This window comes from Microcaecilia unicolor, chromosome 3 (assembly GCF_901765095.1).
Source record: "Microcaecilia unicolor chromosome 3, aMicUni1.1, whole genome shotgun sequence".
Taxonomy (NCBI): Eukaryota; Metazoa; Chordata; class Amphibia; order Gymnophiona; family Siphonopidae; genus Microcaecilia; species Microcaecilia unicolor.
This window is the reverse complement of record NC_044033.1, coordinates 250164722-250225669: the sequence shown is the minus strand read 5'-3', so window position 1 is coordinate 250225669 and position 60948 is coordinate 250164722. Positions and strand designations below refer to the sequence as shown.

Sequence of the window (60948 nt, the reverse complement as noted above, 5' to 3'; positions counted from 1 at the left end):
CCTTTTACCACATTTTCTGGCAGCGAGTTCCACAGCTTAATTACCCAGTGAGTGAAGAAATATATTTTCTCTGGTTTGTTTTAAATGTACTACTTTTTACTTTCATTGCATGCTGCCTAGTCCTTGTATTTTTGGAAACAGTAAAACAAGTGATTTATTTACCCATTCCACTCCTGATATAAAGGTGGTTAGCTTAGCAGAGTTTAAAAAAGGTTTGGATGGCTTCCAAAAGGAAGTCCATAGACCATTATTAAAGGGGACTTGGGGAAAATATTTCTGGGATAAGCAGCATAAAATGTTTTGTACTTTTGTGGGGATCTTGCCAGGTATTTGTGACCTGGATTGGCCACTGTTGGAAACAGGATGCTGGGCTTGATGGACCTTTGGTCTGGCCCAGTATGGCAACACTTTATGTACCTATCGCCCCTCATCTTTCAGACGAGGAAAGGCCAAGTTGAGGGCTTTACATCTTGGAAAAGTCTCCTGCCCCCCCCCCCCCCCCCCCACACTCTCAATGATAAGATCTTGGACTGAGGTGCCAGGTAGGGCGTATTTATTAAAATACTTGTATGACTACTTAATGTCTCTATTACCAGTACCCACTTCTGCCTCTATAATGGTACTGAACCCCCTTCCAGTACCACCTCTGGATGGCACCATATTCCACCGCCTGTCCTTTATATTGGATGTTACGAGCTTCTTGATTGGAGAAGAGCACCTCTAACACTTTTTCCATAACTGCTATGTCTCTCAGGATTGGCTTGGTGTCAAAATTCTGCATCTCATTTTCTGGAACAGTCTGTTACACTCATCCTGCAGTAGCCTGACCAATCAGAATCTATCTCCGCACTGCTCCTCTGCTGAGCCCCGACTCTGGTCTTCATTTAAATATCTATCCACATTAATACAGTCACTGCATCTATCTGATGTGATAAAAATAGTAAATAAAGACATTTATTTAATGAAAGGATTTGAACTCACAACCCTTTCTTCTAAAGGCAGTTGCATGTCCTATGTGACAGAGTGTTGGTTATTTTTTGACACCTTATACCTCTCATTTCAGTTGATTTTTCCAAATATATATACAAAGACACTTACTCACTGAAAGGATTTGCACTCAGTTTGTTCCAAAACCAGATGCATGTCCCACTAGGCCACCACTAACTTGACAATAGGTTGGTTGAATTTCCAACATCTTACACCTCTCATTTATTTTGATTTTCTAAAGAAATAAAGGCGTTTATTCACCAAATGGATTTGAACCCACTAGACCACCACTAACTTGATGGGAGCAAGAGCTTCTTGTATACTACTGGGTTAAAAAGGTGCTACCACATGCTCTATTGCTTTATTTACAGCTACTGCTATTTAAACCATGTTAAAATGACATTGGATGGGGGGGGTGAAGCAGGAGAGACCAATGATGTGATTTAATTTGCACAGCTGCAGCTCCCTTATATCTGGTGCTGACGATCTCCCCCTGATCTAAGGGCTGGGGAAGATTGAGGAAAGGAAACTCCGGGACACAGCTTAGAGGCTGTGAGAAAGACAGAGGGGTATTTTCAAAAGGGATGTCCTCGCAAAATGTCCTGATCCAGGGGCGGGGAAACCTGTATTTTCAAAACAAGATGGATGTCCATCTTTCATTTTGCTAATACGGTCAGGGATGTCCAAATCCTGAAATTTGGTCGTCCCTAGATTTGGAAATCCCTAGACATGGACGTTTCTGATTTTCGGCGATTTTCAAAACCAAGGACATCCATCTCAGAAATGATCAAATGCAAGCCATTTGGTCGTGGGAGGAGCCAGCATTTCTAGTGTACTGGCCCCCCCTGACATGCCAGGACACCAACCGGGCACCCTAGGGCGCACTGCAGTAGACTTCATAAATTGCTTCCAGGTACATAGCTCCCTTACCTTGTATGCTGAGCCCCCCAACCCACAACTGTACACCACTACAATAGTCCTTACGGGTGAAGGGGGGCACCTAGATGTGGGTACAGTGGGTTTTGGAGGGCTCGCTATTTCCTCCACAAATGTAACAGGTGGGGGGGATGGGCCGGGGTCTGCCTGCCTGAAGTGCACTGCACCCACTAAAACTGCTCCAGGGGCCTTCATACTACTGTCATGGACCTGTGTATGACATCTGAGGCTGGCAATATTTTGAAAGATTCTGAGGCTGGCAATATTTTGAAAGATATTTTTTGAGGGTGGGAGGGGGTTAGTGACCACTGGGGGAGTAAGGGGCGGTCATCCCCGATTCCCTCCGGTGGTAATCTGGTCAATTCGGGCACCTTTCTGTGCCTTGGTCGTAAGAAAAACACGACCAGGTGAAAACGTCCAAGTGTTCATCAGGGACATCCTTCTTTTTTTCGATTATGGGTGAAGGACAGCCAAGTGCTCAGCCCTCCAAAGTCCCGCCTTTGCTATGCCTCTGACACGCCCCCTTGAACTTTGGCAGTCCCTGCACTGGAAAGCAGGTGGGGACGTCCAAAATTGGCTTTCGATTATACCGATTTGGACGTTTCTGGGTGAAGGATGTCCATCTTCCGATTTGTGTCAAAAGATGGGTGTCCTCTTTCGAAATGAACCCAAAAGAGACCCACTATGACTGAGATATGCTCATAAATACTCCTTTCCTTCGTCCCAGGCAAGGGAAAGGGGGGTATTCAGTGGACTCTCTCCAAGCTGCAGTGAATAACTTTTTAGCTCTTATGGGTTGGTAGAAAGTGGGAGCTATGGCAGAGATTGTACGAATGATGATGGCTCACCAGTTCCCCAGTGTTCGTGATGTCCCGTTTTCTGATCCCCTCGCCCGCCAGATCTGGACCCACTGCAGGATAAGAGATGGATCCTAAGTGAACTGTCATGTGCAGCACAATACTGCCCCTGCTCCCTGGAATGACTCTCTCATTCCTGTAAGAGGCCTGCAGGAATGATTTACTTATGCAGGCCCAGTATAGACTGCTTAACTCCATTAATAGGTACATAAATCTTAACACCTGTCTGGAAACAGTCTGATTGTGGTAATGGCAGGCTGCTACACATGAGGCTATTTATTTAATTTATTTTAAATTATTTGTATTCTGCTTAATCCACATTTTCTAGCAGATTATAAAAATAACATCCATAAAGAAAAACCAGATACATCACATATAATAAAATATACAATAAAACAAATATATCACATCTACAACTTGGCCTTTGAGGTCTGCTGTTAACATTATGAAAACAAATTTAATTGGCCTTAATTTCTTTTGGCAATTCCTAGAGGGTCTACTGACTTTTTAATTTGTTTTATTGTATATATTAGTATATGTGATGTATTTGTTTGTTTTGTTGTATGGTATATAATACATATACTGAAATAACCAGATACATTGCATCTATTAAAATATACAATAAAACAAATTAAAAACTCAGAATCCTCCAAAAAAAGAAAAACCCCAAATCCACATCAAGTCACACAAAGCAATTCAGAGCTAGTCCCAGCCTTTATTCAATACTTATGCAAATGGCTCTTGGAAAATTCAGTTCCACACTGTAGGCTCACTCCTCTAGGAATTGCCAATTAAATTAGTTTTCATGTTAACAGCAGACCTCAAAGGCCAATTAGTTTTTAAAATTCTGACTTTAATGCAGCATTATTTTTCAAAATCTTAAAATGCAGTTTCAGATCACTGGGTTACCGGTTAGACAGGGGACTCCAGCCAAGCTTGATGGTAAGAGATGAGGTTTGGACTGCCTCCTGCCACTTATGCCCGGGGCTTTGCATAAACTTGAAAGTGTCCCTTTGATTATTATGGTAGCATTTCTATGGACAGGGGACAGCGAAGTGGGGGAAGGAGGTAGAACAGCCATAGATCCTATTTGCTGTGGAAACATGACCTTTGGGCAGTTTTCCGAGTAAAAGGCCAAACACCTCCTTATCCAAAGCGATCTGCACATGCTTTTTCTGACCAGAGCACCAACTATGGCAGCATTCTCAGGATAGTAGTAGGGTTAGGCCCCCAAGACTGATTCCATGAAAATGTGGGCGAAAGGACGTGGGTGTGAATTTTTATTTACAAAGGTGGGCAAGCAGAAGTATGAAAGGTACAGATAACACAAGGAAAAGTCCCTCGAGAAATGCTTTATTCATGGGAGGTCTGTAAATAAAAAAAATAGCCTTTTTAATTTATAGACCTCACATGAACAAAGCACTTAAGCTACTTATCTTAATAAAAGGGCTATTTGGAGTTTTCCTTGTTATCTGCTCCTTTCATACCGCTGTTTTGTTTGCCCACCTTTGCAAACAGCAGGGCAGCTTTTGAAAGGTCCTTCTCAGACACTCTTGGAAGCCTCAGCCTTTCTCCCCCTGCTTACCACCCCCAGCTTCTTCTGTATGCACGATACAGCTTGGATTCACTGTCAAAATGTGTGGAAGGCCAGAATTAAGGTGTATTTCACTTGCGATTTCTTTTATTGGAACAGCAAGTCAACAACTGAGAAGGCAAAGTATAGTCCTATCATGTCTTCAGGCTGGGAGACCAACACCTGGTGGTGGGGAATGGAGGGAAGAACCAGATGCTGATCCTTCCAGACCACAGCCAACAGAGCTGCTAGGAATGATCAAATGAAGTGCAGGAGACACACATCTTTTGCATCCTTTCTCCCTGTCTGTTGCCAGTCCCCGGAATATTTCCATAACCAGTGTCTGCAGGCGATCACAGGCCACATCCAGTACCATCCCTTCACCTTCCACCTCTTGAGGACAGTCAAAATTCAGCATGGGGTGGGCCCAGTCCATTTCTGGAGGTTGGCTGCAAATGTCTAGCATCAGCCCCAGGCCTGAGATTTACAATAATGCAGGACGAGTTTGCCATCGCTTCCAAAGCACTGTGGGGGCAGAGGGGAGGGAGAATGGAGAAAAATACATCATAAGTTACTGCAAATAAAGACCATCAGCCCTATCTACAGTGCCCAGGTCAAGCTCTCTGGTTTTCTACCACCGAGTATACGAATCCCCCTTTTGAACTAAAACTAGCTCCCCACCCTTCAGCCTGGTCCCAAACCACATCCAGATTTGAAGACAGTGAAGGGATCACCGAAGCATAGGATAGCCATGATCTGTGGCTATGGAGAGACTGATGTCAATTGATTTGGTCACCTGTGGCTATACGTCCAAGAACCCAGTGACACTCACCTCATACAGGGTACCCACTTCCTGGTCCGGGGAGGGTGCAAAAGACTGATTTACATAGATGAACTAGGAGAGATGAAAAATACCACAGAGATAAGTTACACAAAGTCTCTTACGTAATTAGACCTAGGCCCATTCACAGAAGAGATGGCATCCCCCCCCCCCCCCTCCCCACCAACCAAAGCAACGCCTGATTTGGAAACACCAATATTCACCTCTAGTACTCGGATAACTCCAGACACGTTAGGTCAGATAAATAGCTGTCTTAACTTACACAGATACCTATCTGAATAGTAGCACTGAGTATCAGGGGTATCAGGATAGCTTCCACTGGCCACCAAATACACAAATATACATTGCTGGTTTCCGGTTGCAGCCCAGCACTGAATTTCCAGGTATAGAAGTACCTGCCGTGGCTGGCGATTACAAAGTCAAAATACTGACTGATAAGAAACGCAGAGATAAATAAATTCAGAGGGATTTTTGTGATTCTCTTCTATATCATGGGGGTAATATTAAACCTGCAGCAGACATAACCCTTAGAAATATATGGCTAATAAAGGTCTTTCCACAAGTCTACATTGCTAACCAAAGTCCCTCCACTCTCCCAAATCTCCAGTCACCCACCAACTGCTCAGCAGAATCCAGTTTAAGGAATTTCTTGATGAAATCCATGAGGCCTCGGATGGTCCGGCTTCGCTCCATTGTCCATTTTTTGGTCTTCATGATTGGGGTGTCCCCTACTGCCTTCAGCAAAACATCAACTGCAGGAAAAGACAAGAGCTTTGGGTTACAAGCACTGGAGGACACCCCAGAAAGGGGAGGTTTGTGGTAACTTGAAAAATAATTCACTCTGCAGGTACAGAAGCTGTACTAATTCAGCACTTTGTCAGTATGAAAACTTCCAGTACCATGAAATACTAGGATCGAGCTGCCAGGCCTCACATCCTATAGGTAGCTGCATGGATTTTCCTTCCAAAATGTTCAAATTTACAGAACAAGGAGAATGTTGGTAGAAGAGCTCTGTTTTAGCTGGGGGATAACTCCTATATGATTCTGAAATTATGCAAAATTATAGCTGCTGCACTCTGTGAGCTACAGAACTTTTAAGAGCACATATCTGAAAATGGATACGTTCTTCAGAAGCCCAATCTAGTAGAGAAATAAAGACGTATTAAGTATCGCCTTAAACGTTCTAATATTGCAATGTTTAGCTCATTCTAAGGATGGGGTTTTTTAGCTCCCAGAAGCTAGTCAAGAAATGAAAATATAAGATCACTAGAAACCAAAGGGCTGGAACACTTAAGGCCCCTTTCCCAAAGGAACACTAGCATTTTTAGCACGTGTATTAAATAGCGAGATGCCCATTCCTTATGTGACCTCTAGCATTTAGCACAGGCTAATCATTAGTGATTCTTAATAACAGTACCACGCTCTTGTAAAAGACCCCCCTAGGGCAACTTGCAGATATCAGTCATCAAATCCCAAATCAACTAAATACGCTGATCCTGCTTTTTTTTTCCCCTACAGCATGCTGGGATCTGTAGTTCTCATTTTCTTAGGTAATCAGTGGTGAAAATCAAGCAGAATCAGCCTGCAAACCTTTACCTGGGGCAAGGTGGCCAACCTAATTTCAAAAAAATGTAAGTGGTTGAATGGCATTTCTAAAATGTTCTGCTATATAATATAGATGATAAAGATAGTCCATTTATTTATTAGGATTTATTTGCCACCTCTGTGATGGAATTCACTCAAGGCGGTGTACAGCAACATGTCATGCAAAACATTAATAACGCACTAACTACTATTGCAGGATGAAAAACATGGCCTATGCAAGCACATGATAGCCCTTCTCATTTATTTAGGCAGTCGCGCCAGCGCCTCTAACTCCCTATTGGCTCCCAGTGCTATCGATCACTGAGAAGCCCCACCCTCTCTCGCCACCGACGTCCGCTACCGAAAATGCCCCGCCCCCTCAGCGGCGGCGGCGGCTATTTTTACTTTTCTTCTTGGCTTCGCTCAGTGGTTCCTCGGCAGAAGGACTCGGAGAGAGGGCGGAAAGAGGGGGAGCCGCCACTGGTTCTGGGCTGCTTGCAGCCTCGCCCGAGGTAGGAGAAGGGGAAACCGCCATAACCTCTTTCTCAGTCTCCGCCATCTTGCTGAGTGGCAGGGGGAGTCCGGGACGGGAGCCAAGTGGAGGGAGGAAGGAGGGGAGAGGGGCGGAAGTTGCCTTACTGGACCGGAAGTTGTGTTCGCACTAAGTTGTGCAGCTGCCTAGGAGGCTATATTTGTTAATGACAAAGTGAGGATGGAGCGTCCTTTTCTATTTTATGATGTCTAAAATGTAAAGGCATTGCTAGGGTAGGTCCTTGGCAGGACCATTTGGACCTCTCCCACCCGTCCCAAGATTTTGAAAATTAAATGATTAAACGTTAAATAATTTTTCTCATCCACTCATCAGGGCTTCATAATTCTGAATGAATGTACACAGTAGGACTGTAGAGTGGTACTAATTAGGTAGAAAATGGCCATGTCTCAACTTGCTTACACCCTAAGGGGGTACCTGAAGCAATGGGAGGAAAGCAAAACCAGGACTGGCTCAGCCTGTGGTCCATGACCAACCCAATCTTGCAGTAAGGTGATCTTGGATAGGCCCACCTTACTAAGGTTGGCCTAGCCAAGTAAGATCATGAGGCATGTTACTGATAGAGTTGGATTTGTACCCTGGGCTCATTGGTTCTTTGGCCATGGCTTTAACCACTTCCTCATGTAAGATCACCTTAGCAGGTGGGGTAGGGGGAACACATGTTAAGTTGACTCTGATAGGGATCCCATGGCTTTTTCCTATCTCCATTAAGAGAACAACTGGACTAGCTCTGAGGCAGCCTGGGCAGAGAAATCATATTTGTTAATTCTGTTTAATTTTGGTTCAGTCCTGGAAAGTGGTAGAAAGCTGGCAAAGAATTGTAAGATTTAAACAGAATCAGAGAGCATGAAAGGTAGAGGTTAAGTACTTCTCAGAGGTTTAAGTACAGCACAGAGGAAATGAGCCCGGATCTCTATGAGGGACAGCAATCAATTGGAAGATAAAACAACAGAATTTTAGTCAAGAGCTAGAATCAACACCCACTTTGACAAAAATTCTGGTGGCGTGTTTAAATCTAACGCTGGGTCACCAATGTTTTGAATTGAGGGGTCCCGAGCCCCCCCAAGAAGGCTGGAGTGACCTTAAATCTGACTCCATCTCTAAATAGCATTAGTACTGGGGTAATCGAGGAGTTATGAAGTTCTAAAAGGAATTGCCACTAAGAGAGACGTTAGGTCTAAGGGACACGCATTAGTCCGCCTCTCAGCACTGGCAAGGAATAGATACCAGCCTTATGACAAACTGGATTTAGGCTACAGGTTATACGATGCAGCGAATGATAGCCTGATACAGCAAAAGCATTTATACTTACAGCCTTTCATCATTAAGTGAAGCCCACAAATCATAATTTGGAATGAGGAGTTTATTTGCCAAGGTACAAGTCAAATCAGTGATTGACAACAGGCAAGTACAATCAATTAATTAAAGGAATATAATAAGCTGCAAACAGGTGTTAATTATTTGCTAATCTTTTATAATTTCTTTTACCAATTAGAGGTTTTACAAGGGAAAGCAATTAGGTAATTTGTCAATTCTGCTGGACACATTGGTTTCCCTTGGAGAGAGAGTGGCAACCCTTTTCTCTCTAGCTTAAACCAGGAAATACTCTGATTTTTATAGGTGCCCTCAGGATATGGATAATATGACAGTAGATATACCTGATTGGATCTATGCTAATGTCATGGTTGTCACTGATTGGCTCATGCTAATGAGTAGCTTCTATCTTGCTAACATGGTTTTGTCTTTAGCAAATCTTAAGCAAGACCCTGCATCCAGCTACACCTGGCATGACTCACTCATTTCTCAACTTGTTTTTCTAACTTACATTAAAGAAAATTCCACTTTGTAACAGATACGGGCTTCCATTTTGTGCTGAAATCCTCCATTTTGTTTCCATATCTATTGACCTAACTTTTAGGCCTCAATCCGGGCTACAAACTAGGCCATACTTTTCCAGTAAGCTCCCAGTTATGTCAGCCATCAGATTTCTGACTCGGCCAAGGTCTGTAACAGCCTGAGCTCTATGACTGGGCCCGCCACCATTCCAGTGGGCGGGGGGTCTCTGGCTGTACCATAATTATACAAATGCCATCTGGGTTTAATTACTCAGAAGTCTAGCTTTTGCTAGACTAGAGGTTAGAAAGGTCAGCGAGAAATGAAACCTTCTTTGTCCCTTTTTGAGTGATGGATTGTTCATAGGTATTATTTACCACATCTGGATGCCATTCTGAGTAAGGCATAGTGGACAATCTCGAGGGGATCAGCAAGCAAGCTGTTTTAAAAGATTAGACTGAACGCTGTTTAGAAGGAGATAGAGTAGATTTAAATAATTCTAGATGAGTTAGATTTTGTCTTATAAGGAATTCTGATTTCTGCTTATTTTAAAATATGTTTTATTCTGTTTAATTAATAAGTTCTATCTCTATGTAAATATCTTTTCAATTCAGTGTTACATCTTTGTCTGACTTTTCAAGTGAGATTTGTCTGCAGTTTAAGAGGTCATCATCTGGTTTGAATTATCCACAGTCCTAGCTAGTTCTGTGTATGAAGCTAATAGGTGAAAGAGGTCAGGGAAAGTCAAGTCTTCTCCTTGATTGATTATAGCTAAGTGTAGTACTGGTCTTCTGAAAGTAATAACAAACCATGTCTGTGTGCCATTAAGCAAGACTGGCCCCTTGGCCCCTTGACCCCTTAATGAATGCCAGAGTCCGGTTAGTATTTTAAGCTATAACTGGGAATCTGAGAATTTAATAATAATAATAAAATGCAGGAGAGAGGTGCCACATTGTCTAGTTTGAGAGGCCCCAGGTCATAGGTCAGTTTAGGAACTTTCTCAAACCTATGTAACTGATATTTCCATATCATCAAGCTGATCAATCCATAGACTGGTGGGTTGTGTCCATCTACCAGCAGGTGGAGATAGAGAGCAAACTTTTGCCTCCCTATATGTGGTCATGTGCTGCCGGAAACTCCTCAGTATGTTCTCTATCTCAGCAGGTGGTGGTCACACACAGCAGCAGCTCTGGCTAGGCCTCCAAGCCTAATCCTTAGGTTTTGTTGAGGCCTGGGGTTGAGGGCTCTTTTGAGCAAGTGCAAACCTGGTGGTGCCAGGTCCCTCCTTTTCTCCCCCCTCCCGCTGGCTCCGTTAAAAAAAAAAAAAAAAAAAAAAAAAAGAAAATTTTAAACGTCCTTAAAGGCGTTTATTTCGACGTTTATTTAAACGTTCATTGCAGCTACTCACTGGGACACCAGTTCGTTACAGCTCGGAGCGGCAAGCAGGTAATTTTACCTTTTTATAGCGGGCAGGGGGTTCCCCGATTCTTCTCCTCGTGGCATATGGCGTCGGAGGGCGAGGGCGCAAAGGGTCACTCCCTGGATCGCTTGAGCGCTTCTATAGGGGATGCGGGGGTCTTACAGCCTGATTCGCCCTTGTTGGGTGACAGTTTCATGACCGAGGAATGTCCCGGTCCTTTCTCCGGCGTGGCGGTTTTTCCCGCCATAAACGCCCATCCCCCGCTCCTCGCCTCCGCCATCTTGGCCGGCCACGCGGCTCGGACGGCTTCTTCGTGGGCCGCCCTTGAGGTTGGAGACATTAATGCCATGAACGCCCTTAATTTGGGTGACGGCACAAAGCGGCTAAAGTTAAGCGCCGTTCTTCCCGCGCGGCTCCTTCGCGGAGTGTCGCGCCGGACGCCATTTTGGATGCGCAGCATGTCTCTCCCCCGCTCTTGCGAGCGCCGGTTGAGGGTGCGTCTAGGGCTGTTGCCCAGGCTGCGGAAGTGCACAGTCTGGGGGGTTTCTCCCCCGAGTTTGTTTTGCTGCTGCATCAGGCTTTCCTCATGCAAAACGCTGCCCCTGCTCCCTCTTCTGGTAAAGAGGTTGAGGTTCCCAGAGGTAAACGCCCTCTGGTTGATTTCCAGGCCTTGGAGGACTTTGTCTCCTCCGATGTAGATGAGGGCAGCGTGTCTGAGGTCTCCCAACGGTCCTTTGCGGATTCCTTGGAGGAGATGGATTCCCGCTCGGATGGAGCGGATGACCCCTCTGCAGCGCGGCTTTTTAGCTCAGAGGATTTGCCCAACCTGTTAGTGCAGGCCATGGGCATTTTGAAGATTTCCTCTCCGGAGGACGTCTCTCCCTCAGCCCCTGTTGGCTCTGCCATTATGCTGGGGACGAAGCGCCCGCCTAGAACCTTCCACGTGCATGATGCCATGCACACCTTAATTTCGGCTCAATGGGATGTCCCGGAAGCGAGCCTCAAAGTGGCTAGGGCTATGTCCCGCCTCTCTCCTTTACCTGAAAGTGAATGTGAGGCCTATCTGTGGCCTACCGTGGATTCTTTAATCACTGCGGTGACTAAGAAAACGGCTTTGCCGGTGGAAGGTGGCACAGCCCTAAAGGACGCCCAAGACAGAAGATTGGAGGCGGCCTTAAGGTCGTCCTTTGAGGCGACTGCTTTAAGTTTGCAGGCCTCGGTTTGCGGTGCCTATGTGGCCAGGGCGTGCCTGACTATGGTGCAGCGGGCTTCCCCCTCGGATCATTCCTTGAGGACTGATTGGCCGGCCCTGGAATCGGGCTTAGCCTATTTGGCAGACTTGCTGTATGATGTCTTGAGGGCCTCAGCTAAAGGCATGGCTCAGACAGTCTCTGCGCGGCGGTGGCTTTGGCTGCAACATTGGTCTGCTGACCACGCCTCTAAATCCCGCCTGGCTTGATTGCCTTTTAAAGGCAAGCTGCTCTTTGGGGTCGAGCTGGACAAAATCGTGACCGATCTCGGCACGTCTAAGGGCAAGAGGTTACCAGAGGTCAGGGCTCGGGCTAGTACCCGTCCCGGTCCCTCCAGAGGACGGTTTCAGGAAGCCCGTCGGTACCGCCCGGGCAGGCCGGGCTCCTCTGCTCCCTCTTCCTTCAAGAGGAATTTCTCCCCCAAGCAGCATTCCTTTCGCAGAGACCGCCGTCCCGGAGCTGCTCCCTCCGGTCCTCCCCAGGGTCTCGTACCCAGTGACGGGGCCTTGGTCCACGCCCCAGTGCAGATTGGAGGACGGCTGTCCTCGTTTCGGGGTGAGCGGACCACAGTAACTTCACACGCTTGGGTGCTGGAAGTCATCAGAGACGGCTACAAGCTAGAGTTCTGCCGACCCTTAAGAGACGGGTTTGTACTCTCTCCCTGCAAGTCTCCGGTCAAAGCTGTGGCAGTGCAGCAGACCTTGGACAACCTGATCCGCCTGGGTGCGGTCGTTCCGGTGCCAAAAGATCAGATTGGCAAGGGACGTTACTCCATTTACTTTGTGGTACCAAAGAAAGGAGATTCTGTCCGGCCTATCCTCGACCTCAAAGGGGTCAATCGGGCCTTGAAAGTGCGGCACTTTCGCATGGAGACTCTCCGCTCTGTTATAGCGGCAGTGAAGGCAGGAGAGTTCTTGGCTTCCTTGGGCATCAAGGAAGTGTACCTGCATATTCCCATCTGGCCTCCTCTCCAACGCTTTCTGCGTTTTACAGTCCTGAGACGACACTTCCAGTTCAGAGCCCTCCCTTTCGGGTTGGCTACTGCTCCGCGGACCTTTTCCAAAGTAATGGGGGTCATAGCGGCCTTCCTGCTAAAGGAAGAAGTACAAGTCCATCCTTATCTGGACGACTGGTTGATCCGAGCCCCCTCTTATGCAGAGTGCGGCAAAGCTATGGACCGGGTAGTTGCTCTTTTGAGCTCCCTGGGATGGATCATTAACTGGAAGAAGAGCCAGCTGCGCCCGACTCAGTATCTGGGAGTATCTGGGAGTTCGATTCGACACCCAAGTGGGCAGAGTGTTCCTGCCAGACAATCGGATTGCCAAGCTTCAGGCTCAGGTGGACTAGTTCCTAGTAGCCTCTCCTATTCGGGCTTCGGACTACGTGCAGCTGTTGGGCTCTATGACGGCCACGATGGAAGTAGTGCCCTGGGCCAGGGCTCATATGAGACCACTACAGCTATCTCTGCTGTTGCGCTGGACTCCGATGTCGGAGGATTATGCTGTGCACCTTCCCTTGGACCCAGCAGTGCGCAAGCCGCTGAGCTGGTGGACGCAGACAGACAAGTTGTCTGCAGGAATGCCTCTGGTGACCCCGGAGTGGATTGTCGTCACGACAGACGCCTCTTTGATGGGCTGGGGAGCCCAATGCTTGGGAAGGACAGCGCAGGGGCTCTGGTCTCCTGCAGAGGCAAGTGGTCTATCAACCTCCTGGAACTCAGAGCCATTCGGTTGGTGTTATTGGAGTTCATCCCGGTACTGGTGTTGAAGCCTGTACGGGTCCTGTCGGACAATGCCACGGCTGTGGCCTATATCAACCGCCAGGGAGGTACCAAGAGCGCCCCTCTAGCCAAGGAGGCTATGAATCTATGCCAGTGGGCGGCAGCGAACCTGGAGCAGCTTTCAGCGGCCCACATTGCCGGAGTCATGAATGTCAAGGCGGACTTTCTCAGTCGCCATACTTTGGAGCCCGGAGAGCGGCAGCTATCTGCTCAGGCGTTCTTGGACATCACGAAGCGCTGGGGCCAGCCGAGCCTAGATCTGATGGCGTCATCGGCCAATTGCCAAGTGCCGCGCTTTTTCAGCAGAGGACGGGACCCTCGATCCCTGGGAGTAGATGCTCTTCTCCAACAGTGGCCGACACAAGAGCTCCTCTATGTGTTCCCGCCCTGGCCCATGTTGGGCAGGGTGCTAGACTGGGTGGCAAAGCATCCCGGCAGGGTAATCCTGGTGGGCCCGGATTGGCCCAGACGTCCCTGGTATGCGGACTTGATCAGGCTCTCAGTCGACGATCCTCTGCGGCTGTCAGTGGAGCAGGGCCTGTTACATCAGGGTCCCGTGGTGATGGAGGATCCCTCCCCCTTTGGGCTTACGGCCTGGCTATTGAGCGGCAGCGTCTGAGGAAGAAGGGCTTCTCAGACAAGGTCATCGCCACTATGCTAAGAGCGAGGAAGCGCTCTACTTCTACTGCTTACGCCAGGGTTTGGCGTATATTTGCAGCGTGGTGTGAAGCAGGCTCACTTTCTCCCTTCACTGCTCCAATTTCTTCAGTGTTGGCGTTCCTGCAAGAAGGTCTGGAGAAAGGCCTGTCGCTCAGTTCCCTTAAAGTCCAGGTAGCGGCTCTGGCTTGCTTCAGGGGCCGCCTGATGGGTGCTTCCCTGGCTTCGCAGCCAGATGTGGTGCGCTTTCTCAAGGGAGTTAATCACCTGCGCCCTTCTCTGCACTCAGTGGTGCCTGCGTGGAATCTCAACCTGGTGCTAAGAGCATTGCAGAAGCCGCCTTTTGAACCCTTGTCAAGGGCATCTCTGAAAGACCTGACGTTGAAAGCAGTCTTTTTGGTGGCTATCACTTCAGCCAGAAGAGTTTCCGAGCTCCAGGCGCTCTCATGTCGAGAGCCTTTTCTGCAGTTCACTGAGGCAGGAGTGACTATTCGCACAGTGCCTTCCTTCCTGCCCAAGATTGTTTCTCGCTTCCATGTGAATCAGCAGCTCTGTCTCCCTTCCTTTCGTAGGGAGGTCTACCCAGAGGAGTACTCTGCTCTTAAATATCTGGATGTGAGGCGAGTCATCATCAGATACTTGGAAGTGACCAATGATTTCCGGAAATCGGATCATCTGTTTGTCCTGTGTGCAGGTCCTCGTAAGGGTCTGCAGGCTGCTAAGCCTACGGTGGCAAGATGGGTCAAGGAAGCCATTGCAGCGGCTTATGTGGCCGCAGGGAAGGTGCCGCCTATCCAGCTGAAGGCTCACTCCACGAGAGCTCAGGCGGCCTCGATGGCAGAGGTCGGATCCGTCTCCTTGGAAGAGATATGCAAGGCGGCAACTTGGGCTTCGGCTCATACATTCTCCAAGCATTACCGTTTGACGGTGGCTGCACGGGCGGAGGCCCGGTTTGGAGCTTCAGTGTTGAGGTCAGGGATGTCAATGTCCCGCCCTGGGTGAGTACTGCTTCGGTACATCCCACCAGTCTATGGATTGATCAGCTTGATGATATGGAAGGTAAAATTATGTATAATCATACCTGATAATTTTCTTTCCATTAATCATAGCTGATCAATCCATAGCCCCTCCCAGATATCTGTACTGTTTTTATTCTGATTGCATTTCAGCTGCAAGTTTAGTCTTCAGTTACTTCAGAAAGACTTCGTGTTCAAGTTTTTTCACTTGGATTCTTCAAGAGTTGAGACGAGTTTGTGTTACAGTGAGCTGCTGCATTCCTCTCCCCCCCGTTTTACGGGGCTGGATTGAGACATAAATTCTGCCGGCACTCCCTCCCGCTTCGTGCGGCTGTAGGGCAGCTTTGTACCCCTCCCGCTTCGGCGGTGTTGGGGTCAGTCAGCTCCTCCCGCGGTTGCGGTTGCAGGATAAGCCAGATCCCCCCGCATCGGCGGGTGTGGTGTCCCTCCCCCGCTCCGCGGGGATGAGCTGGACGGATTCCCCTCCCCCACTTGTGTGGGGATGAGCTGGGTTAATTCCCCTCCCCCGTTTCGGCGGTGGTGAGCTGGGCAGAGTGTCCCTTCGTGGGTGTAATTCTCTAAGTGCTGAGTCCTGCGGATGGAGCTTTGATATCGACATACTGAGGAGTTTCCGGCAGCACATGACCACATATAGGGAGGCAAAAGTTTGCTCTCTATCTCCACCTGCTGGTAGATGGACACAACCCACCAGTCTATGGATTGATCAGCTATGATTAATGGAAAGAAAATTATCAGGTATGATTATACATAATTTTACCTTTTAAGTAAAGGTGTAGAGATAATTAGTTCAAGACTGGGTAATCAATCTATTCTTTACCATCTGGTGAGAAAGGGGGGCTAGAAGGGTTTAGGACCCTATATAAATGGGAACAGAAGCAGTTTACGTTAGAAGAGAAGGAGCTGAGACGAGAGAGACAACAGACAGGAGAAGACAGGAGACGCAGGATCCAGAGAGCTCAGAAGAAGAGACACAGAAGGACAGGACACAGAGAGAGCTAGAGCTGATGTCCTACTTTGTTTGCTGGCAAATAAAGAAGACTTTTCTCTCATTCTGGTGTGTGGTGTTTGACTCCTGAAGTACCACAGATTCTGCTAACAATAGTGGTAATTCCTGCAACAGCTCCACATCCCACTGCCTGCCCTTCTTATAAGCATTACTGATATTAAGAGCTTCTTGATTGGAGAAGAGCACTTCTAACACTTTTAAATAATTGGTATGGCCCTCAAAATTGGCTTGGTGTGAAAATTCCACATCTCATTTTAGAATAGCCTGTCACACTCATAATCACTGTGCCTGATATTAAGGTGGTCTTTACATGAAGATCAGGGTCAGGACTGAGCATGATTCTTTTCTTTCCTATAGCAGTCTGGATCCAGAAATGGAGAAATATAAGTTCCGAAAAGATCTTGGTGTGAAGCCTCAGTAGCCCAGAGGTCTGGGTGGGTTGGTAACACAAAAGGTTGTGGGTTCAACTCCCACCGAGTCAGAGGTTACCTGGTGCACTCAATGGAAGAAGAAGAAAAGTGTGAAAGGGGTGGGGAATGAAGAGGGAGAGCAGGAAAGAAGGAAGAGAGGCACAGGTAGTTTTAGTCAAATTTTGTCTTATTTTTTTAAAGTAAAAAGTAGTAACCCCCCCCCCCCCCCCCCAGCTACTTATTACACCCGATATACTTAGAATACAGGTCTCCTCCTCCTAGGGTTACCATATGACTCCAGAAAAAGGAGGACACATTGATCCTGTCCGGGTTTTACTTCCATTGAAAGCAATGGAAGTAAAACCCAGACTGGCTCAATCTGTCCTCCTTTTTCTGGAGCCATATGGTAACCCTACCTCCTCCTCCAATCACCCCACTTACCTAGTCTAGCCCCTCCTAGTCAAAAGTGGTACCCCCCCCCCCCAGCTGCTAGTGGCTCTTTGCAGTTATTACGTTTCACCTAATATAGTTGGAATGCAGGTCTATCTAACCCCCTCCTCCTCCCCCCCTTTACCTGCTGTGGCCCCACCTAGTCAAATTTTGTCCATTTTTCATATACATGGAACACAGGTCTATCTAACCCCCTCCTACTACCCCACCTAGTCAAATTTTGCCCATTTTTCATAGTAAAAAGTAGTAAAGATAGACTTAGGTGCCATGGATCAGTGACTCGGCCTCTGAACTGTTCCTCCCTCCCAAGCCTGACACTATGTATACACCAATTCAACCCCCTACCATCCCATCCCTCCCAGGCCCATTATGCTGCAGATACACCAACCCAACCCCTGACCAACCCCGCCCTCCCAGTCATATCACCACCCTCCAGATACACCAACCCAACCCCTACCAGTCCACACCTCCTAGGCCTATCATCCTACTGATACACAAACCCAACTCCTACTAGCCTATAACTCTCCCAATCCATCCTTCCCAGGCCTATCACCCTAGAAAATAAGATAGGAGAGAGGAGAAAAGACAAATGGACAGCAGCCGCTTGAAAGAGAATTAGCAGAGAAACTGGAACCAACATGATGGAAAAGTAAAATGTCCAGACGAAAGGACAAAAAAAAAGCATTTTATGCTCAATCTATTAAATGGAATATGTTAGCTTTGGGACATGTGCAGAGTGCATCTGTTTTTTGTTTCTCTAGTGTTGCAGTACATGCCAAGTTTAACTTCTTGGGGTTCCCAGTTCTATTTTTGTGATTCCTTGTTTTCTATTTGGTGAGGGTCTGTTGGTATGATAGTAATGGCAGGTCGGGAGATTGGAGGGGAGGCAGGGATTGGGGGGGCCCTCCTTTATTATCTAACCTGGGCCCCAGCATGTCTAACACTAGCTCTGACCCTTGCTATAGCTGGTGGGGATCTCCAAGCATCGCCAGCTGAGGCCCTCCTCCAAGGGTAGCTACAACCCAACCCCTTACATTCAGGTATATTGTTTATCTCTCTGTCCCTGGAGGGCTCACAATCTAAGTTTGTACCTGAGGCAATGGAGGGGTTAAATGATTTTCCCAAGATCACAAGGCGCAACAGTGGACTATGAACCAGCCGCCTTTGGGATGTCAAGACTGGTGCTCTTAACCAGTAGGCCAATCCCCCACTCCATTCCACTCCACCTGAGAAGTTTAGTTTTCTTCCTGTTCAATTTTAAACAATGAGGTAAGTCAGCTTTTCCTCCCTCCCTTTTTCTGTTTGCTAGGTATGAAATTCAGTTTGTGAATTTCATACCAGAGATTTATGTAATCCTTATGTTAAAAAAAACAACATGGGCAACGGCAGTGCTAGATTCAGAAACACACAACCAGGTGCATTTCCTGTCTCTCATTATTCCTGTTGCTCTCCTTTCTTCCGTTCTGCTGCCTGGGCAGTACAAGGAAGATGTTAGATTGAGGACTGCTTCTAGTAATGTTTGTACCTTAAGTGTAAAGGAGATGGAGATGTTTGGAGGAATCCTGAAAACATAAATCAATCAGATCAGAACAAAGACTGGCTCGGTGAATCTGCTGATACAAAGAACTTGGATCTGAGTCCTGGCTCCAGTAATCTGGAGAAGCAGCAGAGGTAGTTGTCATGACTCTTGGAGCTTGGTAATTATAAGCCCCAATATTGTGGAGCATAACCCTGGCACAGCAATCACATGAAGTCTCTATTATTTTATGAAGTCTCTTTTATTGAATAAATCACAGATAATTTACTCACAGATAGATGTTCAGGACACAGAGACTTCTTAATCTGGAGGTTGTGGGAGGTGGAGATCTGAAGAGAGGTAGTTGTATTGCAGGGGGAGGGGAAGGTAGTTGAACAGGTAGAAATAGTCCAAAGCTGGGTGACTGGAATGTGCGATATCTCATTTGGAAGGAGAGATATTCGCAGGGTAAAAACCAGGTTCTTTACAGGGCGTTCTCAGCAGGACAGAGCTGTGTGGAGCCAGATGGTGTTAGCTCCATGTCCCTGGCTATAATGGTGAAAGAAGCCCCACGTGGCTGAAAGGACAAAGAAGTGGTGGGGCTTCACACAGGGAGGAGCAGATAGAGACCAATGGGGACAGAGCCTGCCATCGGATAGCAAGGGGTAGTCCTAGAGATAGGAGGGAAAGGTCATACCTGGCTGACCTCTGAGGACAGATAGTAAGACTGAACAGGAAGACAAAAGAGCCAAGCTTGGCAGAGAGGGAGAGAGAGGGAAGGTGTGACCAGCCTCACAACCAGTGGTAACAGTTCTTACACAGCCAAACAAGTGTGGTTGCACTGCCTGTGAACTACATTACCCACAGTGCATTGCTCATGTATTTTTCCAGTGAGAAACTGCAGCAATGATAGTCCTTGGAACTGAGAATAACAGTAAAAGCATTACACACATTTTAGGATCACGTTATAAACTAGTGCGAGGCTGTCGGAGGACAGAACAGTAGTGTTTACAGCCCCTGAAGGGAGGGTTTCCAACAATCACAGAATGAGGATACGTAGTGGCCAGGCTTAGTATCTATATTAGTTAGGTTCTGGTGGGTGCCATTGTCTGTGGACCTCAGTTGACGACTGTCACTCCTATGACTGCACTAAGTGAATTGGAATTTATTTACAAAATTTGGAGGAAACTATTCTGAGTTCAGGCTTATGATGCGTAACCCAATGGAAGACAGTTCCATTCATTGCAGCAGGAGAAGGTTGATGGGTCAACACCTTCACCAAAATTATAAAAACCCCATGAGTGAAGGGTCTACACAGATTAGAACGTTCAAAAAAAGTGAGATGGTTAGAGGCACAGCCCCGCAGTCTGACCCATGCAATATAGTAACATAGTAGATGACGGCTCCATCCAGTCTGCCCAACAAGATAAAGTCATATGTGCTACTTTTTGTGTATACCTGACCTTGATTTGTATCTGCCATTTTCAGGGCACAGACTGTAGAAGTCTGCCCAGCAGTAGCCCCGCCTCCCACCACCAGCTCTGCCACCCAATCTCCGCTAAGCTTCTGAGGATCCATTCCCTTTGAACAGGATTCCTTTATGTTTATCCCACGCATTTTTGAATTCTGTTACCGTTTTCATCTCCACCACCTCCTGCGGGAGGGCATTCCAAGTATCAACCACTCTCTCCGTGAAAAAATACTGCCTGACATTTTTCTTGAGTCTGCCCCCTTCAATCTCATTTCATGTCCTATAGTTCTACCGCCTTCCCATCTACAGAAAAGGTTCATTTGCGGATTAATCCCCCAATGTGTCTGTCACACATCAACTTTTACTCTACTACCCTATCACCTTGTATTTGTTCTACCGATACTGGCGATAGCCACTAAGGTACTATGTAAGCCACATTGAGCCTGCAAAAAGGTGGGAAAATGTGGGATACAAATGTAACAAATAAAAATAAAATAAAAAATAATACCTTTCAAATATTTGAACGTCTGTATCGTATCACCCCTGTTTCTCCTTTCCTCCAGGGTATACATGTTCAGGTCAGCAAGTCTCTCATCATATGTCTTGTAACGCAAATCCCATACCATTCTCGTAGCTTTTCTTTGCACCGCTTCAATTCTTTTTACATCCTTAGCAAGATACGGCCTCCACAATACTCCAGGTGGGGCCTCACCAACGACTTATACTGGGGCATCAACACTTCCTTTCTTCTGCTGGTCACACCTCTCTCTATACAGCCTAGCAACCTTCTAGCTATGCCCACCGCCTTGTCACACTGTTTCGTCACCTTCAGATCCTCAGATACCATCACCCCAAGATCCCTCTCCCCGTCCGTACATATCAGACTCTCACCGCCTAACACATACGTCTCCCGTGGATTTCTACACCCTAAGTGCATCACTTTGCATTTATTCGCATTGAACTTTAATTGCCAAACCTTAGACCATTCTTCTAGCTTCTGCAGATCCTTTTTCATGTTTTCCACTCCCTCCCGGGTGTCCACTCTGTTTCAAATCTTAGTATCATCCGCAAAAAGGCAAACTTTACCTTCTAACCCTTCAGCAATGTCACTCACAAATATATTGAACAAAATCGACCCCAGCACCGATCCCTGAGGCACACCACTACTCACCTTTCCCTCATCCGAGCGAATTCCATTAACCACCACCCTCTGGTGTGTTAAATAACTCACACGTTACCATCCGTGTTTGAAGCATCCAATTCTTCTTTGACTATCTTTAATGCCAACCCAAAATTACCTTTCTTCCTTTTTATGACATGTACAATGCCAGTCATACATGCTCCCTCCAACCAGCCCCCAACTACTTCTAGGAAAATTCAGCCCAGCTCTTGTTATACTTTTATTATTCACTTGAAGCATTTTGACTGTTTTCTTGTTGCCTTCTTTTCCAGCACCCTCAGTATTAAACAGGCACCTTGAGTGGGTCCAGGTAACGGTAATTTGAGTTGAGTTTCCCAACCAAACTGTGGTTACCTGTTTCCAGAGAGACATTTTTTGGCCAGTCTTGAATTTGAGCTGGCATCCCAAAGCAGTGTGGGATTTGTAGTGTTTGATTCTACCCATTAACATCAGTGCTAGAGGTCCCATAATGCATCAAAAGATTAGGTTGTCAGAAATCCAGGACTGGCCTACCGTCTCTCTCCTGGGGCTGGGTAAGCTGAAAGCTCTGCCACATTCATTTTGGAAAGATGGCGCGTTGTGGGATCTGTAGTATCCTATATAATAATTCTCACCTCCAACGTTCTGACTTGCCTGGGACTGTATCTCATTCCGAGTTGGTTTGCTAGGCTCCGTAGATCAGGCTGATATCACCGTAGCCATTATGATGTCAACTTCAGAACCCGGGGGGGGGGGGGAAACATGCCTCGCAGCTGATCCATGTCCAGAGGAGGGTCGCTGGACATGGGTAGCTGGAGGGGGGGGCAGGGGAGAGAGGAGGTTCGCTGGACATGGGTGGCTGCAGTGGGCGTAGGGGGAGAGGAGGGTCGCTGGACATGGGTGGCTGCAGGGGGAGAGGAGGGTCGCTGGACATGGGTGGCTGCAGGGGAGCCGAGGAAAACTTTGCTAGCGCCCGTTTCATTCATGTCAGAAACGTGCCTTTTTTTTTTTTACTAGTATAGCAATATTTTCCCAAAGGTCCACAGGAGGGCACCACTGCTACACAGAAAGCACAGACCTTCTCAGATCCTGGGATGAAAATTCTCCTGTGGGTTTATTATTATTAGCAAGCCTAGAATGGTGTGTGCTGTTTCTGATGGTGGGATTTGAACCCAGAGCTTTGGTTTTATTAAGCTAGCACCTTCCCTCCCCTCTCAACAGTTGCTGCAAACTTCTCAGTCTCTTTCTCCAGGCCCAGATCCTCCAAGCCTTTCCCATTGCCACCATACACTTTACCACAGAAATATCAGCTCTCCACTATTAACCTATGTCTGCAAACCTCTGCGCCCAGACAGGGATTTTTGTTTAAATGTTTTTTTGTGATCCAAAATAAATGAGTTAAACTAAAGCTGAAGGCATGTTTTCCAAGCACTGGAATCTTCTTTTGCAAGGGGTCAAGATCTGCAGTCTTCTGAAACCTGTTATGTGTTGCTTTCCTAGACATGAGAGTCCCTTTTCAACTCTTGTGAGCTTCATCCTGCAATGTTCACCATTTTTAAAGTCCTGCTAGACAGTCACAGACTCACAGAAGACAGGAATCTCTGCTCACAAGAGCTGACATCTAATGAAGACAAATGTGTGAAAAACAAGAGTCTATGGGAAACATAAACACATGGACTAGGGGGCATGAAATGAAGCTACAAAGTAGTAAATTTAAAATGAATCAGAGAAAATTTTTCTTCATTCAACATGTAGTTCAACTCTAGAATTTGTTACCAGAAAATGTGGTAAAGGCGGTTAGCTTAGCAGAGTTAAAAAAAAAAAGGTTTGGACGGCTTCCTAAAGGAAAAGGCCATAGACTATTATTAAATTGGACTTGGGGAAAACCCACTATTTCTGGGATAAGCAGCATAAAATGTTTTGTACTTTTTGGGATCTTGCCAGGTATTTGTGACCTGCATTGGCTACTGTTGGAAACAGGATACTGGGCTTAATGGACCTTTCGTTTGTCCCAGTATGGCAATACTAATGTACTTATTTAAAAGCAGCCTCTCGTGGTTGAGTTTTTAGCACAGGCAGCGGAATGGGGTGGGTCACTGGGGTAATGTTGGGTAAGTTACTTTGTAAAATTAATATATAAAAGTTATTAGTTACTTCAAGGAAAAAGTAATGTACTAGTTACTAGTTGGTTACTTGTTTAATGAAAGTAATATGTTAAGTTACTGTGAAAGCAAGGTGTTCTTTTTAATTCTTGGGTATAAACAGTTGTTTCAACATTACATAAAATTATTTCTAGCAACAGGAAATCCATCCATTATCAGGGAAAATATCTAAACAGAAAATGCTCAGGTCCTCAACTACAGGGATCCAATACAATTAGAGAGATAGTAAAATCAAATATTGGAAAAAAATAGCCAGCTGAATGCCCTCATATCTTCTATGACAAAGTTCAATCTGAGTCTGCAAAATGCAGTGTCACGGTTAAAATCAACAGTTAATTGAACAAGATTTTATTTCTATGATTGCATTGACTCCATTTCATCACTCTCAGGTTTGTGGCTCACCAGACACAGCTTGCACTTAACATAAATATTGTTATGTTTTTTTACATACTAACTAAAAAAATTCGACTTAAACAGAGCGCTTAAATGTTGAAGACTCCGCCATCTTTGTTATTACCTCATGCTCCACATTTGAACAGTTTCACTGAAAAGGAAGTTTGCCGGAAACTGAAAGCAGCCCAAAAATGGGCCCAGTGATGCAAAAAAAATATTGGATGGGCATCTTAGCAACACTGAAGGAAGATGAGTTGTGCAGCGGAAACTGTAGACTTTCAAGCTCTCTCTTAAAATGGCTCCCTGTATGTTGTTTATCAAAAAATATTTGGAGTCTCCTATATGTGCACCGTATACACATGGAGGGGGCATAATCGAATGGGGACGACCATCTCTAAGGGCGCCCATCTCTAAGGACGTCCTGGCGAAGGGGTGGGGAAATCCCGTATTATCGAAACAAGATGGGCGTCCATCTTTCGTTTCGATAATACAGTCAGGGACGCCCACATCCCAACATTAAGGTCGACTTTAGAGATGGTCGTCCTTAGGGATGGTTGTCCCCGGTTTTCGGTGATAATGGAAACCGAGGATGCCCATCTCAGAAACAACCAAATCCAAGCCATTTGGTAATGGGAGCAGCCAGCATACGTAGTGCACTGGTCCCCCTGACATGCCAGTTCACCAACCGGGCATCCTAGAGGGCACTGCAGTGGACTTCACAAATTGATCCCAGGTGCCTAGCTCCCTTACCTTGGGTGCTGAGCCCCCCAACCCCCCCCAAAACCCACTACCCACAATTGTACAACACTACCATAGCCCTAAGGGGTGAAGGGGGCATGTAGATGTGGGTTTGTGGTGGGTTTTGAAGGGCTCAAATTTACCACCACAAGTGTAACAGGTGGGGGGGGGGGAATGGGCCTGGGTCCGCCTGCCTGAAGTGCACTGCACCCACTAAAACTGCTCCACAGACCTGCATACTGCTGTCAGGGAGCTGGGTATGACATTTGAGGCTGGCAAAAAAAATTTTTTAAGGTTTTTTTTTTTTAAGGGTTGGAGGGGGTTGGTGACCACTGTGGGAGTAAGGGGAGGTCATCCTCGATTCCCTCCGGTGGTCATCTGGTCAGTTCAGGCACCTTTTTGAGGCTTGGTCGTGAAAACAAAATGGACCAAGTAAAGTCGGCCAAGTGCTCATCAGGGACGCCCTTCTTTTTTCCATTATCGGCCGAGGAAGCCCATCTCTTAAGCACGCCCCAGTCCCGCCTTCGCTATGCTTCTGACACGCCCCCGGGAACTTTGGTCGTCCCCGCATCGGAAAGCAGTCGAGGGTGCCCAAAATCGGCTTTCGATTATGCCGATTTGGGTGACCTTGGGAGAAGGACGCCCATCTCCCAATTTGTGTCAGAAGATGGGCGCCCTTCTCTTTCGAAAATGTGCCTGATAGACTCCTACCTTCCTGCATTCAGCAGGTTTGTAGAGCCAAGACTGGCTCATCCTGTCCTTGAGGACGTGGAATGGTTGGTGACTCCTAGCTGAGGACACCTTGATGTTGTATTTGAACTGAAGAACCGCTGTACATGTTGGAGGCAAATCCCAAAAATGCATTGGGCTTTATGCCCCAAAGCAACAGAGAACACCCCTCTCGATATAGTGAACTTGGTATAAACATACATAGTTGTAGGTAAATTATATTGAGTGAATATGTCCTCTCCCTCTAGATAGGATTTTTGACCCATTTCTTGGATCACACCCAGCCAGTCAGGATAACCACAATGAATATGAAGGAGATACATTTGAATTTTGCAGACTCAGATTGAACTTTGTCATTGAATAGATGATAGTGGAGAAAGGTGATTGGCAGGAGACCCACAAGGAACTAGTTGCAGTAGTCTAAGCAGGAGATAATGAGAAAAGGGGTTAATATTTTGGTAGGAGGCTCAGAAAGGGAGGTACACATTTTAGCAAACCACATGCTTCTCTGTGTCCTTTCTCCCATCTTTTCTCCCCTCTATTTAACTCATTCTCTTCCTCCTACCCTCATTGGCCATTTTGGGTAAAAGAAAAGTCTAGAACAATGGTCAGTCAACCTTGTGACTCAGGGAGATGCTGGTTGAGGATCTCAAAAAAACATTACATTCAAACTCATCCTTCATTTTAAACTTTCAAACTTAATATTGGTCTGTCCAAATCTGTCAGGGGTTGGGTTGGTGGTACACATGTGTTGTGTCAGAAGGAAGCATCTGGAACTTGGGTTTCACCACACGGTCTGAGGCCTGCGTTTCTAGGTTGAGAACTGGCTTTCAGCTTGATTCCACAAGTTCTGCTTCTCATCCCGTTCCCCTGTCACTCTTCATGAAACCATTTCTTGGAGATTTATACAAGGAATTCCATAATGAGGACCAGAGTCAGTAAGCACTCTCTGTCACTTCTGCACAGAGCCTGGAGATAATCCATCCACTGGTGGGTGCCCCCAGCTCTTTGAGGCCTAGATGTTGACAAAAATAGCTTCTGTTTCCTCCCACAGAAGTTTATTCCTTTTCAGCTTGAGCTTCACCGCAGGTAGCTGGTGCTCTTCTGATGGCGGCCAGTGTCGTGACAGTAGTGATTCCCTGCAGAAGAGATCAAATGGAAGACGGTTTTCTAAATACAGTCACTTCAGGGGTACTCATAGAGCTTTCCACTCCGTGTGGGGGAAACACATGGAGAAAGGACTTCATTACTGAGTGAAATAAAGCTACTAAAGGTTTTTAAGACGTCCGTGATGGGACCGTTACTCTCTTTCTTCGTTTGCTGCTCTATACCTCCTTACCTTTGGTTGTGGCACTCTTCTTAGTAGAGAGATCCTTCATCTTCTCTTGTCTCCCGCTCACACACACTATGGCTAGAATAATGGCTGGCAGGAACACAGGAACGATCCCAATGATAGCATAGAGGTAGAGGGCTGCTGGAAAATAATTATTTTCACTTAGGTTCCATGGAGCAGTGACCCAGGCTCTAAACTGCTCCTCCCTCCCAGGCCTGACACTATGGATACACCAATCCAACCCCCTACCATCCCATCCCTCCCAGGCCTATCATGCTACAAATACACCAATCCCACCCCCGACCAACCCATCCTTCCCAGTCATATCACCCTACAGATACACCAACCCTTACTCAACTATTGGAGTTGCTGTTGAAGCCCACTCCAGCCCATCCTGATCTGTCTTTGCCATTTTTGGTAACAGAGTGTAGAATCCTGCCCATCACTGACCTTACTTCCTAACTATTGGCACTAACCATCTAACCATTGCCTCCCTTAACACATCAACAGCCATGAGCTCATTTAAGTTTTGATTTTATCCTCTTTCTATATAGCGATCCTCTGTGTTTATCCCGTGCATTTTTGAATTCTGGTACTCTTTTTGTCTCCACCACCACCTCCACTGGGAGGCTAGTTCAGGCAACCACTAACCTCTCCATGAAAACTATTTCCTGATGTTACTCCTAAGTCTACACCCTACCATCTCAATTCATGTCCTCTAGTTCTATCACTTCCCTGTCTCTGGAAAAGATTTGTTTGTATATGAATACATTTCTAGTATTTAAACAGCTGTATCATGTCTCCCTATCCCTTCTTTCCTCTAGAGTATATTTATTTAGGTCTTCAAATCTCTTCTCATAAGTCTTTTGGTGCAAACCCCATACCATTTTAGCTGCCTTTCTCTACTACTTCTTCAAGTCTTTTTATGGCTTTAGCAAGATACAGCTTCCAAAACTGAATATAGTACTCCAAGTGGGGCTTCACCAACACTTGGAAAGGGGCAATAATACTTCCTTGCTTCTGCTGGTTATGCCTCTCTACACAGCCTAGCATTGTTCTAGCTTTGGCCAAAGCCTTGTCACATTGGTTCACCCCCTTGAGATCCTCAGTCATTATCACTTTCAAGGGCCGTATCCTAGCTGGGTATATCAGCCTTTTACTCCCTAGCACATACAGCACCTTTTAATTTCTGCTCTCCATCACTTTGACAATTAAAATTTAATGTGAAGAACTGCAAACAGTAGACCATTCTTCTAATTTTGTAGAAACCTTCTCATGTTGTCCACTCCCTCTGAGGTGTTCACTCTGTTGCAAATCTTTGTGTCATCCGCAAAAAGCCAAACTTTTCTTTCTATCCCTTCAGCAACATCACGCGGGGCTCATTTTCAAAGCACTTAGACTTACAAAATTCCATGGGTTACTATGGAACTTTGTAAGTCTGTTTTGAAAATACGCTCAAGTGAACTAAGAAAGAGGAATAAAAGGGGAGGTATTAAACAAGGTATCTCAATTATTCTTTTATTTATTGGGTAGTTTCGCAACACAAAGTTTAGGTTCCAGATGTAGGCAGGAACACTAGCATATTTTAAACACATTCACACATAAGATAGGAAGATAGGGTTTTGTCTTTTTGATTTAGAGAGAGTTAGAGTAGTAGGAAGAGGACGACATACCCATCAGAGTCCAGGATCTGGAATCCAGTGCTGCGAGCTGGCCAACTCAAGAAAGTACCTGAGAAGATAAAAGGAAAGATAGGTGGCTGAGTTTCAATTAAACACATCATTTCAGTGTGCACTGCAATTTTACTCCTTACCTCAACCAGTTAAATTTGTAGGTCCCAGAAAACAGATTCCCCTATAAGAATGTAAAATGATATTTTTAAAGAGGAGATTCAATCAAAGAAAGGAAAGCTTAAGTGGTTTTCATATTATATGGAAGTTTATGTTACTTATCTGAATGTTGTCTTTCGCTGACGTGTTATCACTGTTGGGTTTCGATTGACGATATGAACCCGAAGCCTTTGGTTAACGTGATGTTTGCCATATGCTGACAATTACTGCTCCGAGTATTAGTGCTTCAAGTGTTGTTGTGAACATTTACTATATTGTTGCCTATATTCCATCTTCTTTTACAATAAAATTATAAATAGCAATATTTTGCACTGAAATTATAAATTTCTCCTTACACCCACCATCTAGCCACCTATCTTTCCTTTTATCTTCTCAGGTACTTTCTTGAGTACTATCCCCGCCTCCCAACCACCAGCCCCGCCTCCCACCACCGGCTCTGGCACAGACCTTATAAGTCTACCCAGCACTATCCCCGCCTCCCAACCACCAGCCCTGGCACAGACCGTATAAGTCTGCCCAGCACTAGCCCCGCCTCCCAACCGTCTCTGCCACCCATTCAAGGCTAAGCTCCTGAGAATCCCTTCCTTCTGAACAGGATTCCTTTATGTTTATCCCATGCATGTTTGAATTCCGTTACCGTTTTCCTCTCCACCACCTCCCGCGGGAGGGCATTCCAAGCATCCACCACCTTCTCCGTGAAAAAATACTTCCTGACATTTTTCTTAAGTCTGCCCCCCTTCAATCTCATTTCATGCCCTCTCGTTCTACCGCCTTCCCATCTCCGGAAAAGGTTCATTTGCGAATTAATACCTTTCAAATAGTTGAACGTCTGTATCATATCACCCCTGTTTCTCCTATACCCTGGAGGAAAGGAGAAACAGGGGTGATATGATACAGATGTTCAACTATTTGAAAGGTATTAATCCGCAAACGAACCTTTTCCGGAGATGGGAATGCGGTAGAACGAGAGGGCATGAAATGAGATTGAAGGGGGGCAGACTTAAGAAAAATGTCAGGAAGTATTTTTTCACGGAGAGGGTGGTGGATGCTTGGAATGCCCTCCCGCGGGAGGTGGTGGAGAGGAAAACGGTAACGGAATTCAAACATGCGTGGGATAAACATAAAGGAATCCTGTTCAGAAGGAAGGGATCCTCAGGAGCTTAGCCTTGAATGGGTGGCAGAGAAGGTTGGGAGGCGGGGCTAGTGCTGGGCAGACTTATACGGTCTGTGCCAGGGCTGGTGGTTGGGAGGCGGGGATAGTGCTGGGTAGACTTATACGGTCTGTGCCAGAGCCGGTGGTAGGAGGCGGGGCTGGTGGTTGGGAGGCGGGGATAGTACTGGGCGGACTTATACGGTCTGTGCCCTGAAAAAGACAGGTAGAAATTAAGGTAAGGTATACACAAAAAACTAGCACATATGAGTTTATCTTGTTGGGCAGACTAGATGGACCGTGCAGGTTTTTTTCTGCCGTCATCTACTATGTTACTATGTTACTATGTATCTATCCAATGATATATACTATAATATTACAAATTTCATTTGTTTTTTTTGTATGCCCTCAGCTTAGCGGGGTATCACACTCAAGGAATCACCATTTTGCTAACGTGACATTTTGAGCAACATTTGTTCAAAAATGAGTAGGATACTACCAATGGATACAAGGGGGTACCAACATTATTAGTTACGCATCTATTTCTTTTTGTAACTAAGGGGTCCTTTTACAAAGGCGCGCTGAAATCTGGCTTGCGGTAGTGTAGGCGCGGGTTTTGGGCGCATGCCAATCCATTTTTCAAAGCGCCTGTAAAAAAGGCCTCTTTTTTTCCCCCGAAAATGGATGTGCAGAAAAATCAAATTTGCCGTGCATCCATTTTGGGTCTCTGACCTTACCGCCAGCCATAGACCTAGCGGTAAAGAATTTGGGTTTAAGGACCTACGTGCGTCAGATTCCACTTGGCGAACGTCTGCTACGTGTGCTAGAAAATAAAAATGATTTTTCAGATGCGTGCCAAAAATGAAATTACCGCAAGAGCCACACAGTAGTCGGGCGGTAAGTCGATTTCGGTGCGTGTTGGGTGCGTGTAGACACTTACACGGCTTAGTAAAAGGGGCCCTCAGTATTTATCAGCATATTCAATGAGCACACAATCCCACTGCACACAAAAAAAGATCATTTCTATTCCAAAAGAGCTTGTCCATACCAAATTACAGGAGATAAAACAAGCAAAATTCTTGGCCAAATCAAACCGGATGGTGAAAGGATGAAAGAGGTCAAGCGATAAGGCCAACGCACTGAAATTCCCAATTTATTAAATGAATTATGACCCTTCCATGCTGTTGACGCATGTTGCAGAACCTACCAATTTTTATCTGGAAAGGGTCGCTTCTTGGAGCTGTCAGCAGCTGTCCTTTTGCATTGGTGGTATAAAAACAGCTGTAGTTGCCTTGGTTGGAGAGATGAAGGTCAGTCACAGAAAGAGATGAAGTGTTATATTCAAGCCCGACGTCCAGTATCCCATTGGGCATGGGTTTTTGGTCTTTCAGGAAGTGAACCTGCACATGGACATAGAGTGCTGGAAGGATGCACGTCAATGTTAGAGATTCCCCCGTGTAGAAGATGAAATGAGAAGGGGTCACAGAAACTTCAGCCTTCACCAGAGCATCTGTGTGTAATTAAATGCATGAGACTGCTGTTACCATTCAAAAGATAGAAGAAAGCTCTGAACCTCTCTTTCTTAAAACATACTCCACCATATATTTCAATGGGAGTCACCCTTTTAAATATTTTTTCCCCACATCATTCACCCCCATAGACTTTAATTCAACTCAATTCAATTCAAGTGAGATCTTATATACCACTAATATCCCCTAAACAGGGTTCAGTTCAGTTTACATGTTTTAGGCTATAGTTAACAGAGAGATGTAACTGAGTACTGCCAGAAAAGGGGAACAAATGACATGGCTGGGGAAGTGGGGACTGTGATTGTAAGGTTGTGAGGCACACAGCAATGGTAGTGGTTTAAGCATTAGGTTTGGGGAACATATGAGTTTTTAGCTTCTTTCTGAAGCTGAGGAAATTGTTCTCTGATCTAATGGCATCACCCTCTTAAATATCTCGTCCCCACATCATTCACCCCTATAGTCTTCAATGGAGTCACCTTCTTAAATCTCTCTACTCTACTTTATTTTCTCCAATCAATGTAAGTGGCAGCGTATTTCTAAACGTCTCTTCCCCACTTCTTTCTGCTCCTTTTGGAGGGTGGGATTCCAGGTGCTACCACCCTGTGATTTATTTCCCCTTTGCAGTGGCAGTAACGGCATGTCACCAGACCTCGTTTCTGTACGTCCAGTCAGGATTCCCTTCTAGGAAATAGAAGGCGAGACCAGGTCCTCTTTACGGCCAATGGGGCCACCAATGATGGAACCATCTCGGAGTTTAACATACCTGAGCAGACAGCACCAGCGAGTTCCCAAGGGTGACAATTGTGAGCTCCCCAGGGCTGAGCTTGACAGTCCATCAAGGACACCTCTGTGCCGTTGCACATCACATCATCCAGCCAGACCGTACCATTTCCATTTCCGTACAGTGAGAGGCCCAGTGCTGCCAGGACCTCCCCACAGCCCAGCTCTTTACACACTACGGCCACATCATTAATGTCCCAGTTGTCATCACACACAAAGTCCCACTGGCCGTCATGGTACACCTCGACTCTCCCAGCACACCGATGAGGCCCATCGCTCAGTCTCACTCTCACCATAGCTGTAGAGAGGAGATAGAGAAATCGGAGGTTACTTTCTTATCTCAGGAAGTGAATTTATCAGTGTTACAGGTAGGGGGCGCCAGCAGCTCCCCTCAGCAGCCAAACTACTAAGTATCTCCAGGGTTATGAAGGGTAAACGTTCAAGCTGTGGGCAATGTTCATGCCATAATAGTGATCTGTTAATACCTGCCTGCTGGGATCAGGGCCGGTGCAACAGCACTGAGTGCCCTAGGCCCTCCCTCAATTAAAATTTGAGGACCCTAATCTGGCCCTTTCCAAGACATCATACATTTAATTATTAAACTTTCTTTTGTGTGTGTCAGTTTCCAAAAATCATTTACTCTACTGATCATTTCTATAGTGCTACTAGATGTACGCAGCGCTGTACACATTATATGCAGGTATTTTCTCTGCCCCTAGAGGACTCACAATCTAAGTTTTGGTACCTGGGCAATGGAGGGTTAGGTGACTTGCCCAAGGTCACAAGCAGCTGCAGTGGGAATTGAACCCAGTTCCCCAGGATCAAAGTCCACTGCACTAACAACCACTAGGCTACTCCTCCACTCAACTGTTTGAAAATTGAAGTAGGGAGAGACTCTCCAATATTTTGGGGATCTCTGACACCACTGTCCCCCTCACTCTCTGGAATCTGCTGTCTGATCATGTCTATGGTTGCCAAAACTCTTAAGTCCAGCCCTGCCTAGGCCAACTTTCGGCCTGCTCTTTCCCCACCCCCCCCCCCCCCTCCCACCTCCCGACAATTATCTTTAATTCTCATAGCCTCCTCCCCTAAGATGTTCATAATTAAAACTCAACAATCTCATCCCAGAACGATCCTGCAAAAGTACAGAGATGGCCATCACGCATTTAAAAAATTCAACTTTGTTTTGTACATGCACTGGCCGAGAATGGCCGCCGACCAGTTAACTTGCTTGTTCACGGCTGTCTGGTCATTTTTAGTGGCAATTAACCGGTTAGTGCCAAACTACAACCCAGCTTTATTGGGACGATTTGGGGGCAGAGTCCAGTTGCGCCCTGGGAATGGGACTTGATATAACGCCTTTCTGTGGTTTTTGCAACTACATTAAAAACAGTGGAGGGTTAAGTGGCTTGCCCACAGTCAAAAGGAGCTGCAGTGGGAATCAAACCCAGTTCCCCAGGATCAAAGTCTGCTGCACTAACCACTAGGCTACTCCTCCACTAGTAACATTCCATCTAGAATCTCAAATAGGGAAAGAGAAATGGGACTGGGACTTGATATACCACCTTTACATATTATATACAAGTACTTATTTGTACCTGGGGCAACAGAGGGTTAAGTGACTTCACCCAGAGTCACAAGGAGCTGCAGTGGGAATTGAACCCAGGTCCCCAGGATCAAAGTCCCACTAGGCTACTCCTCCACTCCATTTAGATGTAACCAGCCATATTTAGCAGATAAATAAGATTTCCTATCATTATCCACTGACCCATATTAACGTAACCAACCATGCAGAAGCCAGGACAGTGCCCAGAATTGAATTTCTGGTTTTAGTGCTGGCAGCGGACAAAATAAGTTCTGTCCACCACCGGTTGAATATTGAGGGAGGAGGACAGTTTCCAGAAGCCCCCGACTATCCAGATAAATGGACTGTTTGAAAACGACCCATCCTTCCTGTGGGTAAAAGGAAACACTGATGTGTCAGCATCTATTATTTTGTTTTTACTGAAGCTTCTCTCTGCCCGTCCCCAGACACTGCCACCTTCGGTGCCTGCCTCGTTTGCCTACTGGTTAAACCAGCCCTGTTTGACAGGGTGCATACGTTTACCTTTCTCGTGGCTCCTTCCAAATGAAACTGAAAAGAAGACGAAAATGTCTGGGTTAGAGAAACTTTTGTGGTCTGTTCAAACGTGGTTACAGAAATATACAGTCAGAAAGTGTATTAACAGATCTTGAGATACCTGGGGGGCTACCATGTGGTCCCAGGTGAATCTGGGACAGGTGGAACTGTTTCCAGGGCTGCCACCCTGCGACAGCTTCTTCCCAAAAAGGCCCAAGGATTAAACCAGTTCAATAAAAACCAAGACTAGTTTGAGCCACAAAATGGACTGGTGGTTCTTTGTGTGGTTGTCAGCATCTGTTATTTTGTTTTTACTGACACTTCTCTCTGCCCGCCCCCAGACACGTTTGTCTACTGGTTAGACCAGCCCTGTTTGACAGGGTATATCTGTTTACCTTCCGCCTGGCTCCTTCCGAATGCAACTGAAAAGAAGACAAAAAGGTCTGGGTTAGAGAAACTTTTGTGGTCTGTTCAAACATGGTTACAGAAATATACAGTCAGAAAGTGTATTAACAGATCTTGAAATGCCTGGGGGCTACCATGTGGTCCCAGGTTAATCTGGGACAGGTGAAACTGTTTGCAGGGCTGCCACCCTGCGATAGCTTACATAGTAACATAGTAGATGACGGCAGAAAAAGACCTGCTTGGTCCATCCAGTCTGCCCAACAAGATAAACTCATATGTGCTACTTTTTGTGTATACCTTACCTTGATTTGTACCTGTCCTTTTCAGGGCACAAACCGTGTAAGTCTGCCCAGCACTATCCCCGCCTCCCAACCACCAGCCCCGCTTCCCACCACCAGTTCTGGCACAGACCGTATAAATCTGCCCAGCACTATCCCTGCCTCCCAACCACCAGTCCTGCCTCCCACCACCGGCTCTGGTACAGACAGTATAAGTCTGCCCAGCACTGTCCCCGCCTCCCGCCACCTGCTCTGCCACCCAATCTCGGCTAAGCTCCTTAGGATCCATTCCTTCTGAACAGGATTCCTTTATGTTTATCCCACGCGTGCTTGAATTCTGTTACCGTTTTCATTTCCACCACCTCCAGCGGGAGGGCATTCCAAGCATCCACCACTCTCTCGGTGAAAAAATACTTCCTGACATTTTTCTTGAGTCTGCTCCCCTTCAATCTCATTTCATGTCCTCTAGTTCTACCTCCTTCGCATCTCCGGAAAAGGTTCGTTTGCGGATTAATACTTTTCAAATATTTGAACGTCTGTATCATATCACCCCTGTTTCTCCTTTCTTCCAGAGTATACATGTTCAGGTCATCAAGTCTCTCCTCATATGTCTTGTAATGCAAATCCCTTACCATTCTCATAGCTTTTCTTTGCACCGTTTCAATTCTTTTTACATCCTTCGCAAGGTACGGCCTTCAAAACTGAACACAATACTCTAGGTGGGGCCTCACCAACGACTTATACAGGGGCATCAACACCCCCTTTCTTCTGCTGGTCACACCTCTCTCTTTACAGCCTAACAACCTTCTAGCTACGGCCACCGCCTTGTCGTCACACTGTTTTGTCACCTTCAGATCCTCAGATACTATCACCCCAAGATCCCTCTCCCCGTCCATTCCTATCAGACTCTCCCCGCCTAACACATACGTCTCCCGTGGATTTCTATTCCCTAAGTGCATCACTTTGCATTTCTACCTTAGACCATTCTTCTAGCTTCCTCAGATCCTTTTTCATGTTTTCCACTCCCTCCCGGGTGTCCACTCTGTTACAGATCTTAGTATCATCCGCAAATAGGCAAACTTTACCTTCTAACCCTTCGGCAATGTCACTCACAAATATATTGAACAGAATTGGTCCCAGCACCGATCCTTGAGGCAAACCACTACTCACCTTTCCCTCCTCCAAGCGAATTCCATTCACCACCACCCTCTGGCTTCTGTCCGTCAACCAGTTCCTAATCCAGTTCACCACTTCGGGTCCTATCTTCAGCCCATCCAGTTTATTTAAGAGCCTCCTGTGGGGAACCGTGTCAAATGTTTTGCTGAAATCTAAGTAGATTACGTCTATAGCTCGTCTCTGATTCAATTCTCCTGTCACCCAATCAAAGAATTCAATGAGATTCGTTTGGCACGATTTCCCTTTGGTAAAACCATGTTGTCTCGGATCTTGCAACTTATTGGCTTCCAGGAAATTCACTATCCTTTCCTTCAGCATCGCTTCCATTACTTTTCCAATAATTGAAGTGAGGCTTACTGGCCTGTAGTTTCCAGCTTCTTCCCTATCACCACTTTTGTGAAGAGGGACCACCTCCGCCGTTCTCCAATCCCTCGGAACCTCTCCCGTCTGCAAGGATATATTAAACAAATCTTTAAGAGGACCCGCCAGAACCTCTCTGAGCTCCCTCAATATCCTGGTCCCATGGCTTTGTCCACCTTTAGCTTTTCAAGTTGTTCATACACACTCTCTTCCGTGAACGGTGCTCTATCCACTTCAATCTCATTTGTACTTTTTGCAGTCCATCGCGGTCCTTCTTCAGGATTTTCTTCCCAAAAAGGCCCAAGTATTCACAACCAAGACTAGTTTGAGCTGCAAAATGGAAGCGTTGTAACAATGATCAGGGCTGCGGAGTTGGTACATCAAACCTTCGACTCCGACTCCTCTATTTTTCTACTGTCCAGCTCCAACTCCTACTGATATTAGGCTTTAAGGGGGTCTTTTACTAACCCGCCAGCTGATTTCTACCACGAGCTAAAAACCTTAGTGCGGCGTAGTAAAAGACCCCCTAAATCAGTGGCGTAGCCAGACAGCCAATTTTGGGTGGGCTTGAGCACAATGTGGGTGGGCACAAAATTTTCTCTCTCCCCCCCTCCCAGCCAAGCATCTGTTCCCTCTTTCTACCCTCCTCGCCCTCATAGCCTATTTCCCTATACCTTTTACCTCCCACCACCAGCATCTTCCTGTTCCCTCTCCCTTCCCCCATTGTCCAGCATTTTCCCTTTCTCTTCCCTACCATCCATTGTCTATCTTCTCTTCCTGGATCCATCTTCCCTCTTTCTCCCCTCCCCCGCTTGTGCATCTCTCCTTTCCTCTCCTCTTCTCCACCTTCTTCATGTCCAACTTTTCTCCCGCTCCCTGCCTTGAGCCCCTGGTTTAACATCTTTCTCCCCCTCCCACCATCTCTCCATCCTTCCTTTCTCTCACCGCAATGCCATGTTCAACATTTCCCCTCTCATCTCTCCCTCCCTTCCACTTTCATGTCCAACACGTTTTTTTCTCTCATGCCCTTTCCCTCCCCCTCCCCATCCCACCCATATCCAACCATTCTCCCTCTATTTTCCCTTGCAGCATCTCTCCGTCCCTCCCCCTATCTGTCTCACTCCCTCATCCCAACAGTGCTCCTGTCTCTCCCTGACCCCCCCCCCCCCCCACCAGCACACACACACACAACAAACCTACCACCCACCAGCATGCTGCAGGTTTTTTTTCCCTCCCTTTCCCAAGACACCACTCACTGACATGCATGCTGCAGGCCTTCTTTCCCTCGGGCCCTCCCTCCCTTTCGGGCAGCGCCGCAGTCTACCTGTACAGGAAAGCTGCACGGCACCGGGTCGTCCTGCCGCCACGCTGCTGCCCTCCGCTCCAGTCATCATCTTTCTGGCACAGAGTTCTTCTGCTGCTTATCTGCAGTGGATCCGCACGCTGCCAGGGCTGTATGCTGCTGCGACTGCTTCCTCTGCGCTGGCCCCGCCTTCCGCCTCTTCAAGAAGGCGGGGCCAGCGCAGAGGAAGCAGTCGCAGCAGCATACAGCCCTGGCAGCGCGCGGATCCGCTGCAGATAAGCAGCAGAAGAACTCTGTGCCAGAATGATGATGACTGGAGCGGAGGGCAGCAGCGTGGCGGCAGGATGACCCGGTGCCGTGCAGCTTTCCTGTTCAGGTAGACTGCGGCGCTGCCCGAAGGGGAGGGAGGGAGGGCCCGAGGGAAAGAAGGCCTGCAGCATGCACCGTTGCTGGGTGGGCCTGAGGCCAAAGTGGGTGGGCCCCCGGCCCACCCAGGCCCACCCGTGGCTACGCCCCTGCCCTAAATTCTTTGTCCTGGATCTGAAGTTCTGGTAAATATAACTTTAGATCCAGTACAAAGATATAATAAATTTACTATATAATATAATGTACATTTTTATTTTGAAGCTGGAGTCAGACTCAGTACATTTTTACCGACTTCGACTCCACTCAAAATTGCTTCCGACCCCGCCTCCATAGCCCTGACAATGATACAGATTTCAAGAACTAAACATTAAAGATATAGGGTCCAATATTCAGACTGTGGGAGGGAGCCCAGCTAACTCCTGCGGTCAGCTCAGATATTCATAAGAACATACGCATTGCCATACTGGGACAATCAAGGTCCATCAAACCCAGCATCCTGTTTCCAACAGTGGCCAATCCAGGTCACAAGTACCTGGCAAGATCCCAAAACAGTACAATACATTTCATGCTGCTTATCCTAGAAATAAGCAGTGGATCTTTTTAAAACCCCGCTAGGCTAACTGCTTTTACCACATTCTCTGGCAATGAATTCCAGAGTTTAATTACACACAATGAATATTCACGAGAGAGATTTGCATGCATTGCCTCCACTGCATGCAAATCTCTCTCAAGAATATTCATTGTGGATATACTGAAAACCTGACTGGTTGGGTTGCCTCGAGGACAAGGTTATTTTTATTTAAAAAGGAGTCTCTATTTAGTAACCTTTAAACATATTACATCTGTCCCTAATGACCACATCCTTCAAAAGAACTTCCTTAATAAATGTAGTTGAAAGACCCCCTTTTTTTTGGCTTTCTAACCTTTAAACATATTACATCTGTCCCTAATGACCACATCCTTCAAAAGAACTTCCTTAATAAATGTAGTTGAAAGACCCCCTTTTTTTGGCTTTCACAGCGTGCAGTATGTGTGCACCCCTCTCTCCCAAACTGGTTTCCTTTCAAGAGCTCCGCAGGTTGTTTGTATACTCATGGGGCTCTGATGAAGATCAGCTCCTCAGCGTCTGTGCTGTGTTCATTCTTTACATGTGTCAAACCCCTCCTGTCTCTCCTCTTCTTCAGGGTAATTGTACTTAGATTTGTTTACCATTTGCTATTAACAATTACACGTTTGTGTCAAACCTTCCTGTCTCTGCTTTTCTAACATTTGTTTCTCATGCACTATTAACATTTTCACGACTGTGTCAAACCCTCCTTTCTCTCTTTTTCTATAGGGTAAATATATTTAGTTTTGTTTCTCGTGCACTGTTAACATTTACACATCTGTAGCAAACCTGTCTCTCCCCTTTCATAGGGTAATCATATTTGGTTCTTTCAAACTCATCTTGGTATTGTTGGTGACAACTCACCAAGTATCTGAAGAGAGGTGCAGTCGCCCTCTTTTTTTCTGCTGGTTTTGCTTTTCATTCTGCACCTTGGTATCCCATTGATTCTAGCCATCACCACAGCACTCTGTTCCACTCCACTCAGATCATCAGACAGTATTTTGATTAGGTCTTTTGCCTGGCTGGTGCACATCAGCTTCTCATCCTCCTCCTGCCCCCGTATCCTGTACCATTCTCCCACCCCCCTTCCCGATTTCTGCACCCCAGATGCATAAAGTTGCACATTGTGGAACTGAGTCTTAACCGGCTAGCATTCAACCACTCAGACTTGTTTAGATCACGTTCCTTTCCATCTACTCCTCCTGGGCATCCGCTCCTTACAGATCTTTGTGCCTTCTGCAAGAATGCAAACTTTTCCTTCCAACCCCTCAGCAATCTCGCTCACAAAATGATTGTTCAGCACATATCCCAGCTGAGTATTAAGAGAAATCTCTTCCCTCTGAGACAGTACTGACCCCAGCCCCAGCATGGTGTGGATAATAAGATTAGACGTTCTTGACTAAAAATCCTACAACACTTACGCAGCAGAAAGAGTAAATCGAGAGCCTCCATCACTGAGCAAGCATCAAACATATGGCAGGATCTCCTCTGCAGCAGCCGGAGTGTGACTTTCAGCAATGATGCAACCTGTTGTAGAAACAGAGACAAGAAACTGAAACCACATCACAAGACAAGAAACCATTCCCCAAGATACCATATCAAGGAAAAGAGTTTTTCTAGAAGCTGAAAATACTTGTAGGAAGCAATTCCCCATACAAAGAAAGATACCAAAGCTTATGGAAGAGGAGAGTTATGTTTGGTATTGGATCATTGGGGGGGGGGGGGGGGGGGCAGGGAACTCTCAAGGCCCTCGCTAACTCTCAACTTCTCACCTCAAATGTATCTTCCAATGATCTCATGCTCAAAAATTCAGTCCAAACGAGACAAAATCACTACAGTACTATGGTAAAAACTACAATTTACTAAAGAATTTCCAAAGAATTAGACAAACAAAAGGAAACATAAAAAAAAAAAATAAAAGACCAGAAACAGGAAGTGGCATAAACACTGGCCAAAACCAACCAGTCTTAATTCCACCCCTCCCCTCCCAACATACCTTTTTTGTAGATCCATTTTCCTGGTTTCCTGCTTCCAGGAGCTGCAAAGAGAAGTGAACCCACTTACCTCCATGGCTCTGGCTGGGTCCAGGAATGGAATGTCTTAGCAGAGCACAGAGTCTGGGACTACATGGCATGAGTATAAGAAAAAGTCTTGAGTTTAAGATTCCAGTCTTGATTAATCTAGCCTCAGAACGGCTTCATTGCATCTTCCAGCGATGTAGGACAGGGTGAACCTAGAGTTGCCACCACAAGCAACAGGTGCAGCCAGTTCTAGTGAACCCCAGGGCATGTTGGGTGTGTAGTTCTAAAGTTTCTCAGCAGAAATCAATCAGGCAATCAGACTACAAGGCCCATTGCGCTTTGGGAATAAAGCTAGGCATGGATTACTCTGTTCCTGTTGACATGGAGTCATAAGTACATAAGTATTGCCATACTGGGAAAGACCAAAGGTCCGTCAAGCCCAGCATCCTGTTTCCAACAGTGGCCAATCCAGGGCACAAATACCTGGCAAGATCCCCAAAAAGTACAAAACATTTTATACTGCTTATCCCCAAAAAAGTGGATTTTCCCCAAGTCCATTTAATAATAGTCTATGGACATTTCCTGTAGGAAGCCATCCAAACCTTTTTTAAACTCCGCTAAGCTAACCGCCTTTACCATATTCTCTGGCAACGAATCCCAGAGTTTAATTTCATGTTGAGTGAAGAAAACTTTTCTCCGATTTGTTTTAAATTTATTACATTGTAGCTTCATCACATGCCCCCTAGTCCTAGTATTTTTGGAAAGCATAAACAGACGCTTCACATCTACCCGTTCAACTCCACTCATTATTTTATAGACCTCTATCGTATTTCCCCTCAGCCACCTTTTCTCCAAGCTGAAGAGCCCTAGCCGCTTTAGCTTTTCCTCATAGGGAAGTTGTCCCATCCCCTTTATCATTTTCATCACCCTTCTCTGCACCTTTTCTAATTCCACTATATCTTTTTTGAGATGCGGCGACCAGAATTGAACACAATATTTGAGGTGCGGTCACACCATGGAGTGATACAAAGGCATTATAACATCCTCATTTTTGTTTTCCATTCCTTTCCTAATAATACCTAACATTCTATTTGCTTTCTTAGCCACAGCAACACACTGAGCAGAAGGTTTCAACGTATCATCAACGACGACACCTAGATCCCTTTATTGGTTCGTGACTCCTAACGTGGAACCTTGTATGACGTAGCTATAATTCGGGTTCCTCTTTCCCACATGCATCACTTTGCACTTGCTCACATTAAACGTCATCTGCCATTTAGATGCCCAGTCTCCCAGTCTCGTAAGATCCTCTTGTAATTTTTCACAATCCTCCCGTGATTTAACGACTTTGAATAACTTTGTGTCATCAGCAAATTTAATTACCTCACTAGTTACTCCCATCTCCAGGTCATTTATAAATATGTTAAAAAGCAGCGGTCCCAGCACAGACGCCTGGGGAACCCCACTAACTACCCTTCTCCATTGAGAATACTGACCATTTAACCCTACTCTCTGTTTTCTATCTTTTAACCAGTTTTTAATCCACAAAAGAACACTACCTCCTATCCCATGACTCTCCAATTTCCTCTGGAGTCTTTCATGAGGTACTTTGTCAAACGCCTTCTGAAAATCCAGATACACAATATCAACCGGCTCACCTTTATCCACGTTAGTTCACCCCTTCAAAGAAACGTAGTAGATTGGTGAGGCAAGATTTCCCTTCACTAAATCTAGGTGGCAACCAAGGAGGTTTGATGAACAGGAGACAGCAGGAGTGTGCTTGACCCATTATCTGAGCTGAAGCCAGTAGGTGGAACTTGTTGCCCGCTATCACGTACATTGTTTTGGGTGTACCAAGATGGAGGCAGATGCATTGGGGAGAATGAAACCTCCTTGTGTGGACAGGCTTTAGCTTTTTTACATCACACTATCTCCTGTTTATGAAATCTCCTTGGTGGAAACCCTGGATTAGTTCTGGGTTTGCGCCCCATTGCATGCTGGACATTTTGGGTCTGACATCCCTAACAAAAGCACAGGGGCTACAAGCTGGGGGGGGGGGGGGAGGAGGTAAGCAAGCTGGTCTCAGCCTCTCCCTTAAGACATGAAATTATTGCATATGTAACCACATTTTGCCCAGATTTCAGGGGGGGGGGGGGCAAAATTTACAGGTTATTGGGGGGGGGGCAGAGCTGGGACCAGCATACACTGGGAGGTCTTTGGCACAATTAATCCACTCATTCCTCACAGAGAGGAAAAGGACAAGGAAACCTGAAAATCAGGAATGAAAAGGGAGCAACAGGACACTGGGACACGTTACCTAACAGGAAAGAAAGGGGGAGAAATCACAGCCAAAAACAAGAAATGCTGCTGACACAAGGAGCATCCAGACCCAGCTTGGTTTTGCACTCAATGCATCTAGGGATGCTACTGACAGAAAGGCCTTCGTTTTACAATGCTTCCTGTTCCCAAGACCAATTCTTCTTCTGCAAGGAATTCTCTTCAGCTTTCCCCTATCAGGTGGCAAAAACTTGGAACACATTACTGCTAGCCATTGAATATTGAAGCTTGATATACCGCCAAATCTACAAAAGGCCTAGGAGGTGTGCAAACCAATACACAAGTATGAGAACAACTCAAATTTCAACAGGAAAACAAGACACATGACAGACCAAAAAGTTTTATTCTCAAAATTTCTCAATATTTAGTCTCTAGATGTTTACTAACCTAGTATGGATATCCACCAGGTTGATCTGGAATTGGGACATCCCAGAAATGACCTGGTATCTCTCGTGAATCTGAACTGAACCAAATTGTGGTAATTGCGGTATAGCCCACATTACTGCACCGTAGATAATTTTGTGGATGAGGGTGCACATTTTGAAAGAACGCATTACCTTCAAAATATGCACCCTCATCCACAAAATTATCTATGGCGCAGTCCCAGGATACATGATAAACCTCATAGACTTGCCAAACAGGAACAGGTCCGGACTATCTCGAACTTCCTTGTCATTAAGCAGATGAAGCCATTATGTATGGGTCTTTTCGCCCTATTCTGGACTTAAAAGAATTAAACAAGTCCCTGAGAGTGCGGTCCACATGGAAACCCTGCGCTCCGTCATTGCTGTGGTACAGCCAGGAGAGTTTCTCACGTCTCTAGACTCGCCACAGCTCCCTGAACCTTTTCGAAGGTAATGGTGGTAGTAGGGACTTGTTTAATTCTTTTAAGTCCAGAATAGGGCGAAAAGACCCATATGTAATGACTTCATCTGCTATGACTAAAGGAAAGAAAATTACCAAGGTAAGAACCTAATTTTCCCATACCTAAACCACCATTACCCATACTGCAAAGGACTCAAATACAAAACAACCTATGCATCCAGCTTCTCCAATATAAGTACAAAACTATGGAACGCACTGCCAAAAGGAGTGAAAACAATCCATGACCATCTAAACTTCAGGAAATCACCAAAAACCTACCTGTTCAAAAGGACATACACTATTGACCCAACATAGATGCCAACACCCTGCAACACAGCAAACCTAACAATCGTATTGGACACTAACCTTCCCTCTCTCTGATCCCCTTTGTGCCTGAAAGAAACGGACCCTTATTTGACCACAAATTCATCTTGTATTTGTTTCTCTACCGGTACTATGTAAGCCACATTGAGCCTGCAAATAGGTGGGGAAAATGTGGGATACAAATGTAATAAATAAATAAATTACAGAGAAAAAGTGGAAACCAAAGAAAGATACAATCTTTTGAGGCGGTTCTTGGGGGTACTGAGTACCGGCACCTTTTCCATTGTCTGCAAAAATTCACCCATGGTCCCCAAGTTTTAATGAAAGAGTTCAGGCTCTACACACCAATTCTGCCTTGTCATAGATTCTGTGACTGGTTGCAGGGGGCCTGGCTATTGTGGGGTGGGTCCCTCAGTGATCACCCCACCCCTGAAGGGTGGCCTGACATTTGAGTACCGGCACCTTTTTTACTAGAAAAAAACACACTGATCCTTTCAGACCACCATGGAACTATCCGGATACCGACGGGGCAGGAGGAGCAGAAGAAGAAATTCTCCGGAGAGCAGTGATATTCAACCTACTGTCCAGATAGTCCAGTCAGACAAATTGCAGTCTCAAAAAAAGTCCTGACTTTGCATAATTTCCTAAAAGAAAAGCCCATAAAATTGTAAGCAGCTTCAGACCTATATATTTATTTATTTATTTTATAGCATTTATACCCCACTCTTTCCTGCTAAATAGCAAGTTCAGTGCGGCTTACAAGTTGTGTTACGTGGAGGGGCATAATCGAATGGAAACACCTATTTCCATGGGTGTTTATCTCCGAGAACGGGTCCGTAAAGGGGCGGGCTGAACCGAATTTTCGAAAAAATTGACATTTTTGAGCTGGGTGTTTGTTTTTTTTAGTGATAATGGAAACTAAAAACACCCAGCTCAAAAACGTCCTAATCCGAGCCATTTGGTTGTGGGAGGGGCCAGGATTGGTAGTACACTGGCCCCCCTGATATACCAGGACACCAACTGGGCACCCTAGGTCAGTGCGGTGGACTTCAGAAAAAGCTCCCATATGCATAGCTCCCTTACCACGGGTGCTGATCTACCAACCCCCTCCCCCAAAACCCACTACCCACAAATGTACAACACTACCATAGCTCTTAGGGGTGAAGGGGGCACCTACATGTGGGTACAGTGGGTTTTGGAGGCCTCCCATTTACCAGCACAAGTGTTACAGGTGGGGGGGGGGGATGGGCCTGGGGCCACCTGGCTGAAGTGCACTGCAGTACCCACTAAAAGTGTTCCAGGGACCTGCATACACGCAGGCCTCTAGGACTGGTTGCTGCTATATAACATTGGCACACCAGTTGACACCTGAAGACTAATCTCTCCGAAAACGTCCTTTATTGGAATAACCGCCTTTACTCACAGTTAACTGCAGATCAGAGGTTGTGCCCCACTGGCAACGAGTCTCCCTGGTACTGAGATGAGCAGTAGGTCAGAGCTGGCAGAATGCTGTACAATGCCCTCTTTCAGCCACATTCAAGGGAAGAACTAAGTTGTCTAACGTGGCTAACACAGGAAAGGGAACTAAAACTGGCTTACAAAAATGGCCACTACCGCATGGACTACAACAGGAAACACAACAGGGCACACTCTGACCCAGTAGGCAGGGGGAAACGCACCATGGGAGAAGAGCCTACCAACTACCAAAATCGTGAGACTGTAACACAAGCTAATGAAATCACGGAGCCCAATACCTTACACCCACCACAATGCAAAGCTGATGTGACCCTGTACTGCACCCGAGAGCCACAGGGAAAGGCTGTGAGAGGATCGAACACATTCTGCTGTCATGGAGGTGGGTACGGCATTTGAGGCTGGCATACAGGCTGGAAAAAAAGTTTTTAAAGGGGTTTTTTTTTGGTGGGAGGGGGTTAGTGACCACTGGGGGAGTCCGGGGAGGTCATCCCCGATTCCCTCCAGTGGTCATCTGGGCAGTTGGAGCACTTTTTTGGGACTTGTTCGTGAAAAAAAAGGGTAAAAAAAAAGTGACCCAAAATCGCGGTTAAAACACCTTTTTTTTCCGATTATCAGCTAAAGACGCCCATCTTTCCTTGGCTGATAACCACGCCCAAGTTCCGCCTCTGACACGACCCCGTCAACTTTATTCGTTTCCGTGATGGAGTGCAGTTGGAAACGCCCAAAATTGGCTTTCGATTATACCGATTTGGGCGCCTTTGCGAGACAAACGTCTATCTCCCGATTTAGGTCGCACTATAGGCGTTTTTCCCTTTCGAAAATAAGCTGGAAAGTATCACAGAGGTTACACAAGTATGGTACAAAGATTCACATAGATGACACAAAGTATGGTACAAAGTATCAAGAGATGTTCAAGTTATGAAGAGTAGAACATGATGAAGAGATGTGAGGGAGAGGATTGGAGTGTAGGTCATGCTGCTGATGGTGAGGAATTAAGTTCAAGAATTAAGTTGGGTTGTTTGGGTAAGCTTGTTTGAAGAGGTAAGTTTTCAGCAGCTTTCGGAAGGGTAGGTGTTCATTGGTTGTTCTGATGTGACGGGGTATTGCGTTCCAGAGTTGGTTGCCTATAACGGAGAAGCTGGACGCATAGTAGGTTTTGTATTTGAGGCCTTTGCAGTTGGGAAGATGAAGATTGAGATATGTTTGAGAAGATTTGGACCCGCTCCTGGCTGGAAGATCGATCAAGTTGGTCATGTAGCTTGGAGATTCGCCATGGAGGATCTTGTGGATCATTGTGTGGGATTTGACGTTTATGCGTTCTTTGATAGGGAGCCAGTGAAGTTTTTCACAAAGTGATTTGTCAAAAATGAGTCTGGCTGCTGTGTTTTGGGCGGTTTGGAGTTTTTTCATGATTTGGGCTTTGCAACCGATGAAGATGCTGTTGCAGTAGTCGGCATGGGTGAGTACTGTGGATTGTACTAGGTTGCGGAAAGTTTTCTGTGGGAGGAATGGTTTTACTCTTTTCAGTACCCACATCATGTTGAACATCTTCTTCGTCGTGGCTTTTGCATGAGAATCTAAAGTTAGGTGTTTATCTAATGTTACTCCTAGGATTTTTAGATTGTCAGAGATTGGGATTGTAACGTCTGGGGTGGTCAGGGTGGTTGGGAGCAGAGTAGCATGTTGTGATGAAAGGATTAGGCATTGAGTTTTTTCTTTGTTTATTTTCATTTTGAAGGCGTTGGCCCAGGTTGCTAGGATGTTCATGGCTATGATTATTTTCTCCGAGATTTCTGTGAGGTTGGATTGGAAAGGGATGAATATTGTGACGTCATCAGCATAGATGAAGGGGTTAAGTCTGGATTTGGATAGGGATTTGGCCAAAGGAATCATCATAAGGTTGAAGAGGATTGGGGATAGAGGTGAGCCTTGGGGGACTCCGCATTTTGATGACCACGCATGCGATATTGATGAGGTTGATTTGACCTGATATGATCTTGTGGTGATAAAGCTTTTTATCCACTTAATGATGTTTCCGCCGATTCCTAATTTGTCCAGTAGTTTTGTGAGAATAGTATGGTCTACCATGTCAAATGCACCGGATAGGTCAAACTGCAGAAGAAGTATTTTGTTGCCAAATGAAATTTCCTGTTGGAACCTGGATATCAGGGTGAGCAGTACTGTTTCTGTGCTGTGTGCAGGTCGAAAACCCGATTGTGATTCGTGTAATATGGAGAACTTTTGAGTGAATTCGTTAAGTTGGGAGGTAACTCTATTTTCCATCAGTTTAATTAGAAGAGGGATGGAGGCCACAGGTCGGTAATTAGTGATGTCATTCGCTGGTTTCTTGGGGTTTTTCGGTATTGGTGTAAGTAGAATATTGCTGTGTTTGGAGGGGAAGGAGCCTTGTTGAAGTAGGAAGTTTAAGTGGGTGGTGAGTTCTGTAATTAATCGTTCTGGGGCATTTTTCATAAGATAATTGGGGCATGGGTCCAGGTGGCAGTGAGACTTGGAGAGTTTCGATAGTGCTGAGGAGATTTCCTTAGTGCTGAGGGGGGTGAAGTTTGTCCAGTAGCGGTCTGCTGGGATCTCTACAGAGTCGGGGTCCAGTTCGTCAAGGAAAGTGTCCAATATTGGTATCATCTTGGGGAATTGTGTTGCACAGATTAGTGATTTTAGTATTGAAGTAGTTGGCCAGCTGGTCTGCAGATGGACAATTTGAGGGTGAAGTTGTTACTGGGTTCGTGTTGAGAAGATTCTTTATGGTTTTGTATTGTTTTTTTTTTTTTTTTTTGAAAAATGTTTTTTTATTCCATCACCTTGTTCCTCAATACATACACTTATTCAGCTAACAGCTGTACAGCAATTACCAATGCAAGGAACTACAGAATAAGCATTTGAAAACATTGAGTTTTCTCCCCTCCCCCCCCCCCCCTCCCCTTTATGGCTGAATACTCTGTAGATTAGTAGCATCAGTCCATAAACGCTCTAGATGTGTCCACTCCTCTGCGTCAGGGTCAAATCTACCCCTCCGTCTGTCCGTCATTTGCTCAAGTCCCATTATGGTTCGGAGCCTCATTTTCCACTCTTCAATCGTAGGGCCCACTCTCTGTTTCCAGTGGGCTGCTATTTCTAGCTTCGCAGCTGATAAGCATAGTCTTTTTAGCCGCTTCTGCCATTTCTTGCCCCTTTTATTTCCCCACCCCAGTAAGCACCACTTTGGTTCTGCAGGAATCTGCGTACCCAGAATAGAGGTCACACACATAATAATATCATCCCAAAAGGAGCGTACAAGAGTGCAAGACCACCACACATGTATAAAATTACCCAGATCATTATCACAACGCCAACACCTGTCCGATGCATTAGCGTACATTCGTTTTAACCGATCAGGCGTGTAATACCATCTGCTTAAGACTTTGTAGGCATTTTCCTTTATTAATACACACACTGATGCCTTTTTTACCTCTATACATACTCTTTCCCATTCCTTCACACTCAGTTCACAGTTCAAATCTCTCTCCCATGCTTTCATATAAGGTAATTTATTCATTGTGCTGCCTCTAATATAATTGTATAACCTGGATATGCCTCTCCTCCCCATCCCCAGTGTAACCCATATGTTTTCTAGGGGCTCCCTTTCCCTCGGGTCCGCATGCAACCACCCCTGTTTACTCATATAATGTTTGACCTGCAAATATGCATAATTGTCAGACTCTCGCAGGTCGAACTTCCTTAATGTCTCAAATGTCCTTAGTGTACCATCTGACATCAAGTCTCTAAATCTCCGCAAACCCTTTCTATTCCATTCATGAAACGTACCCCCCGTTCTCCAGCTGGGAACTCTGCCTCATGAGTAATATGGGCCATTGTTGAGGTTTTAACTCCCTTTTTAAATTTGCGCTTCAGCACATCCCATGTGTGTAACAAGTGCCCTATAAATGGGTTTTCAGTTTCCCTACGGGAGGTGCTCATCCTTCCAGATCCCCACAAACCTCTTTCCAGATTACTCCTAGGCTCCAATAGTTGCTCTAATACGGCTACTGGTGCCCCTTCCCCCTTACTCCATTCCGCCACCTGCTTCAGTTGTGCCGCTTGATAGTACCATGTGATGTTGGGCATCCCCCTCCCTCCTTCCTCCACACCACTCCACATAATTCGCTTAGATAACCTCGCCCTTTTCTCTCCCCAGGCGAAGTTAGACATATCGGTCTGTAATCTGTTCAGGGTACCCGAGGGTACTTCCAATGGCAACGTCTGAAAGAGGAATAATAACCTCGGGAGGAGGTTCATCTTGATAACCGCTATTCTGCCCCACCATGAGAGCAACCCATTTTTCCATCTACTTAAATCTGCTCTAAGTTCTCTAATCAAGGGGACATAGTTAATCCCATATACCGTTGCAAGATCCCGAGGAAGCCTCACCCCAAGATAGCGAAAGCTCTCCTTGGCCTGCTTAAAAGAGAATTTGGTTAACAGGTTACCCATATCCAAATTAGAACCCGTGATGCCCAGCACCTCCGACTTATCATAGTTAACTTTGAATCCAGATATAGCTCCAAACGCTCTGAGCTCCATGCATATAGAGTTTAGGGTCTCCTCCGGGCGCTACATAGAACAGAATATCATCTGCGAATAACGCCACTTTGTGCTCTTGATCGCCCACCCTGATCCCCTCAATGCTAATCGTCTCCCTAATTCTCTGCGCCAGCGGTTCAATTGCCAGCGCAAAGAGTAGGGGCGACAGGGGACATCCCTGCCGCGTACCCCGCTGTATCCGAAACTGATCGGAGTATCCCCCATTCACTTTTATACAAGCTTTTGGTGTTGCATATAACCCCTTGAGCCATGTCATTACCCCTGGGCCAAACCCCATAAACTCCAACACCTCCCATAGATAATGCCACTCGACCCGGTCGAATGCCTTTTCTGCGTCCGTTGTTAAAAGTACAAAATCCCCCCCCGGCGTTGGGCCTCCCATATTATGTTTAGGGATCTCCTTATATTATCCGCAACCTGCCTGCGCGGGACAAAGCCTGATTGATCCTCATGGATCAATTGGGGCAGAAATTTATTAATCCGCTCCGCCATCGCCTTGGCCAATATCTTAATATCAATATTTATAAGGGATATAGGCCTATAGGATGCACACAATGTGGGATCTCCCCGGCTTGGGAATTACCGAGATTCCCGCTTCATACATACTCCTTGACAGAGTCCCCGATGTGAAGCACTCATTCCCTACCCGTATAACAGTGGCCCTACCTTTTGCACATTAACTTGTAGAATTTAGCCGTGTACCCATCGAGTCCCGGCGCTTTCCCTCCCTTTAAACCCTAATGATTCTATCTCATCCAATGTTATGGGCTTATCCAATGCCTCTCTTTGTGTCGCTTTCAGTTTCCGCAATCCCAACCCGCTTAGATATTCTTTAATCTTTTCCCCGATTCCCCACTTTCCTTAGTATACAGTGCTGTATAAAATCGGGCAAATCGGTCTCTAAGCTCTTTATCTTGATATAATAACGTATCCCCCTCCCCCTTTAATTTCATGATAGTATTGCCCACCCTTCTCCGGCGGAGGTAGCGCGCCAACATCCTCCCCGATTTATTACTATATTCAAAAAACTTTTGCTGAGCTAACTTCCTTTGAAACTCCATCTGTTTAATTTGAATTTGACATAAGACCGCTCTACATTCCCTCAGCTCTACCAGTACTTCAGGACATTGTCCACCTTGATGTTGGGCCTCTAGGGTCGCTAATCTTTGTCTTACCTCTAGTTCCCGCCTTTGCCCCTCCCTCTTCCTTTGACTGCCTTTTTTGATCAGATGTCCTCTCACCACCGCTTTAAGAGCGTCCCAGAGTGTCCCCTCTGCCACATCCCCCGTGTCATTGTAGGCTAAGTATTCTTTTATCACCCTCCGGACTTCCTCACAGTCCTCTACTGAGTCAAGTAGTGATTCATTCAGTCTCCAATAAGTGTGACCCTTTTCTCTCCCCAACCCCCTCCAAGATGCCCATATAGGGGCGTGGTCTGACACATGAATATCCCTATACCAGAGTCTCCCACCTCCCCCAGATAGATCGGGAACCCCAAATTGCATCAATGGTATATGTTTGTTGTGCATGCGAGTAGAATGTGTACGTCCTCTGCCCAGGGTGTTGCAATCTCCAAACATCAATCAAATCAAGATCTCTAACAGACCCAATAATTTAGTCGTATTTGCTGAAACTCCACCCTTTTTCTTTCCTTAGAGTGGTCTAAATCCGCTACCGCCCAATTGAAGTCCCCTCCAAGAATCACTTCCCCTCTCACAAAATTTGTCAACTCTAGTCTTAATTTTTCAAAGAATGCACCTTGTCCATCATTGGGTGCATATATATTAACTAGGGTGATCTGTTGTTCATTGATCTTACCGTGACCGCAATACATCTTCCTTGGCTCTCCATGAACGTTTGCTCATGCACAAATGGTACCCTATCCTTAATATAAATTGCCAGGCCACCCTTTTTCCCCCCTCTAGGGTCCGTCAATATATAATTCTGACCCAGGTTTTTATATTGAATAAGCCTAACATCCTTCCTTTGGATATGTGTCTCCTGCATCATAATAATATCCCACTGCTTTGTGTATCTCCTTGCTTACAATACTTCTTTTTCTGGTGTATTCAAGCCATTTACATTCCAGGAGCCTACTGTAATCCCACCCTCCCTCCCCCCTCCCTTCCCCACCTCCCCCTCCCCCCAACCTACCCCGACTGGCTGCCACCACAAGCTGCCAGATATCCCCTAAGAAAGTGTCGTCCCCTGGAGAACCAGCCCCATTTTTCCCCCCCACTTTCAATCCTTCCACCCCCTTCATTAATTCCAAATACATTCTATCCGAATCGTAAACATATGATTTAAACATTACCAACATGGTATCACTTACTACAACTGGTCAAGTGACCAAACTTAGCACCGGGCATCTGCCCCTTTGCATTTGTCCATTCAAGTGTCCCCTTGCTGTTCCAGGCCACGTTCCTTTCTCACTCTGGTTATGCTGTTGCCCCTTTTCCCTGCTGGAGCCATCTGCCAGGGCTGGCACTTTTCTCTCCATTACCATCCTTAGTGGGGACTCGCAGCTCCTCTGGTAGGTCCGTGCACCCCATGTTCTCCAAGATTTTCCTTGCTGCCGTCGGATGTTGTATTTTCCTTGTCTGATTCCCCACCGTGACCATAAGACCACTGGGGAAAGTCCATCTGTAGCGCAGACCAGTCTTTTGCAGATATTTCATCACTTCGCGGAATTCCCGCCTCTTTTGTAAAGTAGTTTTCGCCAAGTCTTGGAAAATCTGTATTTTAATATTCTGCCATTGTATATCACCCATAGCACGGGCTTTCCTCCAAACAGTCTCTTTCACCTGGAAGTCATGAAAGCAAGCAATGTTATCCCTGGGGTTCTCCCCCCGCTGTGGTCCCAGACTCCGGTGTGCTCGATCGATTTTAATTTCAAACTTATCTGTACTCTCCTGGGGGTCTCTCCCTTGGCTCAGAATGAAGTTGCAAATCTCTTGCCCACTTTCGCCGCTTCCATATATTGGGCCTCCTCTGGCACTCCTTTAAAGCGTAAGTTCCCCCTTCGGAGCGATTCTCCAGATCTTCCAACCGAATCTCCAATTCTTCACGTTGCTGTTTCTCCTCTTTAACTGTTTTCGCCAGGCTCTCCACCCCGCCTCCATCTCCTCCAGGCGTTCCTCAGTCTCACCCACGCGGTTACCAATGTCTTTTACTTCTTCACGCAATTCTTTAACAGCAGCGTGTATGCTATTTCTAGTATTAATCATCTCCGATTTCAACTCCTGGAACCATTTAATTATCTCGCTCCTCTCAAGTTCCACCTCTCTGCCGCTCCGTTCCTCGGTTTCGGTTTCCGACTCGGGCTCCTCCGGCGCCATTTTGTTTTCGCGCGGAGGCAACCCTGCCGGCCCTCTGCTTCCCGCTTTCGCCGATTCAGCCGCAAACTTAAATTTTGAAAGTTTCTTTCTGGCTGCCATACAGTCTGGTAAGTTCAACCTATCGTCTAGGAAATTAAATTCTCGTATTATAGGGGTTTAACCGCTGTTTTCTGCACGTCTCCACGGAGCTCTTAATTTGAGCTGCCGATCACATCGGTGACGTCACTTCCTCTTGTATTGTTTTTTTATGTCTGTTCTGGTGGCTGTGATTTGTTTTGTATAGTATGTTCTTTTGGCTCGTTTAATTTCATTCTTGTATTTCTTTTGTGTTTGTTTCCACATATTCAGGGTTAGATCATCTTTTGACTTGCTCCAAGTTTTTTCTAGTTTTCTGGTTTCTTTTTTTAGTTTTTTAAATTCCTCTTTGAACCAGGAGTGGCCTAGTGGTTAGGGTGGTGGACTCTGGTGCTGGGGAACTGAGGAACTGAGTTTGATTTCCACTTCAGGCACAGGTAGCTCCTTGTGACTCTGGGTAAGTCACTTAACCCTCCATTGCCCCAGGTACAAATAAGTACTGGTGGTTGGGAGGTGGGGATAGTGCTGGGCAGACTTATACGGTCTGTGCCCTGAAGAGCACAGGTACAAATCAAAGTAGGGTATACACAAAAAGTAGCACATATGAGTTATCTTGTTGGGCAGACTGGATGGACCGTGCAGGTCTTTTTCTGCCGTCATTTACTATGTTAATATGTAAGCTGCATTGAGCCTGCCATGAATGAGAAAGTGCAGGGTACAAATGTAACAAAAAAAAAACATGGAGAGGGTTTTTTCTTTGTGTGTAGGGTTTTGGAGTGTAGCGGGGCAATTTCATCTAAAATAAGTTTGCATCTGTGTTCCCAGTCTGCAAGGAAGTGATTTGTGTTTGGGTCTACCGTTCAATTGTTGTCATAGATAAGTTGCCAGAAGGTATCTTTTTCGATTCGTCCTCTGGTTTTGATTATTGTGGGTTCTGGTGGTTTGGGTTGGTCCTTTTTCCGCCATTGTACAGATAGGGTTGCTTTTGTGGTGGTCGGACCAGGAGAGGCGACCCAGTGGATGTCTGATATGAGGAAGTTTTGATCTGTAGAATGTTTGTGTGTGATGATATCAAGTGAGTGGCCTTTATTATGGGTTGTTACTACTGGGGGAAGGTTGAAATCACATAGTTGGAAGAAGTCTATACAGTGTGGGCAGAGTTGGAGTCTTCTAAATGGAGGTTTAGGTCCCCTAGTAGTAGTATATTGGAGTTGTTAATGTATGTGTTTGATATAAAGTCTGTGAATGTTATTTTGGTTCTGGTTCCAGTTATTAGGAGGTCTGTAGAACAGTATGCAGGTTAAATATTCGTATAGCATGGGGCTATATAGTTTTATAGAGGCTATTTTGAGTTGAGTTGAGATGGACTCTGAGGTGGGTTCTGCGGAGAAGTGTGATCTGTAGATGAGTGCAATTCCTACTCCTCTTTTGTCTTTTCTAGGCCAGTGTGATATTTTGTAGCCCGGAGGGCATAGTTCGTTTATGATAGGATCTTCTGATTGGCGGATCCAGGTTTCTGTGATGAAAAGTAGATCTAGGTTCTCTGAGGTGATCCAGTCTGTGATGATTTCACTTGCATTTACTACTGATCTTGCATTAATGTATCCTATTTGGACAGTTAGTAGTGGATCAGTGGTGTGTGGAGATGGGCGGATTTTGGTAAGTTGTCTTGTTTTTAGTGTTTTGATGTTGTGGGGGTTTATTTCTGATTTCAAGGATGATATCCTGGACTGTGAGAGGTTTCTAAGGTTGTTGTTGGCTTGTAAGGGAGTATGTGTTGTGTGGTGTGTAGTGGAGTGGAGTGGGTGCTTGGGTTGTATTGGAGGAATGATGTCATGGTGAGTTCGGTTGAAGAGGTTGTGAGTGTTGTGTGTGTTAGATTGATTGAGTGGATGGTGATTGATCGTATCAGGATGATCATGCTGGTGAAATATTTAGGTTGGATGTATATGCTAAACATAGTGGACTTACCGCCCAGGAATGCCAAAAGATCGGCCCGCAAATTCCTCAACCTGAACTTTCCCAGCTGTAAAGGAATGAAGTACAAACAGGCTTATGCTACCACCTTTGAGTACAAAAGTACACAGTTTTGGAACGCACTACCCATGGCCCTAAAAACCATGACCAATCTAACCAGCTTTCGCAAAGCTTTGAAAACACATCTCTTCAACAGAGCCTACAAAAGTCACCCTCCATTGAAACAAATCATTCCCTAAACCACCCAAGTACACCAAAACACCTCTTTCACAACCTTACCTAACACCTTCTACCTAAATTCCTCTTTCACCTCAGCTTATGATCGACTGTTTTCTTATATCATGTAATGACGTTCTCATTTCCATACTCTGTAAGCCACATTGAGCATGCAAAAAGGTGGGAAAATGTGGGGTACAAATACAATAAATAATAATATGGTGTGATGTGTATGGTGGGATAAACATATTAGTATGTCAGCATACATACAAACAGTTGAAAGATGGTATATTAACTATAAGATAACTATCTATCTATCTATCTTATAGTACTACTATATTATGCTAACAAGGCAATCTCATCAAGTGCTGTTAGCAGGTCCCATTACATATTAGTAATTTGCTATAAGCTACATAGAAAGCACAGTCTGAACATGTATAGCAGTGAGATTTATTACAGTTCGGTGTAATATATCATGTGCATACTGAGCAAAAAGATAGCATCTAGACTGCAGTGAGCTGTATAGAAGGCATAGGGTTATCATGCACCAGGCCTGTTTACAGTAAGTGAATACGTTGTTAAAGTTCGACAGACAGAAAGCTAGTACTACAGCCGTGCAGTCATTTATAGTCCTAACTTCATAGATGCACACAAAGCATTTAAGAAAGCATTTAGAGGTTTAAAATCGTCAAGTAATTCACTAATGCATTAATATTGCAGTAATATAGTAATTCAAAACTTCAATGCTATGAGATGTATAAAAGCATTAAACTACTGTGAGATGTAAGAAGATATTTCAAAGGTATTTAGGGGTTGTTATGTAGTTCGGTATTACAGTATATAGGGAATAAGTGGATTAAAAGCAGGGCTTTTTTTGAGGGGGTACTTGGGGGTACTGAGTACCGGCACCTTTTCCATTGTCTACTAAAATTGACCCACGGTCCCCAAGTTTTAATGAAAGAGCTCAGGCTCTACACACCAATCTGCCTTGTCATAGATTCTGTGACTGGTTGCAGGGGGCCTGACTATTGTGGGGTAGGTCCCTCAGTGATCACTCCACTCCCGAAGGGTGGTCTAGCATTTGCATACCGGCACCTTTTTTGCTAGAAAAAAAATGCACTGGATACAATATAAAGATGAGCCAACCAACATCCTCAGTCTTCTAATCCCTGAATAAATTTCTCCAGATGTGAAAGGTGCTGTTCGACTGTAATTTTCTATTTAATTTTTAAAACTTTCTATTATTTCAACTGTAACACATGCGCCGTTATCCACTTTATACCCCCTCAGAGGTATAAATGGAAGAGGAAATTATTTTTAAATGAAATTAAAATGAGATCTCAGTGTCATCCTGTCACCCCTAGAGCCGCTGGATTTGAAGTGCCTGCGAAACACCAGAGGTCACAGAATTTTTCAAAAGTAGAAGAAGAAACTCAAAAGACTGAGTAGGCAGCCTGGACATCCGTGACAGGCACAGCCAAGCACTTAAGAGCCTGTAATGTAGTGCAATTTGCACAGATCCCTAGCCAAAACATTCAAAGCTGGATAACTGGATGAGGTAAGTAACCTGACCCCTCCTCTAGGGAAGTGTTTCTACCACTCCACATACACACAAATCTACGCTCCATCTTTAACAGTTAGATTTCCACGCTCCTTGTTCCCAGGAACTGCGTCTTCGTCCAGCTTTTTGTCACGTTCATGTCCCCCCCCCCCTTTCTCCCCCTACATGCACCCCCCACCCCCCATGTCTCATCATCTTCTCTAGAGGGGAACGAGGCCATTAGCGCAAAAGTAAACCCACAGCGGTAAGTCTATTTAAAGCCGGGAACGCGCGTTAGGAATGGTTACATGACAGGCCGTCCATCAACACCTCCTGCCCGTCCGTGCTGAAAACGAGCCAAGGTTCCCCGTGGACCTTGTCTTAGCGAACGACACCAAGAACAGTGCATGGAATAAAGGAGGAAAAAGACCTCAGACACGTCTGTGGACATGAAAGGAAAATGTCTTTAATAACGTCTGTCCAGGCAGATTTCCAATCATCGGCCAAAAACTTCCATCGTGCTCAATAAATCATGCCATTTTTCTCATGAATTTTTTAATGTAGTTTTTTCAAATCACTCCAACTCAACCATAACTTCACTATTGAAGATTTGTTTTTAGCTTTTAAATTTTCACGCCTTGTCGTCACACATGGAGGGGCATTTTCAATATGATGTCTAAGTCCGACTTTGGATGTTTTGCACAAAATGTCCAAAATCCAGATAGGAAATAAGATCATTTTTGAAAAAAGAAAAACGTCCAAATTTTTTTTTTTCGAAAATACTGTTTCAAACAAGTTTTTTTTGGTCTATTTTCGAAAAGAAAAACCAACAACCCGAGTAAGTGCAGAATGTAGAGATTCATGCCATTGGGATGTAGGAGGAGCCAGCATTTTTACGGTCACACAGACATCCCAGGAGAGCAATGGCGCACCTGAGAGAGCACTTCTGTGCACTTAATTTAAATACTCCCAGGTGCCCATCTCACCTTTCCTGCCTTATCTTGACCCCTGAGCCCACCAAAACCCACTCAAAAAAACACTGTACACCATTACAATTGCCTTTATAGGTAAAGGGGGCACCTATATGTGGGTACAGTAGAGTTTGGGTGACTTTGGGAAGAGGTCACATTTTCCACCATAAGTGTGACAGGTAGAGGAAGATAGGGACCTGGTTTCCCCCCCCCCCCCCCCCCCCCCCCCCCCCCCACTGTCCACTGCATTGACCACTAGACTACTCCAGGGACCTGCATGTTGCTCTAATAGACCTGATGTTAACATCTGAGGTTAAGACATATTTTTATTCACATTTTTGAGGGGTGGGAGGGGGGTCAGTGACCATTGGGGGGTATTGGGGGATCACCCCTGATTCTCTCCAGTGATCATCTGGTCATTTAGGGCACCTTTTTGTTCCTTATTTGTTCTGAAAACAGGTCTGGACCAAAGCGCCTTGGTTTTAATTCTGGACGTTCCATTATGGCTGTAAAACAACCAAGTGTTAGGCACGCCCTAATCCCGCCCCTGACACGCCTCCTTGTGGTTTGCATGCACTGCAGACAAATTGCACAGATAAACGTCTGCAAAATAGGTTTCAAAAATACCGATTTGGACGTTTTGAGAAGAAAAGTGACCAAATGGTGCTTTACGACACTTTTTGGACGTTTTTCTCTTTTGAAAACGAGCCCCGTTGTATAATATGGTTTCATTTACCTAGTAGTATTTCTGTTTTAACGTGATTATGTTTTTTATATTATAGTTTGACTGTGGCCCCTGAGACAGGTGGTTTTCACTTTATTCAAAGGCCATTTTTTGTGAGAAATCTTGTTTAAACATTGTGCAAAAGGGCCTTCTTTCATTTTGTGACTATGGGTTATCAATAGAAATCAAACTATGGGAAAACTGTTTTGTGTGTTTGTCCCGTATGAGAAATTGCAGGAGGGGGTGGAGGCATCTTTCCCTTCAGGAGGGGAATCTGTTACCCCCCCTCAAATGCCCTTCAACCTTCCTCTGCTTGCTGCTTCCTCTATCCCCCTTGTCAGCCACGGCCATGTTTATGAGGATTTGCAGGGGTGGGGTGGAGGCTTCTTTCCCTTCAAGAGGGGAATCTTCTACCCCCCCAAATGCCCTTCAACCTTCCTCTGCTTGCTGCTTCCTCTATTGTCCTTGTCAGCCACAGCCTGTGTTTGACCAGACCTGCTTTGATTTGCCATTTCTAGAAGGTCTCATGATTCAGGTGCTGCCTCTGATCTGGGCTTCTATTTTGAGACTCGGTTGGTATTAACCCTTTCAAATGCCTCTGCTCTACCATACTGTGCACAAACTGAGAAGCTTGAGGTGCTTGGCTCAGCTGTTGCTTGGTTCATTACTGCCAGGATTCACACTGTGTCATGAGGGGTCACAGGAGCGCTAGCACCAGGATTCACATCAGTAGGGCCGCAGCAATATTATTATTAATTAATTAGGATTTTATTTACCGCCTTTTTGAAGGCATTCACTCAAGACGGTGTACAGCAAAAAATAAGTCAAACATAAGCAGTAGACAATTACAGAAGTAAAAATATTCAAATTACAAAACAAAGCATGGCATACACACAATATTTTAATAGACAGCATAGGGTGTAAGCAAGGATGGAACATATAGATAGATAAGAGAGAGCAACAAGAGTAAGAAAATAAGAGGATTAATTTAAAGAAAGTTGCACATGAGGTCAGAAAGGTGCTTGATTTTTATCTCAGCTAGGGTAGGAGTGGATAAACATGTCCTGCTATAGTATGTGCAGCCCGTGTCGCTCAGTGTGTGTTTTTTACAGGGTGGCAAAGAGCAGCAGCAATAGTATATTAATAGGTCCCCACTGAGTAAGACCAATGGTCCATCTAAGCCCAGTATCCTGCTTACAACAATGACCAATCCAGGTCAAAATACCTGGCAGAATCCCAAAGAGTAGCAAGATTCCGGAATCCCAAAAAGAGTTAGGATAAGACCAAAGGTCCATCAAGCCCAGCATCCTGGCCAATCCCAGTCACAGGAGTGGAGGAGTGGCCTAGTGGTTAGGGTGGTGGACTTTGGTCCTGAGGAACTGAGTTCAATTCCCACTTCAGGCACAGGCAGCTCCTTGTGACTCTGGACAAGTCACTTAACCCTCCATTGCCCCATGTAAGCCACATTGAGTGGGAAAGCGCAGGGTACAAATGTAACAAAAAAAAAAATACCTGGCAAGGTCCCCAAAAGTACAAAACATTTTATGCTGCTTATCCCAGAAATAAGCAGTGGATTTTCTCCAAGTCCATTTTAATAATGGTCTACGGACCTTTCCTTTAGGAAGCCGTCCAAACCTTTTTTTTTATACCCCGCTAAGCTAACTGCCTTTACCACATTCTCTGGCAACGAATTCCAGAGTTTAATTACAGGTTGAGTGAAGAAAACTTTTTCTCCAATTAGTTTTAAATTTAAATTGTGTTTGGTCTATAGATCGTTTCATGTCAGACGTCCAGCTTATCTTTGCAGCAAGTTGCAGAAATATACACTTCACAGAAAAAGCTTCTGTAACTTCCTGGTCTCAGCGTTATCAAACTTTTATCCACTAGAAAA

General features: G+C 45.6%; 2 protein-coding genes across 3 annotated transcripts; both read right to left on the bottom strand.

Annotated features, from left to right (window-relative positions):
• Window positions 1-3069: 3069 nt before the first annotated feature.
• ATG12 (autophagy related 12) lies at window positions 3070-7356 on the bottom strand. The gene is made up of 4 exons (XM_030197742.1): window positions 7184-7356; window positions 5810-5946; window positions 5186-5248; window positions 3070-4878 (listed from the first exon to the last, which is right to left on the bottom strand). The coding sequence occupies exons 1-4, from the start codon at window positions 7335-7337 to the stop codon at window positions 4819-4821; spliced, it is 414 nt and encodes a 137-aa protein (XP_030053602.1). The 5' UTR covers window positions 7338-7356; the 3' UTR covers window positions 3070-4818.
• A 17881-nt stretch (window positions 7357-25237) lies between these two features.
• On the bottom strand, window positions 25238-40843 carry LOC115466483 (deleted in malignant brain tumors 1 protein-like). 2 transcript variants are annotated; one of them, XM_030197738.1, is made up of 9 exons: window positions 40660-40843; window positions 40017-40122; window positions 34496-34522; window positions 34089-34115; window positions 31965-32279; window positions 30880-31182; window positions 28346-28526; window positions 26679-26810; window positions 25238-26478 (listed from the first exon to the last, which is right to left on the bottom strand). In XM_030197738.1, the coding sequence occupies exons 1-7, from the start codon at window positions 40663-40665 to the stop codon at window positions 28495-28497; spliced, it is 816 nt and encodes a 271-aa protein (XP_030053598.1). In that variant the 5' UTR covers window positions 40666-40843; the 3' UTR covers window positions 25238-26478; window positions 26679-26810; window positions 28346-28494. The 2 variants fall into 2 exon arrangements, with proteins under 2 accessions (XP_030053598.1, XP_030053597.1); XM_030197737.1 differs by lacking the exons at window positions 25238-26478; window positions 26679-26810; window positions 28346-28526 and having other exon boundaries at window positions 30605-31182.
• Window positions 40844-60948: the final 20105 nt, after the last annotated feature.

Coding starts and splice junctions, on each gene's coding strand:
- ATG12 (XM_030197742.1), bottom strand. CDS start 7,337: ATGGCGGAGACTGAGAAAGAGGTTATGGCGGTTTCCCCTTCTCCTACC. Junction 5,947..7,183: donor GAGCGAAGCCAAGAAGAAAA/GTAAAAATAGCC, acceptor CTTTTCCTGCAG/TTGATGTTTTGCTGAAGGCA. Junction 4,879..5,185: donor AAGTGGGTACCCTGTATGAG/GTGAGTGTCACT, acceptor CTGCCCCCACAG/TGCTTTGGAAGCGATGGCAA.
- LOC115466483 (XM_030197737.1), bottom strand. Junction 34,523..40,016: donor CGATTTACTCTTTCTGCTGC/GTAAGTGTTGTA, acceptor TCTTCTTTTCAG/TTGCATTCGGAAGGAGCCAG. Junction 34,116..34,495: donor CGGAAGGAGCCAGGCGGAAG/GTAAACAGATAT, acceptor TCTTCTTTTCAG/TTTCATTTGGAAGGAGCCAC.